The 64,279-nt window shown below is 44.6% G+C and overlaps 1 protein-coding gene across 1 annotated transcript; it reads right to left on the bottom strand.

Annotated features, from left to right (window-relative positions):
* Positions 1-22,435: 22,435 nt before the first annotated feature.
* LOC146350797 (putative lysosomal acid lipase/cholesteryl ester hydrolase) lies at positions 22,436-59,362 on the bottom strand. The gene is made up of 10 exons (XM_084845755.1): positions 58,962-59,362; positions 49,852-49,960; positions 46,141-46,258; positions 43,942-44,140; positions 41,972-42,081; positions 32,667-32,803; positions 31,731-31,877; positions 28,960-29,031; positions 28,201-28,266; positions 22,436-23,942 (listed from the first exon to the last, which is right to left on the bottom strand). Exons 1-10 carry the CDS (start codon positions 59,189-59,191, stop codon positions 23,709-23,711), a joined length of 1,422 nt encoding a protein of 473 aa, XP_084701881.1. The 5' UTR covers positions 59,192-59,362; the 3' UTR covers positions 22,436-23,708.
* Between the last annotated feature and the right edge of the window lie 4,917 nt (positions 59,363-64,279).

Below are 64,279 nucleotides of genomic sequence, written 5' to 3'. Positions count from 1 at the left end.
GATGTAACTCTTACATGGTGTAATCTTAAGGAGCCTGTAACAGAACAGTCTGGTTTCTCTTCTGATACTTGCCTGGGTTTGGCTCTGGCTTTCTCCCCCCACCCCCACTCCCACCCCCACCCCGCACCTGTGTGTGTGTGTGTGTGTGTGTGTGTGTTGGAGAATGTGGAAATTTCATAAGCCACACAGCTTTGCTATGAGAAAGTTATGTTTCCATGTGTACTTGGACAGCCAGTTCTAGAAGATGGTGCTGGAGACTATAGTTTTGCCTTGTGGAGACTCCACCGTGGTATCCTTTGGGGTTCTATTTTGTCCCCCACGCACTTTTTTATTTTTTTTAACATCTATATGAAAATGCTGTGAGAGGTTGTTCAGGGAGATGGAGTGAAATGTCCTCAATACTCAGATAAAACTCCAACAATCAACTCAACTGCTCATTTTCTTCAAATCTAGATGAGGTGGTGACTATCCTAAACTAGGGATGTCAGAGAAATCCACTGCGGATTCAAATGAGGCCAGATTCTTTGGAATCTGGCCTCAGAAATCCACAGTGGATCGGGACCACTTACCTCTGCTCCAGGAGGACTGGAGGCGGAATGGCACTTGGCTGCTTCTTCCAGCCAGAGCTATTCGCCTCCTCCCTGTCCCTGCCGATTGCCTTAAAAAAAAAAGTCTTTAAAAAAAAAAAGTGATCAGGAGGATGTGCCCATAGACTTATATGCAAATAGAGTCATTAATCTTGTGTATAAGCCTATGTGTCCGTAGGCTTATATGCAAGATTCACAGCTCTGTTTTGCATATAAGTCTATGGGTACATGCAATCAGCAGGATGTGCCCATAGACTTATACACAAAATAGAGTGGTGAATCTTGTGTATAAGCCTATGGACACATAGTCTTCTATGCAAGATTCATGATTCTATCTGTGTATGAGTCTATGGGCACATCCTCCCGATTGCCCTTTTTAAAAAATTTTAAAAAAATTATTTCATTTCTATACTGCGCAATAGCCAAAGCTCTCTGGGCAGTTCACAAAAATTAAAACCAACAAGCACACAATAAAACAATTTAAAATATATAGAACATTAAAACCACAATATAACAATACAGCCACAATAAAACCTAGCAGCAGTGCAGGAGTTTAAAATACAGATTTAAAACAGCAAAGTTAAAAGTCTAGAAAACTAAAATGCTAAAATGCCTTGGAAAATAAAAACGTCTTCACCTGGCGCTGAAAGGAATACAATGTAGGTGCCAGGGGAACTTAACTAGGGAGCTCATTCCACAGCTGGGGTGCCACAGCAGAGAAAGCCCTCCTTCTAGGGATGTCAGAGAATTTCTCCATGAACCTTGGGGAGGCCGAATGCCAGCACATTCAGCCCCCTGAAATCAGTGGTGAAACAGTCTGCCCCCCCGCCCCCCCGGGATGGGACTTACCTTTGGCAAATCTCCCTGGCGGTGGCGGCTGCGGCAGCAGTTCGGCAGTGGTTCGGCGGCTGCGGCGGCCGGTCTTCCGACCGGCTGCCGCCACCGCCATTGCCAGTAAAACAAAAACAAAAACAATGTGATAGGCTACGTAAAGATTTGCGTAGCCTATCATGGCTAGATTTTCAAAAAATACCATGATAGGCTATGTAAATGTTTACGTAGCCTATCACGGCTGAGTAAAAAAAACACAAAAACCCGTGCATGCAAATGGCAGTGCCCATGGGCGCTGCCATTTGCGTTCCTTATTTTGGCACGTGTAGTCTATGTAAACATTTACATAGACTACTGCGAAAATAAGGGGAACGCAAATAGCGTAGCATCTATGCCATTTGCGTTCCCCTCATTTTCGCCGTAGCCTACGTAAATGTTTACGTAGACTACACGTGCCAAAATAAGGAACGCAAATGGTGGTGCCCACGGGCGCCGCCATTTGCGTACGCGCGGTTTTTTGTTTTTTGTTTTCACTCAGCCGTGATAGGCTACGTAAACATTTACATAGCCTATCACGGTGTTTTGTGAAAATCTAGCCGTGATAGGCTACATAAATCTTTACGTAGCCTATCAAGTTTTTGGTTTTTTTTACTTGGAAATGGCGGCGGCGGTGGCACCTGGTCGGAAGACCGGCCACCGCTGCCGCTGCACCGCCGCCGGGAGGCACCGCCACCAGGGACATTTGCACAAGGTAAGTCCCATCCCGGGGGGGGCGGGGGGGCAGACCGTTTCTCCACCAATTTCGGGGGGCCGAATGTGTTGGCATTCGGCCTCCCGGAGATTCGTGGAGAAATTCTCTGACATCCCTACCAGTGGCAGCCAGTGCAGCTGGAAAAGTACTGGCGCAATGAGCTCACAGGCCAGTCCCTGCTAACAATCTTCCCGCCCTATTTTGGACCAGCTGAAGTTTCTGGACTGTTTTCAAAGGCAGCCCCACGTATAACTCATTGTAGTAATCCAGACGAGAAGTTATCAGAGCATGGATAACTGTAGCTAGTCTATCTCTGTCCAGATAAGGGTGTAGTTGGTATTAGGGATGGCGGAGAATTTCTCCCCGAAACTTAGGGGGGCCGAGCGCCAACGTGTTTGGCCCCCCGAACAAGTTTCGGGGAGAAATCCTCCGCACCCCCCCCGCACCCCGCACCCCCCCCGGGACGGGACTTACCTTCCCTGAATGTCCCTCCTGGCGGCGGGTCCGGCTGGCGGTTCGTCGGGTGTTCGAGCGGGGCGGGAGCGGCAGCCGGTCTTTCGACCGGCTGCCGCCCCCGCCATTGCAATAAAAGAAAAAAAAAATGTCCCCTGATAGGCTACGTGACGATTCACGTAGCCTGTCACGGCTAGATTTGCAAAGTCAGCCGTGATAGGCTACGTCAATCGTCACGTAGCCTATCACGGGTGACTTAAAAAAAAAAAAGTGTGTATGGATAATGGCGGCCCCCATAGGGAGCCGCCATTCCCGTTCCTTATTTGGTCGCCGTAGTCTAATGCTATTTGCGTTGCCCTTATTTTCGCCGTAGTCTACGTAAACATTTACGTAGACTACAGCAACTAAATAAGGAACGCGAATGGCGGCTCCCTATGGGGGCCGCCATTCGCGTATGCGCTTTTTTTTTTTTTTTTAAGTCACCTGTGATAGGCTACGTGACGATTCACGTAGCCTATCATGGCTGACTTTGCAGATCTAGCCGTGATAGGCTACGTGAATCGTCACGTAGCCTATCACAGGGGCTTTTTTTTTTTTTTTTAACTTTGGAGTTCGCGGCCGGGCGAGGCGAGGCGCCTCCTCCCCGGCCTGAATTTCGGCTGGGGGAGGCAGGAAGCCTCCCCCCCGGCCTGAATTTCGGCCGGGCGAGGCAGGAAGCCTCCCCCCCCGGCCTGAACTTCGCGGGGGGAGCAGCGAAGCGCTCCCCCCCACCGCGAACAAGCTGTGAGAAAAGGTAAGTGACTTTCGTCCACCCCTAGTTGGTATACCAGCCTAAGCTGATAAAAAGTGCTCCATGCCACTGAGTTCACCTGTTCCTCAAGTGACAGTTCTGGTTCCAAGAGCACCACCAAACTATGAACCTGATATTTTAGGGGGAGTGCAACCCCCTCCAGAACAGGTTGAATATCACCTAGCCGGGCAGATGAACCACCCTCTAACAGTACCTCTGTCTTGTCTGGATTGAGTTTCAGTTCATTGGCCCTCATCTAGTCCATTACCATGTCCAGGCCCTGATTCAGAACAGCCACTGCCTCACCTGGGTTTGATGCGAAAGAGTGGTAGAGCTGGGTGATGGCACCTCAGCCCACACCTCCAGATAACCTTCCTCAGTGGTTTCATGTAGATGTTAGACAGTATAGGGGATAAAATTGAGCCCTGTGGAGCCCCATGGCACAATTGCCATGGCACAGAGCAATAATCCCTAGCACCACCTTCTGGAATCAGCCATCCAAGTAGGAGCAGAACCACTGCAGTGCAGTGCCTCCAACTCCCAACCCAGACAACCTACCCAGAAGGATACCATGGTTGATGGTATCGAAAACCACTGAGAGGTCCAGGAGAATCAACAGGGTCGCACTCCCCCTGTCCCTCTCCTGACAAAGGTCATCCCACAGGGTGACCAAGGCAGTTTCCATTACAAAACCAGGCCTGAAGCCCGATTGAAATGGATCTTTTAAAGACATGGCAATCGGCACAGACAGGGAGGAGGCAAATGGCTCTGCCTGGCAGGAGGGAAGGTAAGTGCCCCCAAGCCAGTTCCCCCCCCTCAGAATCCAAGTAGAGCAGAACTGCTCTGGAGGATTCCAGGGGGGAGGAACGGATCGCCTCCTCCCCCCCCGGATTCCCCGCCGGAACAGACGGTGGGGAATCCGTGCACCCCTATCCTGAACTTAGACTTGGTAATAGGCTGGATGAGGGCCCAAAACCAGAAACTCAATCCAACAAAAGTAGGTGGTTTATCTGTCTGTTTAAATGGTGTTTGGTGTGCTCTAAAAGGGGTTGCACTCCCTCAGTAGAAGCAAGTTCATCAACTGGGGGTAGGGATGTACGAAGGTTCCGCCACGGATCTCGGGGACGCTGAATGCCAGCGCATTCGGCCCCCCGAAATCAGTGGCGGAACAGCCCCCCCCACCCCCCTGGGACGAGACTTACCTTGGGCGGATCTTTCTGGTGGCTGCGGCTCCGCCGGCGGCTCCAGCGGCAGTTCGGCGGCGGTTCGGCAGCGGCGACGGCCGGTCTTCTGACCAGCTGCCACTGCTGCCATTTCCAGGTTAAAAAACACAAAAACACAAAAACACACACACACAAAAAAAATGATAGGCTACGTAAACATTTACGTAGCCTATCACGGCTAGATTTTAAAAAAAACACCGTGATAGGCTACGTAAATCTTTACGTAGCCTATCACGGCTGACTTTAAAAAAAAAAAGCACATACGCAAATGGCAGCGGCCATGGCCGTCGCCATTTGCATTCCTTATTTTGGCACGTCTTAGTCTACGTAAACATTTACGTAGACTAAGACGGCGAAAATACGGGGAACGCAAATAGCGTAGACGCTACGTACGCGGGTTTTTGTTTTGTTTTTTAATCAAAATTTGCGTACGCACGTTTTTGTTTTGTTTTTAAATCAGCCGTGATAGGTTACGTAAACATTTACGTAGCCTATCATGGCTGACTGCAGGGACGCAAACGGCGGCGGCTATGGCCGCCGCCATTTGCATCCGTGCTAGCCAGCGGCCGGATGTCCAGCTGCTGGTGGAGCTGGCCGGTGGCTCCGCAGAATCGCTGTGGAGCACAGCCGGCCGGCCAGGATTCCGGAGGGAGGGACAGAACGCCTCCCCCCCACAATCAACATAATCCGCGGAAAGGTAAGTCACTTTCGTACATCCCTGTCTGGGGGTGCTCATAGATCCAGCTCTGTCGCTTGAGCCCAAATGGCTTCAGTGGAATGAAGTACATTCTATCAGCTACCAGTCAAAAAGCCTTCTCTGTAGTGCCTCCCCCTGCCCATCTGTGAAATGACCTTCTCATGGAGATCTGCCTGGTGTTTTTACTGTTTATGTTTAGATGCTGGGTTAGGATCTTTCTCTTTGAGCAGGCGTTTAATTTCTAACCAAGTGCTCAGATTATTAAACTGGGTTTTTATTTATTTTTATGACCGTAAACCACCCCAAGGGCATCTGCCAGTTGGGTGTGTGGGTGTGTGGGTGTGTGTCAGTCTTAATAAAAAGGAAGCTGTGTCATCCTACTTGTGTCTGCTGAGTGCTCACCTGAGAGCAGAACCTATCTGGGCATCTAATTAACTATAACATAAAATGGATGGAGCTAGTCTGAATAAGTCCTTGGAAGCCACAGGCAGAGAGAGATACTATAGGTTCAGTAGCCCACTCAGGATCTGAACTTTTTATTGGTAGTGCTACTACGATTATTACTACAGAGAGGTGTGTGAAACCCCCGGATTTTTTTTCCTTGCTAATATTATTCTTTTTGGCTACTCTTATTATTTAATCTATTATTTTAATTTGGCTTGGTTCAACATTAAGCATAGGCTTAGCAAAGTGTAAATTTACTTAGTTTAAAGTTGATTTGACTCTTGTTTTCCCAGAATGACCTAATCTGACTTTTAATCATCAGTGATTGTTTAATCCCCTGATAGAAACAATCATAGTTCTGTGCAGTGGGTGGCAACTGATTGTTAACCACTTGCTATCACTTGGCCTTCCTGTAAAGGGCTATAACATAAAATGGTTGGAGCTAGCCAAGGATATACTTACAGCTAATTTATAGGGAGGCCAGCTCTTTGAGCATAGGGGAACATCAGAACTCCAGCCATTTGGGGTGGGGGGAATGAAATAAGCCAGGTGACCTGAGCTCCTTTGTGAATTCAACAACAGGAGACCAAGGTAGTAAAGCCACTCCCTGCAGTAATGTCACAAGTCATCTTTTAAATAAAAAATTAGCTGTAAATAAAACTTAGAGACACGCAACTTGTGAAATTAGAAAGCCAGTAGGGATGTGGGAGCTATCTAGTGCACAGTACAAGTAGCCTTTCTTCTAGGTATAGACAAATCTGTCAATTTGTTCCTCTTGGTTTCTCAATTTTCCAGTCTCGAACTTGAAGAATTTATCTAGCTATAAATTCAGTTTAAAGGTTGCATTAAAATTCATAAGCATTTTCATGCACACTTCTCCTTATGCATGCTTTTTAATATGAATATTTGCCTAACAGACATATTTTTTGCAAGCAATTTTCCTAATATAATGCATTTTTAATGTTATTTTTCTAATTTATACATCTTCACATGCATTCTTTTGACTGGAGAACTCCATTGCCAAAATTCAGAGAAGTGTGAATTTTGAAAGGTAAGTGAGTTTTGGTTGCATAATGGTTTGAAAGTACAAAATGAGATAAATCCGCATTAAAATGCAAAGTGATTGCATTTCTCCACCACCTTACTTTCTTATTGTTGGGCGGAAGTTTTGCATGGGTGCACAGTGCAATGAGCTCAAGGAATAAATTTATTTTCTGAGACCAAGGTAGAGCTAAGGAAGCTGAGAAAATCAGAGAGGTATGTAAATGTGGTAAAGACATTCTACCAGGCTGACTGCTTCTTTGCTGTAACATAGAATAAGAATCTCAGGAAAAGAAGGCATCATACCGAGGAAGAGGTGACTTACCTATGCAATGTGAAGATAAGCATGGACAAATATCAGGCTGGGTCACCACAAAAATGAATGGTTCCTTCTGAGTAGCCTCATCTAACATCAAAACTCCTCAAGCACGGTTTTCAACATTCAGTTAGGCCTCTTGAGAGAGACTAATTTCTCCCTGCTGATTTCTGTTATCCTCCTCCCAACCCACCATCTACCTGAGGATGAATTAGGTATTGGAGGCACTGTGTTACAGTGGTTCCAGTCTGACCTATGGGGCTGACTCCAGAAAGTAATATTGGGTGACCATTCCTCAGTCCCTTGGCAAGTGAGCTATGGGGTTCCGCAGGGTACATCTTGTCCCCAATGTTATTTAGCATCTATATGAAGCTGCTGGGAGTGGTCATTAGGGGATTTGGACCCAAGTGCCGTCAGTATGCTGATGGCACACCGCTCTATCTCCCCGTGACATCTGAATCAGGAGAGGCTGTGCAAATCCTGGACCACTGCCTGAACTCAGGAATAGGCTGGATGAGGGCTAATAAACTAAAACTGAATCCTGGAAAGATGGAAGCCCTGTGGGTGAGTGGTTCCCGAGTCCAGGAGACAGGTTGGGGTTGTACTCCCTCTGAAAGACCAGGTTCATAGTTTTGGGGTACTAACAACTGTCCATCACTGTTGCTGGAAGCCCAAGTCTCCATGGCAGCTTGGAGTGCCTTTTACCAGCTTCACCTGGTTCACCAGCTATGGCCTCTCCTGGACAGGGATAGCTTAGCCACAGTGGTACAGGCGCTAGTAACCTCAAGACAGGATTACTACAAAGCACTCTATGTGGGGCTGCCCTTAAGGCTGCCCCAGAAGCTGGAGCTAATGCAGAATGCAGCAGCTTGGCTGTTCTTGGGAGCTGCCCCCTTTCAGCATGTAACTCCTTTGCTGAGGGAACTGCACTGGCTGCTTGTTCACTACCAGGCCAATACTAGTGTACAAATCCCTAAACAACTTGGGACCAGGATACCTGAGAGAATGCCTTCTCCTTTACCAACCTGCCCAGTCACTGAGAGCATTGGAGGGGATGCTCCTGGTGGTTCCACATGAACCTATGGCCCAACTGGCGTCCACCAGGAGAAGAGCCTTCTGTGTGATGGCTCCCTTTCATTGGAACTCGAGTGTGATGGCCCCCTTTTGCTAGAGATCAGGCAGGCACCAACACTGTGTTGTTTCCAGCATCTCCTGAAAACAGCACTGTTCCAGGAGGATTTCCTTAGATGACTAGCCACGGTTTTTATTGGCATTCTGTTTTTTAAAAGCATAATTTTAATACGGTGTTTTAATCTTTTTATTCTTTTACTATTTTATCTTTTATATTCACCACTCCAAAATCTGTTTTAGATATGGAGCAGTATACAAATACTGTAAATAAAAATAAATAAAATAAGCGCAACACATGCAACAGTTTGCCTCTGCACAGGAACACACCGTAAGGTGGAATTCGTGAGCAGTGCACATTCTGGCTGTGTTCACTTCTATGAAGCCCCAACTGCCTCACAGCTGTGGGACAAACAACATATTCTGCTAATCATGCATAGCGTAGCTATGCATAATAGTTTTCTTTACTCTTGTGTAAGCACTCATGGCCGCAATTTAGATCAGGACCATAAACCTCCCCCACCCATCTTTTTCCTGAAATCTCCCCATGGGTGGTTGGGGTGTTAAAAAGAAAGAAAGAAGTCTCAATTGGAGTCAATGGGGATTCTCTCTTGCTTTTTTTACTCCCATCCCCATGAGAAATGGTATTTTGGTCCTGATCTGAATTGGGCCAGATGTGTTTACAAAATAATAAGGAAAGGTATTACGCATGCCTAAACTATGTGTGATCAGCATGTTTACTTTGACCGAAAGACTTCTCCTGTGGCAGCTGCTTCTGAGAACTGAAGAACTGCTTTGGCCACCTCCTTTGCCATGCTAGGAACGCCTATTTTGAAGTTTCACTTTAACATTAAATTAGTAGCTATAAACATCCTTTTGCATACACAAGCAAATGCTGGACAGCATGTCACATAGGAACTGTACACCTCTCTTTACTACAGGTCCTAGAATTAACTGTACAAACACACACTGTCTGTTGTCTAGAAAGGCCTTGGGCCTGCCAGCTATCTGGTTGGGTCCACCGGAAATCTGACACATCTTATTTTGATAGTACATAAATTGACACAAGAACAGTTAAATAAGGTAATAAGGAAGATTAAGGGCCTGTTCAGCCATGAATGGAGGGAGGGTGGTTAGGGTAACTATGGGGGGGGAGTTAGCATAACCACGATGTGCATGCCCCTTCACATGACCAGAGAACATGTGGTGCTGTGTAGTTCCCATAACCACCCCCTCCGTAGTTGCCATAACTGTCAGGATCCCCTTTGCCCCTACTGAGAACTCCAAAAGCCAAACCAAAACACAGACAAGAGGCTTCAATTCCACAGCTTTAATCCACTTACTCCAATGGATTATACAGATGCAAATTACTAGTGCCTCACAGACTACAAAGCAGGGATGGCGGAGAATTTCTCCACAAATCTTCGGGAGGCCGAGTGCCGATGCATTTGGCCCCCCGAAAGAGTTGGGGAAATTCTCCGCCGGCCCCCCACCCCCCCCCGGGATGGGACTTACCTTCGGCGAATGTCCCTCCCGGCGGTGGGTCCCGGCGGCGTTTCGGCGGCGTTTCGGCAAGGGCGGGGGCGGCGGCCGGTCTCCTGACCGGCTGCCGCCGCTGCCATTACAAAATAAAAAAGTACAGTAAAAAACAACAACACACACCCATGATAGGTTACGTGACGATTTACGTAGCCTATCACGGCTAGATTTCCAAAGTCAGCCGTGATAGGCTACGTAAATCGTCATGTAGCCTATCACGGGTGACTTTGGAAAAAAAAAAAAGCCCGTACGCAAATGGCGGCGCCCCAAGGGCACCGCCATTTGCATTCCTTATTTGGACAGGGGTAGTCTACGTAAAGATTTACGTAGACTACGGCGAAAATAAGGGAACGCTATTTGCGTTGCCCTTATTTTCGCCGTAGTCTACGTAAATCTTTACGTAGACTAGACGTGCCAAAATAAGGAACGCAAATGGCGGTGCCCATGGGGTGCCGCCATTTGCGTATGCGCTTTTTTTTTTCCAAAGTCACCTGTGATAGGCTACGTGATGATTTACGTAGCCTATCATGGCTGACGTTGGAAATCTAGCCATGATAGGCTATGCAAATCATTATGTAGCCTATCACGTAGGGATGACGGAGAATTTCTCCCCGAAACTTCGGGGGGCCGAGCGCCAACGTGTTCGGCCCCCCGAACAAGTTTCGGGGAGAAATCCTCCGCCCCCCCGCCCCCGCCCCCCCCCGGGAGGGGACTTACCTTCCCTGAATGTCCCTCCCGGCGGCGGGTCCGGCTGGCGGTTCGTCCTGTGTTCGAGCGGGGCGGGAGCGGCAGCCGGTCTTTCGACCGGCTGCCGCCCCCGCCATTGCAATGAAAGAAAAAAAACAACAACCGTCCCCTGATAGGCTACGTGACGATTCACGTAGCCTGTCACGGCTAGATCTGGAAAGTCAGCCGTGATAGGCTACGTGAATCGTCACGTAGCCTATCATGGGTGACTTTAAAAAAAAAAAAGTGTGTACGGATAATGGCGGCCCCCATAGGGAGCCGCCATTCCCGTTCCTTATTTGGTCGCTGTAGTCTACGTAAATGTTTACGTAGACTACGGCGAAAATAAGGGCAACGCTATTTGCATTGCCCTTATTTTCGCCGTAGTCTACGTAAACATTTACGTAGACTACAGCAACTAAATAAGGAACGCGAATGGCGGCTCCCTATGGGGGCCGCCATTCGCGTACGCGCTTTTTTTTTTTAAAGTCACCCGTGATAGGCTACGTGACGATTCATGTAGCCTATCAGGGCTGACTTTCCAGATCTAGCCGTGATAGGCTACGTGAATCGTCACGTAGCCTATCAGGGGACGTTGTTGTTGTTTTTTTTTACTTTCGTGTTCGCGGCCGGGCGAGGCGGGAAGCCTCCTCCCCGGCCTGAATTTCGGCCGGGCGAGGCGGGAAGCCTCCTCCCCGGCCTGAATTTCGGCCAGGCGAGGCGGGAAGCCTCCCCCCCGCCTGAACTTCGCGGGGGGAGCAGCGAAGCGCTCCCCCCACCGCGAACAAGCTGCGAGAAAAGGTAAGTGACTTTCGTCCACCCCTACTATCACGGGTGTGTGTGTGTGTGTTTTACTTTTTTTTCTGAATTTTGGCCAGGCGAGGCGGGGCACCTCCCCCCCTCGCCTGAACTTCGGGGGGAGAACCGAAGCACCTCCCCCCCACAGCGAAGCAAGCTGCGGGACAAGGTAAGTCCCTTTCGTCCATCCCTACTACAAAGGAAATGCCTTCAAGAAGATCAAAGGGAAACTAAGAAAGTTGGCCACCGTTTGGGAAAAAGTGGCAAACTATCCTAACTTAAGGGGTGGGAAGGGAAAATCTCATTCTCTCCCATGACACCTCTAGACGCAGGTGTTGATGCCAAGCCTATTGGGCAGACCACCTAAGCTTGGCCTCTGCCATCTCCCTCTTATCTCTGTGTCGGCGCCTGGCATCTAAGAGTTCAGGTTGTCCTTCCCCCTCCTTCCCCTGTTCGCTATCTATCACAGGGATGTGTGAAGGGGGGCCCTCTCAGTCCAGCTGTGCCTCTGAAGCCTGGGAAAGTTCCTCCCCCACATTTTGCAGCTCTTCTTCAGAATCTGAACTGCTCTGCTACTCTATATGTTCAGAGGTGACCTGACAATAACCAGCCTCCCGCCACTGCCGGTAATCCCAGCGGCCTTTGTGCTGCGAAAACACACATGCCGGCCACTCTATCTATTGCAAAGCGCCAGCAACTGTAGAGAAAGTCTGCACTGGCTAGAGCATCACCTGAAGTGTGGGACCCTCTAGGTCACCCTCTATATGGTTGCGGCCTGTACACCACCCAGGGCCCGTTTTAACCACTGGGGATCATGTCATACAGAATGGTAAGCCACCCTGGGACCTCTTAACCCTGCTGTGGGGGGGGGGGTAGCTGGGGTGGTTTTGCTAACCATGGTTAGCAGGTTTTTCTCCCTCCGTACAACATGTTAAGCCACCATGGTTTGCACAATTTTCCTAACCATCATGGCTTAGCGTGATGTCTGAACAGGCCCTAAGTAAAATAAATGATCATGTTTTCTGTGATGGTTACTTTTTCCAGATCATATATTTTTCAACTGATTTGATGAAGGGAAGAAATATCTCCCCACCCCTATGCCACAAACACGCAGTCTCTGAGCCAAACTAAACATTCATTTAATCACTCATAACTTAACTATGCATAAGTTTTATTTACCTTTTTGTAAGCACTCATGGCCACAATTTGATTCAGGAGCATCCAAGAGGAAGGGTTTTAACCTTCCTCTTGCAAAATTCCACCTCTGGGGTGGGGGTTAAAAGAAGGGGGAAAGCCTTCTTTGGAGTCAATGGAGGCTTTCCCCTCTTTTGTTAACATACCCTGGGGGTGGAATTTCAGTGAAAAATGGGTGGGGAATGTTTAAAAATGGGTGGGGAGTGCCATGGTCCCAATCTAAACCAGGGCCATGTGCACTTACATAAAGTTAAATAAAACTATCTAGCCAAGAGATACATAAAACACTCTCTCTCTCTCTCTCTCTCTCTCTCTCTCTCTCTCTCTCTCACATACACACACACACACACAGCAGCTACCCATTGCCTCAGCCAAATAAGGGCTCCCTCAGATTTTCTGGGCCTTGGAGAGCCCACTCACTCACCTCTGTGTCTTCAGGTCCTGCCCTGGATTAGGCAAGGTTGCTGCACCGTGTAACCCCTGCTGAAGGCAAAGCCGCCACCATGCACTAATTACACCCACCACCTTCAGAGGCTAGCTGAGCTCTTCAGGGAGAGATATTCTGGAGTGCATAGCAATAACGCCCTCCCCACCTTTCCTTCTTCCAACTGCCAACTCCTCCCCCATCCATTAAGATTTGTGTTCACACCTATTCACTGGAATGAACCCAGTTCTGATCTTCCTGTCTTTCTGTAATTATCTTCCTGTTTGTTTTCCTGGACCAATTTTGGGCATATGGATTAACCCTACATGCATAGCCCTACTTCATTTTACAGTTACATATAGTTCCCACTATACTGTGTTGTAAAGACTATTTGATACAGGTGCCAAATACGTCTTAGGTTGTCCCCTGCCCTTCCTGTTGTCATAGCTGCATTGAAGGAGTTGCAAATGATGCTTGTCCCCCATCACCAAGGCGTCAGCAACAATACTGCAATGTTTGACACAGCAGTTCTTCCTTGTTCATTCAGGGCACTGGGTGTTTAATGGAATTCCTCTTACTCACAAAGTGAGACAATTAAAATTGTTCACAACAAATATCTATTGTATTTGTTCTCTGTGTTCAAATTGCTTTGGTATGACCAATTAACTTTGTCCCACGTGCTCTCTTTGGATGGCTAAGTTTTATTTTTAAAAACTAAGGTTATAAATTACTAGAATGTTAAAGGTAAAAAGTAGGGATGTACGAAAGTCACTTACCTTTTCGCAGCTTGGCTTCGCGGTGGGGGGGAGGCGCTTCGCTTCTCCCCCCGAAGTTCAGGCGAGGGGGGGAGGCATCCCGCCTCGCCCGGCCGAAATTCAGGCCGGGGAGAAGCGCCCCATCTCCCCGGCTGCGAAACAAAAAGTGAAAAAAAACCAAACACCCGTGATAGGCTACGTAACGATTTACGTAGCCTATCATGGTCAGCCATGATAGGCTACGTAAATCGTCACGTAGCCTATCACGGGTGACTTTGGGGGAAAAAAAGCGCATACGCAAATGGCGGCGGCCCATGGGCACCGCCATTTGTGTTCCTTATTTTGGCACGTCTAGTCTACGTAAAGATTTACATAGACTATGCAAATAGTGTTCCCTTGTTTTCACCGTAGTCTACGTAAATATTTACGTAGACTAGACATGCCAAAATAAGGAACGCAAATGGCGGCGCCCATGGGCCGCTGCCATTTGTGTACGCACTTTTTTTCCCCCCAAAGTCACCTGTGATAGGCTACGTGACGATTAACGTAGCCAATCACGGCTGACTTTGGAAATCTAGCCGTGATAGGCTATGTTAATCGTTACGTAGCCTATCACGTTTTTTTTTAACTTTATTTTGTAATGGCGGCGGCGGCAGCTGGTTCCCCCGCCCCCGCCGAACCGCCACCGAACCGCCGCCGGGACCCGCTGCCGAGAGGGACATTTGCAGGAGGTAAGTCCCATCCCGGGGGAGGGCGGGGGGTGGCGGAGAATTTCACCGCCAATTTCAGGGGGCCGAATGCGTTGGCATTTGGCCTCACCGAGATTCGTGGAGAAATTCTCAGAAATTCTCCACCATCCCTAAGGTAAAGGTGTCCCCAACCAGTCGTGTCCGACTCTAGGGTGTGGTGCTCATCTCCATTTCTAAGCTGAAGAGCCAGCGCTGTCCGAAGATGCTTCCGTGGTCATGTGGCGGGCATGACTGAACACCAAGGTGCATGGAACGCTGTTGACTTTCCCGCCAATACCTATTTATCTACTTGCAATTTCTTGCTTTCGAACTGCTATGTTGGCAGGAGCTGGGACTGAAGACGGGAGCTCACTCCGTCATGTGGCACTCGGGTCTCAAACTGCTGTCCTGCCGACCTTCCGGTCTGCAGTTCAGTGTCTTAACCACTTAGCCACCGCAGCCTTAGAACGTTAGGAATGTGTAAACTGAAAGACAATTTCATGTGGGGAGGCAGAATTATCATTTGGGGGAAGCACTGCCTATATTTTCCTTCTCGTTGCTACACCTGTTTCCTTTTGGAAATGTCTTCTCTTTTGTTTTTGTGTTGCATCATATGTCTTCCCTCCCTGTTTCGTGCTCTCACAGCACAGCAGCTCCATGAACAGGACAGTGCTCTATTTGAAAATCTGCCAGAGGACTTTCTTCTTTGAGGCATTGTCTGTTCAAAGGTGTGAGAAGCAGTCAGGGGTCACTGTGCAGACCCCTGGGTTTCTCTGCTTACCCATGACAAGAGCCTATAACAGCTAGGGCTAGCTGAACAGAACAAAAGGGAACTGGGACAAGGGCTCTTTAAATGGCTCAAGGATTCTGAGAGAGGTGGAGGAAGTGGGGCAGAAGCAAAGGATAAAAGCCTGAGTGCTGGAGGCACAAGAGAGGGGTGGGGAAGCCAAAGCAGGAGTAAAGTGGGGTGGCTGAGGGGAGCAACACTAACGGAACAACAACAACAAGGGTATTAAACTTGGAAAGGCACCCACTGGTTCACTAGAAGGACAAAGCACTCCATGCTTCTCCTGCCCTGCTTTGGATAGGCAGTTGCCTCCAAGTTTGGAGGCGGCCACCTATCTAGCTGGATTGCGCCCTAAATGTTGTTTGCATGTTTAATAAAACTGAGGGTTTTTTTCAGTTCAGTTCACACTGTCAACTGTGGTTTTCCAGGTTCTGAGAAATGGAACGATATCCATTAATGGATACACATTTAGATCTTTTATTTCAACAGACTAAAAAAAGAACTAAGCATTTGGTTTCAAGGTAGTGCTTCCTGAGAATACCATGATCCATATGAAGTACTTCCTAAATTTCTTCTCACACTTCTTCCATTTCATTTGCAAATCTCACAGGAGAAACCAAGTGTGTTTCACTCTTGCATAAACAAGTTTATCTCTAATTACAAGAAAGTAAGGGTGGCTACAAAATATTAAACTTGATTAAGAAATGATTGTTTAATTGCATGTTGTTGATGACATCTGCAGTCCAAAGACAGTAATTGATGGATACTGGAATACATGGGTGTACAGTTTCCTCTTGTGGATTGGGCTAGGTTTCACAAACAAGCTTATGAGTTTATTCTTTGAAATATAATATACAGAACCATAAATGTGGGAGGAACATAAGATGACGCTCTGAATCAGTTATCTCTCCTTTGAGATTGATTGGAAACAATGAATACTTTTAGAGAAAGGCTTTGTGATTAGAAAACAAGATATCATGTGATTTTTCTCATACGAGAAGGACATATGAGTTCTTTTCCTAAGTTTTATCTGTGGCATGTGCCCTGATTCAGAGGTTCTCTCAATACGTTACCAGTATGTAGGCAATGCTGGGCTACCTGATTAAACACACATATAGAAAGCCTTCTTAAAACCAGATACTGCCCAAGAACAAGCTTAATACTTCACTCTTGATATGGGTGATGCAAAATTCTATTTCTTAAGAAACACTCTCTCAGACAATATTTGTCCTTTTTTTTACTACAGAAGTAATGGTACTAACATAACAGTACTAAATACAAGAGTTTGTGCATGCATAAATTTGAACACATGGAACAGTCAACATCATTTTAAGCAAGACTTCTAAGTACACTTGCTAGTTCTCAGTTATAATCAATGTCAAGCTTACCCAGTTGATTCTATAGGCAACACGGCTGGGAAGCTGATCCCAGAGGAGAACACCCACTGTTGCGTGTTCTGAGTCGCCTTATATACTTGTTGGATGCTATGAAATATCTTCAAACTATTTTTACTACTATTTGTGTTACTTATCTAAGAATTAGGGATGTCAGAGAATTCCGCCACAGATCTCGGTGAGGCCAAATGCCAGTGCATTTGGGCCTCCCGAAATCTGTGGCGGAACGGCCTGCCACCCCCCTGCCCCCCTGTGGATCCCCCCTGGGACGAGACTTACCTGGGGCGGATCTTTCGAGCAGCGGCGGCTCTGGCGGCGGCAGTGGCTGGTCTTCCGACCAGCTGCCACTGCCGCCATTTGTCTTGTAAAAAACAAACAAACAAACAAAAATGACATGATAGGCTACGTAAAGATTTACGTAGTCTATCATGCCTAGGTTAAAAAAAAACAACAACGACGTGATAGGCTACGTAAAGATTTATGTAGCCTATAATGGCTGGGTTAAAAAAATAAAAACAAAAGATGACATGATAGGCTACGTAAAGATTTACGTAGCCTATTATGGCTGGGTTAAAAAAATAAAAACAAAAGATGACATGATAGGCTACGTAAAGATTTACGTAGCCTATTATGGCTGGGTTAAAAAACAAACCAACCCGCGTACACAAATGGCGGCGGCTCCGGCCGCCACCATTTGCATTCCTTATTTTTTCTGTCTTAACCTACGTAAATATTTACGTAGACTATGATGGCGAAAATCAAGGGGAACGCAAATAGCATAGCGGGCGCTATGCATCCCTTTTTGATTCGCTGTTTTAGCCTATGTAAAGATTTACGTAGGCTAAAATGGTAAATGAAAAAGGGACGCAAATAGCGCCCGCTACACTATTTGCGTTCCCCTTGATTTTCGCTGTCATAGTCTACGTAAATATTTACGTAGATTCAGACGGCCAAAAATAAGGAACACAAATGGCGGCGGCCATAGCCACCGCCATTTGCGTACACGGTTTGTTTTTTTTTAACCCAGCCATGATAGGCTACGTAAATCTTTACATAGCCTATCACGTGGTTTTTTTGTTTTTTCCCCCAGAGCCCTCTGCGGCCGGAAATCTGGCTGCGGACGGCTCTGGGCTGGGCTGGGCCTGGAGCTGCTGCAGAGCACAGCCGGCCATCGAGGATTCCGGGGGGAGGAACGGATTGCCTCCCCCCCCGTTGAGGATTCTGGGGGAGGGACGGAATGCCTCCCCCCCACCATCAACATAATCTGCGAAAGTAAGTCACTTTCGTACATCCCTACTAAGAATTTTTTTAAAAAGGGTTCTACCTTAAATCTTCATATTCTAAATAGGATCATTGAATTATTAAGCTTCCTGTCAAGGTTAATGAGTACAACAACATACTTATACAAACATTTTAGCCTTACATAGGGATGTCAGAGGATTTTGTTTGGGCTGCGTGTTAGAAATCCACTGAGCTTTCCACAGCTTGACTCCCTGGGCTCTGACTTGCCAGCTCGCAGACTTCCTCTGCTGAGGTGCACAGCCCTCCCTCTCTCCCTGCCAGTGTCTACAGGGAGACTGGGAGAGTTGCACACAGTGTTAGGGATGTGAGAACCCATCCCTTGGGTTCTCTGGGTGCCAGCCAAGCTCTCTCCCCGCTCGCTGGCCCTCCGGGCTGCAGTCGAGCCCCTGCTCCGTGCTCGGTAAGCAGCCGGCAACTTACCCGGGCCTGTTTCTCTCTGTTCTGATTGCCATGTTTTTAAAAAACATGGCGATTGGCAGTGCTTGCCCATAGATGTATACACAAAAAGTGCTGTGGATCACCCATATACCCCAGTTTCACAGCACTATTTTGCGAATAAGTCTATGGGCAAGCGCTGCCAATTGCCATGTGTTTTAAAAACATGGCGATTGGGACAGAGACGAACAGGCCCAGGTAAGTTGCGGGCTGCTTCCTGAGTGCAGGGGTGGGGGGCTTGACTGCAGCCCAGAGGGCCAGCGAGTGGGGGAGGGAGCTTGGCGGGCACAACTCAGAGGGTGCGGGCACCAGTGGTCTGACAGATTTGTGAACTGAAACAGGCGCCCACACCATCCCTAACAAACAAGTAAGAAGCAGGAGGAGGCCATGGGTGGGTTAACACATAGGTTTAATTATTTTTGTTTAGCTTTGAACTGCAAGTAGTAAACACGAGTAAGTTGGAAAGAGGAGTCATAACAATGCTAGAAGCTCAAGCCGTTATCTTATTGGCCAAGTTCATAGCACCAGCTTTGGCAATTGCAATTCTTTTGATTTATCTTCTGTTTTTGTTGCATTCTCTTTCCCTGTAATTGGAGAGAGAATTTCTGATGCTCATATAACCACCATGCTATTTCTTTTATTTTGTATTCCCCCTGAATTTTCAGCAATAAAGCCTTAAATAAGGTTTCAAGTTACAATCTTGTCTGTAGTGGTGTTTTGGGTTGTTGTTTACCTGTTGGGATTGCTTGCTTACCCACTAGGGTGCTTCGGACCCATCTGGTGCAGGTTCTGAGGTTAAACAGGACCGAATTTACACCCTCAATAAGTCTACCTTCTCATTGCCATTGTCACCAGCTGCTATTGCACTTCATCCTCTTTCTCATAATTGCTACCACTTGCTAGCTTGTAGGGGTGGACGAAAGTCCCTTACCTGGCGTCGAAGGACGTTCGCGGTGGGGGGGAGGTGCTTTGCTGCTCCCCCCACGAAGTTCAGGCCGGGGGGGGAGGCTTCCCGCCTCACCCCAGCTGAAACTCAGGCCGGGAGGGAGGCTTCCCGCCTCACCCCAGCCGAAATTCAGGCCGGGGAGGAGGCTTCCCGCCTCGCCCGGCCGCGAACGCGGAAGTTTTTTTTTTTTTTTTTTAAACGCCCTTGATAGGCTACGTGACGATTCACGTAGCCTATCACGGCTAGATCTGCAAAGTCAGCCGTGATAGGCTACGTCTAGGGATGGTGGAGAATTTCTCCCCGAAACTTCGGGGGGCCGAGCGCCAACGTGTTCGGCCCCCCGAACAAGTTTCGGGGAGAAATCCTCCACCCCCCCCGCCCCCCACCCCCCCCGGGACGGGACTTACCTTCCCTGAATGTCCCTCCCGGCGGCGGGTCCGGCTGGCGGTTCGTCCGGTGTTCGAGCGGGGCGGGAGCGGCAGCCGGTCTTTCGACCGGCTGCCGCCCCCGCCATTGCAATGAAAGAAAAAAAAAAAACGTCCCCTGATAGGCTACGTGACGATTCACGTAGCCTATCACGGCAAGATTTGCAAAGTCAGCCGTAATAGGCTACGTGAATCGTCACGTAGCCTATCACGGGTGACTTTAAAAAAAAAAAAAAAGCGCGTACGCATATGGCGGCCCCCATAGGGAGCCGCCATTCCCCTTCCTTATTTGGTCGCTGTAGTCTATGTCAATGTTTACGTAGACTACGGCGAAAATAAGGGCAATGCAAATAGTGTTGCCCTTATTTTCGCCGTAGTCTACGTAAACATTTACGTAGACTACAGCGACCAAATAAGGAACGGGAATGGCGGCTCCCTATGGGGGCCGCCATTATCCGTACGCACTTTTTTTTTTTTTTTAAAGTCACCCGTGATAGGCTACGTGACGATTGACGTAGCCTATCACGGCTGACTTTGCAAATCTAGCCGTGATAGGCTACGTGAATCGTCACGTAGCCTATCAGGGGGCATTTTTTTTTTCTTTGATTGCAATGGCGGCTGCCGCTCCCGCCCTGCTCGAACACCCGCCGAACCGCCGGCCGGACCCGCCACCGGGAGGGACATTCGGTGAAGGTAAGTCCCGTCCCGGGGGGGGGGTGCGGGGGGCGGGGGGGTTCGGAGGATTTCTCCCCGAAACTTGTTCGGGGGGCCAAACACGTTGGCGCTCGGCCCCCTGAAGTTTCGGGGAGAAATTCTCCGCCATCCCTACTAGCTTGACAGGCATAGAGCCAGGGAGCAAGCAGGCTGTGGCATCTACTGCTTCTCCTTCTCACCACCACCATTGTCCTGGCCAGAGACAGAAGGAGATTAATAAGCAGGCTGAAAACTCCTTTTTCTGCAAAAACTTTTGTTTTGGGTCAATTGGATGCCACAACATCTTTTTAATAAAAGCTTGTCAAGTTCTGCTAATTGTTGAGGTGTAATGCAGTCCATGCTTCTCTTATTCATATGTTTTGGAAATGCCCAATGGCTGCCTCCTTTTGGGAGAAAGTTATTATATGGATAAATTTTGTATTCGAAAACTCTTTAATATTTACTGATGTAAATGTTCTTTTAAATTACTTACCTGCTTCTTGGAATGTAAGACATAGTTAGCATAAATTGATTTTTTGTGCCCTTTTGGTTGCTAAAAGACTGATATTACAGTAATGGACGGATAAAAGCCCACTGTCTATAACAGACTGAAGACCTAACAACACTAGCAACATTTGAAAGAGTGGTATATAGGCATAACTTGCAGATGGACTTATATATGGATATTTGCTCTGCTTTTACTGAAGTGTATGTGTAACCTATTTTTTCCATTTATTTTTCTTTCTTTCTCCAATATTGTAAAATTTGAAACTGAGGATTTTAGAATATGTGTATTTTCTTTATTTTGTTCCTTTTTTTTTTGGTTTTGTTATGTTTTCAGTTTGTTTTGTTTTGTTAAAACTCACAATAAAAATTTGAACACCCCTCCCCTAAAAAAACACAAGCATGTTGCAATAGTGAAGAGGAGAAGCAACTCCAGGGGGATCTTATCAGTGGGTCCTTTGTCAGTGGGTCCCTGCTGGGGTGTGGGCCCTTGGTAGGTGCCCTACCGTGATTTTTTTAACAATTTTTTTATTGAATTTCAGTAATACTAACAATGCAAAATAAAACAAAACAAAACCGAAATCAAAACTAATATAAAACTAAAATAAAACTAATTCCATCAGGATTACATCTTCTTACCATACACTTATATTTTAATGGGTAAACGAAGGTCACAGGTAATTCTTATTGGTGCTGCTGCATATTTTCCCAAACGGACTCAGGATTATTCTTCATCTATTTTCTTCCTTATAAAAGCCATAAGGTTTTATAGTGCAAGGGAGTCTAATGTTGATATTCTGTTCTATTCGTATATGTGATAAAGTCAAATGATATCGCATAAAATGAATCGTTTTTACTTTGACCCATCCCTCCCGTGATGCCAGCCCTGTGGAGTTCTATCCATCTGTAAAACAGAAGCAAAGGTTTTGCATAAAGTATTTTCACATAATATATTATTACATGTGTTACAACAATTTGTAACACGTACATATTGAAGTATTTTTTTAGATATTGTATTGCACGACAAAATATACTTCCCTGTAATCACGAAGGAGATCAGCTGAAGGAAAGACTTCAGCTTCCTTCCCTGACACTATTTTCCTGTAGAGCGCGGAATCCGCGGATCTTGATTGGATGCTACACAAGGTTAGGACAGAATGAACTGCAAGTGATAAAATGAATTTGGCTGTGCAGTATATAATTATGACTGAGAATGTGAGGTAAATACATTTGGTAAATACAATGCATGATTGAAAGGATAATTAGGGGCAGGGTGATTGAAATCCTTAAACAAGAAGGACACACACACAATTTGTGGGAGGGGCTGGTGACCCATAGGTATAGCTAATCAGTGCAAAGCTTCAATCATTTGAAGTCACATTGTGACTTCAGATGAAATCCAGTTTCATCTTCCTGGCAGCATGTGGTTGTGTTATTGTGATTATTACTATTTTAAAAATCACTGTTTCAACTTGATATTTCATTTCTGGACTCAAATGAAGCCCAAAGATATGCTTTCCATGTAATTCAGAGAATTAGGATTCTGTTTAATATGAGGATTCAGATGCTAGTTTAGCACTGTACAAAAGCATATGGTTACTGTGAGACAGTAAAGAGAGAAAGAGCCATACAAATAAAAAAAATAATATTTCCATTAAATCTGTTGTTAATTTCTTTTGTTGCATTTTAAGGATGTGAAAAACCTGTGACACAGAAAACAGAAGCAAGGATTTTGTATAAAGTATTGTCACATATTATACTGTCACTTACATTGTAACAATTTCTAATGTGCACGTATTGAAGCAGATGTTTCAGATACTGTATTGGATTATTATGTACATCATCATCATTATCATTATATTATACAAGACTCCTGTAATGTTTACTATTCTTTACATGTGTATAATGGCCAGCAGAGTATAGCATCACTTTCTTGCCTTAACTTTTAAAGCTACCTTTGAGCTGGAATCCTTTAGGATTGTGTAGTTGTATTGGGCTTTGGCTTTCTAGTTATTGTTGCTGTTATATTTCTGTACCATCTTTCTGAAACCAACCAAGGTAGTTTATAAAAGTTTCAGACAATAAAAACTTTTCTCTGTGTTAGGGTTTTTGGACAGCTAAAAACAAATGCAAATAATTGCATTGCCATCCCAGCCTTGTAATCAGATTTTTAAAATCTGCTTTCCGGGTGCCCTTTGCCAGTGAATTCAGCTTCTCTGTCTGGATGTAGACCTGTTTTAAAATCAGAACTCTATGTACACTATTTTTTGAAGGGGAACAGTAACATTTCTGAAATGGGCAGCTTGATTTCATCCCTGCCCGGTCTTTGTGGATGTGCCCTCTGCAGGGTTATGCTTTCAAGAGGTACAAGAAAGATGCTTCATATATGCATTTTAAAGTGCCAAAATTGACAGCATAGGATGTGTCACAGGTGTTGCTTAAATAAGAATGCTAATGAAAGAGCCACACTGCCTGCAAATTTCATCCAATTCTTTAAAAAAATGTTCATGTTATAGCCATTTCTTGATTTTCAATGAAAGTTAACTGAGGAACACAAAGCTTTGTCTTTTCAAAACAAAGGTGCCATTTGAACCCAAGGTGAAGCAGTTAACCTCTGCAGCCTCTGAGCTGAACAGGCCTGCATTATAAAGCAGGATCTGAACCAAATGTTGTCTTCGGTGCAGACCCCTAAGGTATACTTTAAGCGCTCCCTCCTACCTGCCAATGAAAAGCACAGCACAGTGTGTGTATTCAAATACACAGCAATATGGTATATATACTCCCCGTATTAAAGACTTTACTTGAACTCATGCATCAGATAAAGCACATCCTTGTATAGGCTCTCTGGAGCATCCCAACCCAAGATATAATCCATATGTTGCCAATCAGGAATATTCTTATAGAAAGCTAAATAAGTGATTCGAGAAAGCAATAGTCGAATATCTTCTTTGGTTTCAACAAAGTCATTCCCACCACTCCACACAGCTGTTGGCACAATCGCGTCTTCTATTTTATAAAACGGAGGTGTGCTCTGTTCAAGAAAAGATATGAAAACAGGTTTCAGTAATAACTTCTAAATAACATATTTAGTGCTGCTGCTAAGTAATTTTAGACCCTGGGCTTAGTGGTCTTATAGAGGCCCCCTTCGATGGCCATGTGTATGAGTTCAGTCGTGAGGCATATAACTGACATTTTTCTTCTCCCCCACCCATCCGCCATGCATCCCACTATTCCATGCTTTACAACTGTTTCTACACTCCTGATACGTTTGAGCAAAACCAAACCAAAAACTGTTTGCCAACCTTGATCAAAAAAAGGAAATACTCTGAGTATGTGCAGTTTCGTATTTAAACATATTTAAATCATAGCACCATCATGACTAAGGAAAATGGAGTTTGCTTCTGCTGCCCTGATGTTAAATCCATTTACTTGGGAATAACCCCCCGCCCCAGTCTTCTTGTAGAAAAGGATAATATATTTAAATAAAAAAATAAAAAAATTAGCATTTGTAAGCATGTATTATTGTATGAAAGATTTAGTCAAAGCACACTGTTCCAAAATCATTACCTTGGATAATTCCAGACCAGCTACCCCCAGCATATTCTCTACAATGTTTCAGATGTTCCATATGAATCAGGGTAGGAGAAGGAGTTGCTGTCCTGGAATAAGCATTTGTCTATGACAGTCCAATAACATTTTAATATAAAGATTTTTGAGATTTTGCTCCTTAGAATTTGAAATTCCAATTTACATATTTTATATGTAACATTTTCTTTGATTTGAGTAATGAATTCTAATACTTTAATAAATTTGTTTAATGGACTCAGTTCCTTGAATGTTGAAAAATGAAACCTATAACACCAGTTTCTCTAAGAGTGCGTCACCTCTGCCACAAAGTGATCCACACAACTATTTTCACATGCAAAAACCAATAGCATCTGTGCTCCACATAGGGGCAGAATAGCACAAATATTTAAGGCATCAAAGGAATAAGAGGATGTTGCAGAAGTGGGAAAATTTCCAAATATAGCCAGCCAGGAGAATGACAATCATGGCAAATTGTGATGAGTCTCCTCAATTTTTTGTCAGTTCCAAGTTCTTTCTTGTCCTTCTTATTCCTTCCCTTGTATAGATATTTATGGTTCTTTTTAATCAAAAAAGAATTTTTGATTCTTTTTAATGTACAGATTTTCATGATTTATTATCTTCGTGGTTCTTTTTTGTCTTCCCTTTCTGACTTTCAGTTTCGCTAATCTTTTTCCTCCTCCTCCTCCTCCTCCTTTTTCTTTTCTCATGCTTGGTGACTTTAATATTCATATTCATTTTACTATTCATATTGACTCAGATTTCAAATTTTGTTCAGCATTTACTCTCCTGTTTATATTCTTTTGCTTTAACCCTCTCATTCCATGCTCCCATTCAGTGCCTACTGGTCACATTTTAGATCTGGTTGTTACTTTGCAATGCTCAGCTTCTAATCTTGAGTCTGCCTGCTTTTTTTATCAGTTTCCTCTTTCAGCCCTGGTTCTTTGGTTTTCAAGTGCTTTGTTCCCTTTGCTTCACTTTTTACATACTTCATCTTGGCAATATGCATTTGTCTTTTGGCTTGCAATATTACTGTCATGCTAATGACATCCATCTCTCTCTTACTGTTCCTTAAATTTATTTATTTGATGTGCACCCCTACTCTCTACCCAAAAGTGGCACTCAAGGTGGCTAATGGCACTCAAGGCGGCTGTCTTCTGTTCTTCCCTGCTGTTCATACTAATATTTTCAATTGACTTAGTTAAAGCTATATCTGCCTGGATGTCAGATCATTATCTCAAACTTAATATGTAGAAGACAGAATGTATTATTTCCCCCTAAACCTTCACTTTTGCTTTCTCTTTCAATTGGCAATCACTCTTCAGTCTTTTCAACAAATTGAATGTTTGGACATTATGTTTAATCCTTCTCTCTCCTTCATGGCCCGCATTTCTACTTCAACTGAAGTCTGTCATTTTTATTTTTATATAGGGATGGTGATAGGGATGTACGAAAGTCACTTACCTGGTCTCGCAGCTTGCTTCGTGGTGGGGGGGAGGCGCTTTGCTTCTCCCCCCAAAGTTCAGGCCGGGGGGGGGAGGCGTCCCGCCTCACCCGGCCAAAATTCAGGCCGGAGGGGAGGCTTCCCGCCTCGCCCGGCCGAAATTCAGGCCGGGGAGAAGCGCCCCGTCTCCCCGGCCGCGAACTTCAAAAAAAAAAAAAAAAGCCCCGTGATAGGCTACGTGACGATTTACGTAGCCTATCATGGCTAGATCTGCAAAGTCAGCCGTGATAGTCTATGTTAATCGTCACGTAGCCTATCACAGGTGTCTTTAAAAAAAAACAACCACGTATGCTAATGGCGGCCCCCATAGGGAGCCGCCATTCGCATTCCTTATTTGGTCCCTGTAGTCTATAGATTTACATAGACTACGGCGAAACTAAGGGCAACGCTATTTGCGTTGCCCTTATTTTCGCCGTAGTCTACGTAAATCTTTACGTAGACTATAGGGACCAAATAAGGAACGCGAATGGTGGCTCCCTATGGGGGCCGCCATTAGCGTACGCGGTTTTTTTTTTTGAAGTCACCCATGATAGGCTACGTGATGATTAACGTAGCCTAACACGGCTGACTTTGCAAATCTAGCCGTGATAGGCTACGTTAATCGTTACGTAGCCTATCACAGGGGTGTGTGTTTCTTTTTACTTTTCTTGTAATGGTGGCGGTGGCAGCCGGTCGAAAGACGAAGACCTGCCAAACCGCTGCCGGGACCCGCCGCCGGGAGCGACATTCATAAAAGGTAAGTCCCATCCCGGGGGGGGTGGGGGGTGGCGGGGGGGTGCCAGAGAATTTCTCCCCGAAAAGTCCCTTACCTGGTCCCACAGCTTGCTTCGTGGTGGGGGGGAGGCGCCCCATCCCTCCCCGCCGAAATTCTGGCCGGGGGGGAGCACCCCGTCTCCCTGGCTGTGAATCCCGTCTCCTGCCGGGACGCAAATGGTGGCGGCCGTAGCCACCACCGTTTGCGTCCCTGCAGTCAGCTGTGATAGGCTACATAAATCCTTTCGTAGCCTATCACGGCTGACTTTGAAAAAAAACAGCGCATACGCTAATGGCGGCGCCCATGGGCGCCGCCATTTGCATTCCTTATTTGGGCACGGGTAGTCTACGTAAACATTTACGTAGACTACGGCGAAAATAAAGGCAATGCTATTTGCGTTTCCCTTATTTTCGCCATAGTCTATGTAAATACTTACGTAGACTACATGTGCCCAAATAAGGAACGCAAATGGCGGCGCCCATGGGCGCCGCCATTTGCATACGCACTTTTTTTTTCTTCAAAGTCAGCCGTGATAGGCTACGTAAACTTTTACGTAGCCTATCACGGTGTTTTTTGAAAATCTAGCTGTAATAGGCTACGTAAATCTTTACGTAGCCTATCATGTTTGTTGGTTTTTTGTTTTTTTTTCACTTGGAAATGGCGGCGGAGGCAGCCGGTCGGAAGACTGGCCGCTGCCGCCGCCGCAACGCTGCCGAACTGCCGCCGGGAGTCGCTGCCGCGAGGGACATTCACCGAAGGTAAGTCCCATCCCAGGGTGGTGGCGGGGTGGTGGCGGACTGTTTCTCCTCCAATTTCGGGGGGCTGAATGCGTTGGCATTGGGCCCCCCCAGATTCGTGGAGAAATTCTCTGACATCCCTACATTAATCTCCTCTTAAATCTCCAGTCCCTTGTGCTATTTCTCATCTCTGTATTTCTCCTCTGGTTTTACTTTCTTCATCTAAATATTCAGCTAACCTTTTCTTCATGTACTAACAACGACAACAACAACAATTTATATCCATCTTTTCTACTAAAAGTACTCAGAGTGGCATGCATCAGAATCTTAAAAACATTATAATATAATAAAAAGTACAACTATAAAATTAATTTAAACATAAATAAATAAAAAGAAACATAATACAACGAACACTTAAAATCCACAACATATTGAAAAGATGTAACATTTTACAAAAATAAAAAGGACAGAATCCAGTGAAGAAAAGCCAGAATACTGAGGGGTATGCATGCATTTTCACAGAAGAATTCATAAATTCAGCAAATTCTATGTCTTTCTTTGGTGTGCTCTCAATCTCTCACAGCTTCCAAAGTCAAAAGAAATCACAGCTGACAACACTGTTTACACTGAATTTTAAAACTGCATCCAAAATAATTCATTGAATATTTTAAAAATTTGACAAAACAGTATCACAACCACATTTCCTTACCATGTTGTATACTGCTTTGTTCTCAGATCCATAGTCAAAATATTTAAATTCGTTTGATTTAGCAACCTAAACGCAGGGAAGAAATGATGCACTGTTTGAAATTCGTTGAATTTTCAAAATAGTCATTTTAAAATATGGATAATCACAAGTAAGTACAAAACTTCAAAATCTACAAATTACCAGAATTTTCTCTCCCCCTCAAAGTTGCAAAAAATCCTGTTAAAACCCAGAGCCTCAAGGATGTAATTTCAAGTTTATTACCATATCTATAAACCTAGTCCATGGGAAAAATTAAAGATGAAATATTGAGCTCCTCTTTTCCTCATCCCTCACTAGCCTTCAGCTGGAAAGTCCACTGAGACATGTCTGGAAATTCTAGTTAATGTGAGAACCACCATTACCCCCCACACATACACCTCATATATATTATTACCCAACAACCTATTCCTTTATAGGTCCCTGTCATGCAGTATATTCAGTCTCTTTGGAAGAGAAGAAGACCGCTTCATAATTGTATACAAAATGATTCACAAGATGAACAATTGTAGTATGAAAATTAAAATTTAGGAATATGGGAAGATCCTGTAAAATTTTTGCTACAGCTCTTCTTGGAATATTCAAGTACTGAGAAAATAATTTAAGAATGATAATTTGAAAACTACTCTTGTCACACACTACTACCAGTAGTACAACACTAATGAGTGTTGAACTTTGACTTCTGAATTTTGAAATGTTTAGAAATTATTTGTTAAACTTTACCTGACCCCAATGTACTACTGTTTTTACAGATGAATAATCTGGATACGTTCCAGTGTACACATCTGCTCGACTCTGGAATAAACAAGAAGAACATAAATTGTTTTTTTAAAATATGCATTTTGATAGTTCTCAGTGTGGATACATTTATTTTATGAGCCAATACATCATGACAATCAAGACAATGTGACATACATATAGGCCCACATCAATTCAGTATGTGAGATCTGCATGGAGAAACAGGCTTCTGATGCAACTGTGTATGTTGTTGTGCATACCCCATGCGTACTGTGGAGCCAACTTAACTGGCTGGTTACATCCTTTTTTGTGACTGGAATCCACATATAGAACCATTAGGTGTTGCATCTAACAAGGTACACAGTACCAGAGCTGGATTGGGGTCACAAACTGTAGTAACAGAACAAAATGATCATAATAAAGATATATGGAGCTGTTTCCAGACTCAGGGCGCAATCCTATGGCCTCTAGACAGCAGCTAGATGGCCATAGGATTGTTCGGTTTCTGAGAACCAACCTCAGAGACTGTGCTCCAAGGTCAGTTCCTGGAAAACTGCCTCCCTGCCCACTCCCCCGCCCCCTTGTAGGTGACACAGATTGTGCCTGGGCTCCGCGCTCAGAAGAGCAGCACAGAGCAGGGCTAAAGGGGGTGTTCCAGGGGCAGGGAGTGTGGAAGTGCTGGTATGATGCTTCCTATGCATCATCCAGCCTCCCCCACCCTGCTCCTAAGTCCCACGGCTAGACAGCTGTAATCGGCTGACTAGCCGCGAATGCAGGGTGGCTGGAGCAAGAAGAAGCTAGGGATGTGCAAACCCATGCCTGTCCAGGTTCTCCAGGTGCCTGCCCAGCTCCTGACCCCACTTGCTGATCCCCAGACTGTGCTTGAGCCCCTCCTGTGCTCAGCATCTTTGCAAGCACCATTTTATTTTTCAAAAAATGGTGATTGCGGAGCTCGACAAGGCTGCCGGGGTGAGTGCGGGCTGCTTGCTGAGCATGGGCAGGGGGCAAGTGGGGGCAGGGGCTCAGCAAGTGGGACTCAGGGGTGCAGGAAGGGGGGCTTCCACCAGATTCCTAGATAGAATCAGGTGCCTGCACCATCCCTAGGAGAAGATCCCCCCCATGCTTCACCTGCCCTTCATTGGATAGGTGTTCGCCTCCAAGTTCGGAGGCAGCTGTCTATCCCCATTAGGGATGTATGAAAGTCACTTACCTTTTGACGAAATTGATTCACGGTGGGGGGGAGGTGCTCTGTCCCTCCCCCTGAAATTCTGGCCGGCAGGGGAGGCACTCTGTCCCTCCCCTCCAAATCCTGGCCGGCCGGGCCCACAAATGGCAGCGGCCAGAGCCGCTGCCGTTTGCGTCCCTGCAGTCAGCTGTGATAGGCTACGTAAATGTTTACGTAGCCTATCACGGCTGAGTAAAAAACAAACAAACGCGCGTACTCAAATGGCGGCACCCATGGGCGCTGCCATTTGCGTTCCTTATTTTGGCATGTCTTAGTCCACGTAAACATTTACATAGACTACGGCGAAAATAAGGGGAACGCAAATAGTGTAGCGTCTAAATGTTTACGTAGACTAAGACATGCCAAAATAAGGAACACAAATGGCAGTGCCCATGGGCGCCCCCATTTGCGTACACGCGTTTTGTTTTGTTTTTTTACTCAGCCGTGATAGGCTACGTAAATCTTTACGTAACCTATCACTTTTTCTTTTTTTTAAAACTTGGAAATGCCGCCGCCGCCAGGAAGATTCACCGACGGTAAGTCCTGTGCCGGGGTGGGGGTGGGGGGGCAGACCATTTCGCCACCGATTTCGGGGGGCCGAATGCGCTGGCATTCAGCTTCCCCGAGATTCGTGGTGAAATTCTCTGACATCCCTAATCCCCATAGGCTTGCACCATCAGTCATACTTAGATTAGACTTGCTGAAATCAAAGTTTTTCGGGAGCAATCCTATGTAGATAAGCGGCCTCCTCTGAACTCAGAGGTGACCGCCTATCCAATGCACAGCAGGAGGAGGGGATCCTCTCCTCTGTGCTCCAGCCACCCTGCATTCGCAGCTAGATGAATGCCAATTTTGGTTCCCTAGCTGTGGGACATCAGAGCAGGGGTGGGGAGGCCAGATGACACATAGGAAGTGTACCATTCTTCCACACTCCCTGCCCTTCCCTGCCCCCAAGAATGCCCCCTTTTGCCCCTCTCCATGCTGCTCTTATGAGTGTGGAGCACAGGGACAATCTGTGCCACCTACGAGGTGGTGGAGGAGGGGGTGGGGAGGCGGTTCTCTGGGAACCAACCTCAGAGTGCGGGCTCTGAGGTTGGTTCCTGGAAACCGACCAATCCTATGGCCATCTAGCCACTTACTAGAGGCCATAGGATTGCACCCTAAATTAGTCATGACTAATTTAAGTCCCACTGATTTTGATTGTCCTATTCTAAGTATGACTACGTCTGTACCATCAACTTCTCTTCCATAAAGCCCCTCCCACCCCCCACCAATTCCGGCTGCAATATATGGATACTGAACTATCTTAGCATATCTTTAAATTACATATACACCAATTATAAGGAACTTAACTTTTGAGGGGAAAAAAGACTGTCCTTCATGACTATTTATTTAAAGCTTCAAGAACTTCATTCTAGGGGAGTCCTGAGGCTTTATGGCAAGTAATGCATTGTTTGCTTGCTTTTCTTTTTTGTGTTGTATACCTGTATGGGGTTTAAAATAAATAAATAAAAATATAGAGTCTGCCTACCGCATTGAGGTTTTTCCCATTAAATCCTCCACCAATCAAAAAGGGTTGGAGACAAAGCCTGTCTATTACTGGATAGCTGCACAACTTGGCAATCATGGCTTTCAGTTTGTTGCTGAATACACAAAATTCTTTATTGCCCCATATAAACTGCAAAACGAAAATGCAGAAATAATTGTGAATCTGTTTAGAACAGGAGTGAAAATCTGCTCAATGTGATCCACATGTTGATCAACACCAACTCCCATCATCCCCGGCTAGAATGGCCAATGCCATCTGAAGGTTAGAAATCAGGTTTTCAATTCCTTCTTTAGAAGCATGGATAAATAAAGTCTCATTCTCTGCAGGAAACAGCAAGTGTCCAGCTAAGAATGTCTCTATCTCCTTTATATTTATATCACACCCTTCAAGAGAACTCAAGATGAATGCAGGGTTTCAGGGAATGCAGGTAACAGAATTCCATCCAGGCACTGAGCAGATGAGACCTGACTAGCTTAGCTTCAGCAAAGATTCTACATCATGTGCCCTCAAGACCATAACCTGAAATCTAGTGCTTGATGGGTGCTAATTAATATTGGTGACTCACAACCCCACAGCATGAATTGGACCCCATCTGCCCTCCATACGCCCAGTAATATGGGTGGAGATATGGGCAGCTCTGCCCCATATCAGGAGGTCTATAAGCTCTTATCTGTGCTCAAGGACAGCATCAAGTGCTTCCAGATCTTAATTAATCTGGAGGAAGGTTTAATTAATTGTTGGATATCCAGCAGCCATCCTCTTAATAAATATTTTTTTTTGTTTATATTAACTACACTGTGTGGCAGGGATAACTGCCCACCTCTACACATATTGAAGAAAAAAATATATTAAAATGACAGATCAGTACACTGATACACACAACAATAATACAATAATAAACACATGAGTAATACCTACTCTTGTGAATGCTTCAGGAAGGCTTAGAATCACTGCAATAGGCCCTTTGGTGCCTACACATGTGTATGCAGGAGCAAAGTACATGAGGAGCTTAATTTTTTGAGCAAGCTCTGGGATGGCTGAAAAGGTAATAAAACCTGCAGAAAAGAAAACAGGTGTAAAAGAAATAAATGTGGGAGTGTGAACTGGGATCAATATCTGTGTTGGTCTTTGGGTCTTTACGACTTTTATCTGTGTTATACTTTGAAGCATCCAATTTTTATTTTATTTTTGGAAATAATAGCCCTGCCTATACTTCTTGCAATATGAGTGTTTAAGGGAATGATCCTATGGCCCTTGGACAGTGTCTGAGTGGCCATAGGATAGTTTGGATTCCCAGATCCATGGTCAGAGACAGCACTCCAACCTCGAAGCTGGGAATTCAAGCTGTGCCCCCTCCACCTCTCAGCCAGCATGGAAAGAACCATGCCGGCTGCCTCTCCAACGTCAGGAACTTGACCTCCTAGAGGGGGAAAATAGGGCATTTCGGTGGGTGGAGAGGGGAGGAGACTGGAGAGGCCAGGATATGAGCTATCCTGAGGTCTTTCCAGCCTCCTTCCCTCCCTCTCCAAGATGCTTTCACTAGATGGACAAAAAAGCCTGTCTAACAAAAATGCAGGTTGGGAAACGAGGGAGGTGCAGATTACTTCTGCTGCTCCTCCTGCCTTGCAATGGATGACCATAAGGCTTACTATCATTGCACCCTAAATCTTCTTTCCAGATGCCTTTCATCCAAAGAATTGCTTACTTGCTTGCTTGCTTGCTTGTTTTTTGTATGTTGGATGTCTACCTGTCTTAAATTAGGACCGATCTCTGCACTAGGGTTGTACAAGAATTTCATTTCCTTACAAAGTGTGTGAACATGCCCTGTTCACAATCCCAAATGTGGGCGTGAGAAGATCATGTTCCCCCCAAACATTTGCAAATTCTCGAATGGGCACTTGTGTAATGCCTGCCCCTAAGGGTCTTGGAATGTTGGTTGTATAAAGTGGGAGAGGCATGGAATGGATGGAGGAGAGAGTAAAAATGCCAGTCTGAAAAGAAGACCTAGTTGGTGCCAGCAAAGAGAAGGAGGCAGCAGGAGCCAGAAGGAGCAAAGCTGAGAAGGAAATGCAGGGAAACCATCAGTGGGATGGAGAAGAGAAAGAAGCAGATAAAGCAGCCTTCACCTAGAAGAGTGAACCTCTACAACAGAAGCTTGCAACAAAAGACTAAAGGAACTGGGACAACAAACGGTTGTTGCTTGTCCCAGTCATACTGCCTTTATATAAATCTATGGTGTGACCACACTTAGAAGTTAGAATACTGTGTACAGTTCTGGTCACCATACCTAAAAAAGATATTGTAGAGCTGGAAAAAGGGCATAAAATGGCACCTAAAATGATCAAGTGGCTAGAACATCTCCCCTATGAAGAAGGTTAAAACAACTGGAATTGTTTAACTTGGAAAGAAGGAGGGTAAGGGGAGACATGACATAGGTGTACAAAATTCTGCATGGTGTGGAGAATGTGGATAGGGAGACATTTTTCTCCCTCTCTCAAAATACTAGAACCTGGGGTCAACCCATGAAGCTGATTGGTGGGGGATTCAGGACAGATTAAAGGAAGGACTTCTTCACACAGTGCATAGTTAAACAATGGAATTTGCTACCTCAAGAGGTAGTGATGGCTACCAATTCGGATGGCTTTAAAAGGGGGTTAGATAAATACCTGGAGAAGAAAGCTATCAGTGATTATTAGTCCTGATGGCTATGTGCTACCTCCAGTATCAGAGGCAGAGAGCCTATGCACACCAGCTGTTGGGGAACATGGGCAGGAGGGTGCTCTTGCACTCGTGTCTTGCTTGTGGGTTCCTGGTCAACAACTGGTTGGCCACTGTGTGAACAGAATACTGGACTAAATGGAACCTTGATCTGATCCAGCAGGGCTCTTCTTATGTCGTTATGGTCTGACAACAGTAACACTGTGCTTTACAGTTAACTGTGGCTTAAAGTTATAGTTATTCATATTTATACTTCAATTGGCCATTTTCTAATATCGTTATTTACCAAAAATTCTAAAGTCAAGTAAATACTGTTAGATATTTACATGACTCTGGAGTGATTGCAATCTGCCCATCCTCATCCTTGTTACAGAAAACTGAAACTTACAAAGTCCTCATTCTCAACACGTTTGCCCCTGCCATTGGCAAACAGCTGAACATCTCTTATTATACTGTTTATATTATAAGAATATTCGCTCCCATTATACTGCTATTGGTCTGCCTTTGGACTGGCTTTAGAGCAGATGATGTGTTGTCCCTTCCAAATCAGTGCCCCTGTGTTTTCTGCCTTTCCACCTGTTTGCTACAGCAACCAGACTAGGAGCATAGTTAAGTGCAGATTGGGTGAACATGTTTTCAGATTCAACTCAAGCCATCTAATCTGCATTAGAGATTGAAACAACAAACAAACAAATCACAAGCTAAGGTAATGACCTTGTTTTCCCTTCCAGCGCAGATAGCTACTGAAAATTTTCTCGGAAGGCACGTTGAAGCTATGGCCAGAGAGGTGAAGGATTTTTTTGTTTTAGTTGTAATCACTGATAGTTGCATGAGAGGCTATTGCAGTCTGCCCATCATGCCATGATCATTGATATGATCCTCCTACTTTGGTTCTCTATTTTGTGCAGGAAGGAGTTTGTACGAAAGTGAGGGCCAATTCACACTTTAGGGGAAGACATTTCCAATGGTGCTGCCTGTAGAAAACACTGGCTGGTTCAATTCACCAGTCTGTGGCTGTGATTCTGTTTGCAGTTTCTTGGAAGTCAGTCCCACTGGACTCACTAGAGCTTACCTCTGAGTAAACATGCATAGGATTACATAATTAATTTATCAGGTTTCCCAGGCAACAGTAAACTCATTGCAGATTTAATCTGAGGGAAAATGTGGCAGTGTTTATAAAAAGGTTATTAGAAAACAATAATCAGTTTATACGTACACGCATTCAACTGCTGGCCTGCTGACAGTCTAACCTCCTTTGTGTTCTACTTCAGTGGTCTCCAAGGTGGGGTCTGTGTGTGCCAAGGGATGCGCAAGACGATCCACCGGGGTGCACGAACCGCCTGATAATTGAGCCGCCTCCTGCTGTCTCAATGGGCTGCCATTGTGTGCGATGATGGTGGCGGCAGAGGCAGCAGGATGGGAGCCGAGAGGGGAGCTCCACGGCATTTCTCTCTCAGCTCCAGTCCTATCCCACCTCTGCCGCGGTCACTGAGAGCAACTGTGCCAGTCTCTGCCAGACACGGCAGAGGAAGGCGCAGTTGAGTGCTCAGCCGTGGCACCAGACCAGCTGCTATCCTGCCGAAGGAGAGCAGTCTGTTCCATCTGCTGACCTTTTCTGTGATGACCAATGGCTGTCAGTAGTATGCTACCTAGTTGATTTTTTTTTTAAATAAACACACTTAATCTGGCCCTTCAAGGAAAAGGTGACAATGAGTGAGACAGTAACTGCATTTCGAAAGAAGCTTGTGCTACGGAGAGGGCATTTTGAAAATGGATGTTTGGAAATGCTTCCGCTGGTATGTGATTTTGTTGCTGAAATTGATGTGTGTCACTTATAAAAACTCTCATATCTGCACACTTAAAACTTGGAAACTGGTTTTTGTAAGCTGTTTAAAATCTTCCAAATAAAGATTTTCAGTGGGTTTTGAGCCCATTTGTTAAAAATATAAAGATACAACACCTTCCAATTAGTTTGCAAGGACAACTGATTGACATCAGGGAAGACTGAAATGTAGAAGATGAATTTCAACAAAAACCTTTGCTTAACTGGTGGATGGGATTGGAAAATGTTATGACTTACTTAGTAAGCGCAGCCAAAGATGCACTTCTTCCATTAGGATCTACCATCTATGTATATTTGCGAGGTGTCTTTTTCAGCTATGGCAGCCGTTAAAACCAAGCATTGAAATAAACTGAACTTAGAACCAGACCTTCCAATTGCTGTATCACAAAGTTTTTGTACTATTAATAAAAATAAGTTATTTTAAAAAATATTGTTTATTTCATCTTTAGCTCATCTTTTTTAATCTCTATTTTTGTCTATGTTTTATTATGCACATAATATATTAGTACAGTAGTACATGTATATCACTTATAAATAAATATACGCATATTGGGGGTGCATGTTCATTTTTTTTTTATGGATAGGGGTGCGCGATCAAAAAGGTTTGGAGACCACTGCTCTGTTTTATAAACCTCTGTCACAGTGATGGAGAAACTATGGTTTATGGGCCAGGAGCATTCACAGGAACTCCCTATCCAGCCCACAGCATCCATTCCTCACCCTTTTACTGTGCAACAATTAGGCTCATTTTTTAAAAAGTTTCCTTTGGACCAACCAAAACTTCTTTAAAAGCCTAATAGCTGAAAAGTGAGGTTTTCAAGGGGAGACTCCACCCCTCCCAACACACACAATTAGCTCTTGCACAGTAGTTAGGCTTGAAAAAAGCCTCCTGGTGGCTCCATTTGGTTTGGAGGCTATTTTCAAGGCTAATTGCCATGCAGTGAAGATTACACAGACACACCCTGCTAATGAGGCCTTTAAGGCCTAGTCAGCACTGTGTGTGTTTGGGAGGAGAGGAGACACTTACTTTGATGTGGTTGAGATAGTTGCATTCACCCAAACACTTTTACAACAATGTTTGTTTTTTTCATTCCATGCTGTCTGAAGTTCCATAGATTTCAGGGATCATTCGCACCAAGGATCAACAGGTTGTGTTGGGAAATAGGAAAGCATCTAGCAGGCCTTTCAAACACAATTGTCCTTTATAACATATCTGGAATAAACTGCCCTTGAGCTGCTGCAGCAAGGTATAGGAACCCCAAACGTCCAAACATACTAACATTAAACCATAGTATCCTTGGCATAAATGACACCACTCCACCCCCTTAACTAATACCTCCCTCACTGACTGAAGGATTGCCTTTTGCAAGACTCATTTTGGGTTTTACTTATAGGCATAGAAATTCCAAGTGACTCCACTTCAGTAATCACTATGGGCAAAGAAGAATTATTGGTTGCTTCACTTACTGGCACGTCCACAGGAGGTGCAACAGGAACATCAACTCCAGATCACTCTAGAGTCCAGTGGGAAGAACACCTTTTGCATTGATCAACAGGTGATGCCCAACTGTCCCGTCTACACTCTGGACCTTGTATGGCAGGGGACCAGTGACTACAATGATAGTGGAAGGTGTGATAAGATGCTGTTACGGTCTTTGTAGGAAGAACAGGAAGAATAGGAAGGGGAGGTGGAGTTTGATAAAGCAGGGCCTATCTCTTGTGAGAAAGGCACTTCAGTTTTAACTTCAACATGGCTGCTGGTCTTTCTTTCATACTCAATACAGAAAGCACCAACCTTGATCCAGATCCATAGTTCCTAGCAAAAACTGCTTCTTGTGGTGAAAATGAACAAAGAAGAGGTGCTTCAGAGCAGCATCCAGAGTACATTCCTATATTTCTGGAAAGCTCTCAGTTAAGTCTGGATGAAGAATATCAAGGCAAATGTTATGTCACCCTACTGTTGAACATGAAGTGACATGTGGAGATGAGGAACCTGGCAAGTCTTGTTGCCCAAATATTTGCCTGTGTTGGCTAGGGGTGTGGGATGTTGTAGACCAAAACATCAGTAGGACCACAAGTTGCCCACCCTTGTTTTTCATTAACTGTTCAGCCTGGCCATTTGCTTAGAGGTGATTAGGTACAATGAGAAAAGTTCAGATAAGGTTTCTGCCAACAAATTCTTTAAACTCAACTAATAGAAATGCAGTCCCATTGTCATAAATGACAATATCTACAAATTCATTTTCCAATTTTGAGTAGGAGTTTAGCACAATCAAGAAGTTCTTCCCTGGAATTATGCTGCAAAATCAATATGGATTCTTGAGCCAGGTTTCTTGGTCACTTCCCATGGAAGAGTGCCTTCAAGTGGGTTCTGTTGCACTCATTTACAGCTTATTCCGGGCCACCAGTTAGAACTTCTACCCAATGCATTCATGTGCATAATTCCTGGATGGGCTGCATACAGTGTGGCCAACATGTTTCTGTGACCTCCTCTGGAAGGACACAACATGGTTGCCTCATAAATGACATCCTATATGGGCAGGAAAGTCCCCCCCCCCCGAGAGAGAGAGAAAGTTTAATTCTGAGAGGTTAATCTTGCAATTTGATCAGCCTGTCTTGGAGGACTTCCAATGTTGAACTTCCATCATGGTTGTGAACTGGCCAGAGAGCTTCAGCTATTGGGTGGTATAGAAATGTAATAAATAAATAATCTTCATCTGGGATCTATAGTGGCAAATGGCTCAAGGCATCAGCATTAAGTATTGTTCTTCCTGGCTTGTAGACAAGTGTATAAACTGAGCAAAAGCACTGACTGTGAGCACTCGCAAGCATTGAGCAAAAGACCTCAGCACTGCATATGTGTTGGTGTAATTAGGAGTACAGCTTATCTTTAGAGAACAGTCCGAAAAGAGGCTTTTGATCAGTACAAATTCCACAGGCCTGGCCATAGAAATAGCTGTGCAACTTCTTGACTCCTGCAGTTACTGCAACATCTTTGTCAATTTGTGCATTGTTCAGCTTAATGGTCTGAGCTTATTATTCAGTTCAGCTGAATAATAAGCAATTGTTGCATCAGTGCAGTGCTATCTGACAATTTGTGCTAAGCACAGCTCCAGTACAAGAACACGAAGTATCACTGGTAGGGAAGAGTGGTTTCGGTTCATCATATTGTACTAGCATAGAATCAGATGTCGATGACTTCTTCATATTCTGGCAAGCATCCTCATGCTGGCAAGTCCAACTGAAAGCAACTCTCATCCTCAGAAGGTGATGAAGTGGCTCAGCAATGTTTATGTTTTGTAGAAAGAAAACAAGGTAGAAATTGAGTAGCCCCGGGAAGGCTTAAAGCTCCTGCTTGGGTTTTTTTGGAATAGGGGCATCATGGATTATATGTATCTTGTCCTCAGTGGAGTGAATACCAAAAGCATAAATACCCAAAGCTAGCCCAAGAAAGTCACACTGGAAGTTCTTATTTTACATTTCTCTCTTTTAAAAAATTCAAATACCTCATTTATTGAAATGATGCAGGACTTCCTGTAGCCTCTCAGTGAGCTCAATCCTCTGATCAAGATGTAATCAATGTGTAGTACAACATCTGGAATTCTAGAAAGTAGGGTTTCCATCAAACATTCGAAAATTCCAGAAGGAACAGACATCTCAGATTGGGGGTACTTAATTTGGAGTGCTCCTTGATGAGTGATGATTGCTCATTTGCAATAGCATTGTTGATGATCAACTGTTAATATGCTTTGGCATGGTCAGCTTTTCCAAAGACCTTTCTCCCATCAAAAACAGGAAGCAGATGATTGACTAGATTGACTAAACACTAGTAGGGATAGGGGAGAATTTAATTTGGTCTGCACTTTTAAGCAAAGCAGCCTATTCCTTCCTTGTCTAATATGTGGATCGAAGCACAATTATTCTTTGGATTGCTCACTCATTTGTAGTTTGCAATGCAGTTCTTGGCTCCAATTTGTTGTTGTTCAGTTGTTCAGTCATGTCCGACTCTTTGTGACCCCATGGACCATAGCACGCCAGGCCTTCCTGTCCTGGGCTCTCTCCCGGAGTGTGCTCAAGTTCATATTCATTGCATCGGTGATGCTATCTAGCCATCTCATCCTCTGCCGTCCCCTTCTCCTTTTGCCTTCAGTCTTTCCCAACATCAGGGTCTTTTCCAGAGAGTTTTCTCTTCGCATTAGGTGGCCAAAATATTGGAGCTTCAGCTTCAGTATCTGCCCTTCCAATGAGCACTCAGGGTTGATTTCCTTTAGGATGGGCTGATTTGACCTCCTTGCAGTCCAGGGGACTTGTAAGAGTCTTCTCCAGCACCACAGTTCGAAAGTATCAATTCTTCGGCGCTCAGCCTTCCTTATAGTCCAGCTCTCACAGCCATACATTACTACTGGGAAAATCATAGCTTTGATTAGACGGACCTTTGTCGGTAAGGTGATGTCTCTGTTTCTTACTATGCTGTCTAGGTTGGCCATAGCTTTCCTCCCAAGGAGCAAGCGTCTTTTAATTTCATAGCTACAGTCACTGTCTGCGGTGATCTTGGAGCCCAAGAAAGTAAAATCTGTCACTACTTCCATTTCTTCCCCTTCTATATGCCAGGAAGTGATGGGGCCAGATGCCATGATCTTAGTTTTTTTAATGGTGAGTTTCAAACCAGCTTTTGCACTCTCCTCTATTACCCTCAACAAGAGGCTCTTGAGATCCTCTTCGCTTTCTGCCATTAGGGTGATATCGTCTGCATATCGGAGGTTGTTGATAATTCTCCCAGCAATCTTAATTCCGACCTCTGATTCATCCAACCCGGCATTTCTCATGATGTACTCTGCATATAAGTTAAATAAGCAGGGTGACAATATGCAGCCTTGTCGTACTCCTTTCCCAATTTTGAACCACTCGGTTGTTCCATGTCTGGTTCTTACTGTTGCTTCTTGACCCTCGTACAGGTTTCTCAGGAGACAGGTAAGGTGGTCTGGTACTCCCATCACTTTAAGAATTTGCCAGAGTTTGTTGTGATCCACACAATCAAAGGCTTTAGCGTAGTCAATGAAGCAGAAATAGACGTTTTTCTGGAATTCTCTTGCTTTCTCCATGATGCAGCGAATGTTGGCGATTTGATCTCTAGTTCTTCTGCCTCTTCGAAACCCAGCTTGTACTTCCGGTAGTTCTCGGTTCGCATACTGCTGAAGCCTAGCTTGTAGGATTTTGAGCATCACCTTGCTGGCATGTGAAATGAGCGCAATGGTGCAGTAGTTTGAACATTCTTTGGCGTTGCCCTTCTTTGGAATTGGAATGTAAACTTGGCTCCAAAGTTGCATATAAAAATGCATATGTAAGAGAAAGTTGCATATAAATTGTGAATATTAGGGGAAGGTGCAAATGAAAATAAATGTGAATTTATCTTATGGAGTTCACTATCACAGTAGCCCAGCTGACTTTATAAAATATTAGTCAAACTTATTGAACAATAAGGTTGCATTCTTATACCCACTGACATCAGCTCTGATGTTTAGGTGTGTTTAAACTTGGGTACAGTAGTCTGGCTGGTCTTCCTTATAGCCCTGAGGCTGGACTACCATGAACTCACAAGTCACTTCCAGACAGCTCAAGAATAGAACATTAAATACATTTCATTCTATTCCTCTTAACTTACCCAGTGAACCACCTTGGGAGTGGCCAATAAAATATAATGATTTTTGCTGAGTCTTCTGCAGGATAAAGTTCATGGTTGCTGGAATATCATAGATCGCCATTTCATGAAAACTGTAACACAAACACACAAAACAGCTGAAAATTTACACATGGATGCAATAGTAGTATATGAAATTGGACATGATCATCCCAGTATTTGAAGGACAAGGCTGCAAGTTTATTGTCCCATAGAAATAGTACCAGAATAAATAATAAATATATGGTTATGTCATTTACTTAAATATTTATATCCCACTTCATCTAGTCTAGTTAGGCTATCGAGTTGGCCCAGATGCTATAACAGCAGTATTTTCACCTCTTCATTATGAAACAGCTTGTTTGCATTAAATTGAAATGACAATTCAAAATGCCCATTCTCTCACTCCTAACAGACACTAAACTTCAAAAACAGTTTGTGAAAAAACACAATCCAGAATTTTATTTTATTTTTATCGAGAGATATCCCAAGAAATAAAAGGCATGTTCTCCAACTACTTTTGAAACAGGAGTATTGTTGAATTATGCACAGAAAGATGACTGTCAAAACACCCTGTGTAAGATGTAATTGTAGCCTGAAATAATAATATTTTTTATTTGATGTATAGGCTTAAGGTCTCTTTCTCCCTTGGATGAACAGACACAATTTAGGAGGGCATCATAAACTTCTCATCTGAAAGCAGATGGTTTCATGGTTGTTACCAGCAGCTCAAGGCTCTATAACTCTGGAAGGATGCAGGGAGAGTAACATTCAGACACAGCAGGTCATGAATTTATAATGTTGCTCACTTTATTAATATTTGTTAGGGTTAAGGGAGGTACTACCCAAACCCTCCTCTTTTGAACTGATAGTCATTTCTCTTCCTTCTCTCCTTTTATTTAGCATTTAATATACACTTCAAACACTCCCACTTCTGTAGATCCCCCCAAACCCATAATTCAGTCTCTTTCCTCATACCTTGGCATATGTTGCCAAGATGATACCTTCACAAGATATACACCTAACAACAGTGTGCTATGCAAACTATATTCTATGACTGTGCTCTTAATCCTAAAGATCTCCAGGTAGAGCTGGGAAAGAATCCAGCCTGAAATACTGGAGAGCCACTTCCAGTTAGTGCTGACAATACTGGACTAGATGCATCAATGGACTGACTCGGTACAAGGCTGCTTCCTATGTTACAGATGTTTTGAACTTCAGCTCCCATCAATCCTAGCCAGCATGGCTAATGGTCAAGAATTCTGGGAGTTGTAGTCCAAAACATCTGGAGGGTACCAGGTTGGGGAAGGCTGAACAACAAATGGTTTCCCCAAAGATTGCTGAACAACAAATGGTTTCCCCAAAGATTGCTGAACAAACAGAGATCAGCCCATAATCCTTAACCCCAGCAAGGGTTATGAAAAGAAAACAGACAATAACTGTCAAATTACTAGAGGTTGCCTGTTCAAATTTAAATTCCTATAAATAAGCAATGTCTTACCCTTTCTACCTTCAAGCTGGCGTGCGTGTTCCATCCTCAAACTGACACCTCTTATACTGCCAAGTTTCAGATCTCTCAACTGAGTTGCTTTCAGAGTATAAGCCATAGAACCAACTGCCTCCCTAATTTCTGGTTATAATGGTGGGATGTGATTTGTGGCCATATAATTAGGTTTTTTTCTTGCACAGGTACCTTTTTCATATTAGTCAATAAATATAAAATAGGGTCGAGATCATTCTTGTTAACATCATTATTATTATTATTATTATTATTATTATTATTATTGGAAAGAACAAGTGCATTAAACAAATATAGTCACAATATACCTAACCCCATCTTTCAAAAGAAGCCTTCTGCTACAAGGCAGGACAAAATGAAATGGTTACAGCACTCAATGACAGACTGATGACAAGCTTCCCATCCATCAAAGCTATACATTGTCCCATGAACTGACCTGAAATTCCAGAATTCCTCTTGGTCAACTGACAGGTACTGGTGTTTTCTAGACCAAGTGGTCCCTCTGTTATTTATTATCCAGACATCATAGCCGGCATCTGCTAGAGCAAATCCCAGGCTATTTTTTGGAAGATTTAAAAGCCATCCCCGAGCTTCAATCACCAAACCAGGTACCAGTAACACAGCTGGCCTAGGCTCTGTAAAACAAAGGGAACATTAATCAGAGGGTAAGTGCATGGATTATGGAGTTTAAAATACTCAAATGGAGCATCAAAATTTTCCACTGTGACTCCCTGTGGCTTACCCTGTTTTGACACAAACAGATCTCCACCTTTATAGAAAGAGTACAATTTGGTAAGTCCGAAACTGAAGCTGCCAAAACTTGAAATTAGTTGATTAGTAAGATGAATCTGGCATGTTCATAATTCTTAAATGTATAACAAGCCTTGACCTAGCGCCAATGAATTTTAACGTATTTTGCAGTTCAAATTGAACTCACTTATATTTTTTGTGTTGCCTTCACGGTTTGGGGGTGCGGTCTTAGTAAACATGTAGTAATATGAGGTGGTCTGTGGGATTTTTAAACACTATCTTCTTTATTCTTTAATTTTCTATTTAAAAATAAAAAGCCAATCTGGGAGGCTACAGCTCACATCTCCTGCCATGTGCTTTCAAAATAGGGTCAGAATTGGCTGTAGAAATGGTGCTAGATGATCATGTAACTTTGTTTCTAGGGTGAATGAATGGAAAGAAAAAAAAGATGGCTGCCTCATAGGAGCAGCCATCTTTTTAATGTACAGCTTCTGGAAACAACATAACATGACCACATAGAACCATTTTCCACTGTAATTCTGCCCCCACTTTGAAAGTGTGTGGTAGGAGACATGCTCCCTAGCTGCTCCAAAAGGCTCTTACCTTAAAGGAAGTTTAAAAAAAAGAAGAAGAAATCATTTAAAAACCCTTGGATTACTGCAAGTTTAAATTCATGATTACCTCAAAATCGCATAACAACAGAGAACTTTTGTTTAAACTTAAAATGCTGGATTTGTAACTTGGTTAGCAAACTATGAATTAAGGAAGAGTTTTTCATCCATCACTATTTATTTGCTAGTTTTCAGGGCTCTGGCCTAACTCACCTCTTTGTACTACTTGATAATTAAAATACACTGAATGTTACTTCAAATTTATGCACAGTTCAGATTAAACTCAGAAAGGGCAGCTTTCTTGTGGGCAAACCTTGACTGTTTTTCAAGAAAGCCAGACAGCCTTTGCCTGTGCAAAGTTCTTCAGCTTTATTTACACATAATACTAGCAGCATAGGAGCATTTCCATACTAATGTGAGGCCAGCCTCACACCTGATCATCACCTGTGCAGGAGAGAGGCTTACAAATGGGTGGGGAAAGACGTATGAGATTGGCTGTACCCACACACACTCTGCATTAGGGATGTCTGTTTCCAGGAAATCTGATCCTTTTTGCGCTCGATGGAGTTCCGTGGTATGCCTGACTTGGCTTGCATTTGCGAGATGAGCCATGGGTTTTCCCCAAACTCCAGGGACTTTTTGTTTATTTTTGTGTCAACCCCTAGTTTGCACAAATAGAGATTTGCACAAATTGCAGGTGTGAACATAATTGTGTGAAATTCAGCCATAATTTAAGCAAATTTAAAAACACAGAAAATCTGCTAACTGGCCTGACTTACTGCAGACTGAGTCAGGCCACACAGCAGAATATGGCCCGAAGTCTGGGGGACCAAACCAATGGAAGCTTGTCAAGCTCCACCCCCCAAACGGATTCCTTGAGCATCCCTACTATGCACTGGTGTAGGGTCTTCCCTAGGGAAGGAGCTTCCAGGTCAGAAGAGGTAAATGTGAATGAGTCTCACCTGCTCCTCTCAACAGAATTACAGGAGGAAAGGGAGGAGAAAATAGGGAATAGTTGTAAAGAAGAGTATACTGTTTTCTGACAATTGCCTCACCTTTGTACAAAGCAATTTCTAACAGTCCTCTCTCTCTCTCTCTCTCTCTCTCTGACTCTCACTTTCATACACAAACATACATTTTACACATTGCATACTGGAATAAGAACTGAATCCAGAACATGCTCTCTCCTTTTGGTAAGAAATATGGGGAGAGGAATTCTAGTATAAATAACACATTCAATCACCCAAAACCACAAAGTTGCATTCCAAAAATACCCATTGTCTCAGGGCTCTGTATTCCATAAGGAATTCTGTTTGTTTTCAGGTAATAACCATCATCTGTCACGATTTCATACTCTTCACTGGGGTACCCCCAATACTGGATGACTTGACTCTGGAAGAAAAAAGAAATCCTTGACAAAAAAAATGATATTGACAGCATCAGTTTAGAGGGAAGAGATTTACAGAGCACTTGCCAGAGAAAGCAAAACATTTGAGCTGCAATCCTATACTCTTAGTTGGGAGTAAGTCCCATTGAATTATTTGGGGCTTACTTCTGAGTAGGCATAAACAGGATTGCACTGTTAAATCCACCATCTCTGCAGTCCTATACAAACTTTTCCTGAGAGTGACCACTGAATTCAATAGGACTTACTTCTAAATGGGCATGCATAAGCATGCACTGTAGTTCTTTACAACACTATCTAGTTTGATCCATCTTCAAAAGTTTGATTTCTGAGATTTAGCATGGGGAGAATATTCAGAAGCAATTTCTACAGTTACAAGATTTCCAGGGCAATTTTCAAAATAGTATGAAGGAAAGTACAAGATTATTGATGAGTAACTTTACTACTCCTAAACCCTCATATTTTTTAAAATTAAATGAATGTGCACATAAATGTGTACTTACTCACAGTGGTCCAATCTGACTCATCTTTCAAAAACTCCATGTCAATTACAGTTTTTTATGCAATAGGTCTCAGAGGAAGGATGTTTTCAGAACATTGGAAAGAACTGAAACTTTTTTTTTAAAGCAAGATTCCCTTAAAATTCCCTTAAGTTCAAACTACGTTGTTCTGAACAAATGACAGAATGCTTGGTCAACAAAATAACATCTTTACTGAAAGCCTTCTGACAAACTGGAATATAAATTCAGCAACATTTCAGCAACAAAATTATGCATGATGTGGAGAATGTGGATAGGGAGACATTTTTTTCCCTCTCAAAATACTAGAACCCGGGGTCATCTTATGAAGCTGATTGGTGGGAGATTCAGGACAGATAAAAGGAAGTAGTTCTTCACACAGTGTGCAGTTAAGCTATGGAATTCACTACCACACGATGTAGTGATGGCCACCAATTTGGATGGCTTCACAAGGGAATTGGGCAAATTCCTGGAGGAAAAGGCTATCCATGGCTGTTAGTCTTGATGGCTATGTGCTACCTCCATTACCAGAGGCAGTGAGCCTATGTACACCAGTTGCTGGGGAACATGGGTGAGAGGGTGCTGTTGTGCTCAAGTCCTGCTTTTGGGTTCCCGGTCAACAGCTGGTCGGCCACTGTGTGAACAGAATGCTGGACTAGATGGACCCTTGGTCTGATCCAGCATGGTTCTTCTTATGTTCTGATGTTCTTAATTCTAGAAATACCTCTGTGTAGACAAGGAATACTTCTGGGGACAGATAAGGGTGAAAAGATGAGTTGTAGAGAGCCAGGAGGGAACTTCGTTCCAGTTCACATTTCAGTCTGAGCTGGAGAAGCATTTAGAAGCTTTAAAAGCTCTCCCCTTCTTTGAAGTGGACTTTCGAACCCCTCAAGTTCAATGTATGGTATGGCTTAGGCAAAATTTGCCATCATCCCTGATGTCCATAAATTAAGATGCACTAGATGGAGCTGTCATGGGTCATGGATATTACGATGCGTTATATGTTACTTAATGTGCTCCAAGTATTGGTATTCTGTTTTTCCTCATTAAATTTTATTTTATTCGAAATAAGGTTAACAAAATAAAGACAACAAAAAGAAAAAGAAGAACATACAGAATAATAAACCAAAATAATTAAAGAAACAAAGGAATTAACTAATTATAAATCTTAGCCTATAACAGATATGCTTATGGAACATCTACAATAAAACAACCTAAGCAGGAGCTCAATATCTAATGAAAGTCAAAACAGAAGTTGTACAACATATAAGAGTGTATGTCACTTTATATGTTTGTATGTATTAATCAGAAGAAATACAGGCAACTGTACTTTGTTGGAACTTTATCAAAAGTTTAAAGTGCCTCAGCATAGGAAATGAATGGAAACTATGGTGCCATAGTATCATCCTTTGTGTTAGGATTCCTTGCTCTGTGTTGGTGTATGTGTTGCTATTCTGTAGTTTTCAAGAAATTACCCCAAGAAGACATCAAGAATTTAGTCAATACTTTTAGAGCTGTGTGCAAATGGCCTCTCGAAATTTTTCATCCTATTATGGCAGAGAAAGTGAGGTGGACCATTGCACTGAATTGCAGAGGTGAGGAGGTAAGGAGAAATTCTCCAACAGTTTTTTTTTGGGGGGGGGGTGAAGCTCACCATTAGCAGTGGGAGTAGCACAGGTTATTTCTTTTTTTATTAAGACTTTTTAAATTTATTTTTTGTGTTTCTGAAAGTGGAAGAAGCAGAAACAGTGTTGACAGCCTGGCTACCATTTTGCATCTTCCACAATACCCTGGAGTTAGTGTCATTCGGGACCATTGTATGTGTGGGATGGGGGTGGGGTGGCCACCACAAAATTATGGTGGAAATATTCAGAGAACATTCTGCAAAGTGGCCTTGTTTTTCAAGTGGGGTGAGGAAAAAAAAAACATTCAGAAGTGTTCTTAGAGAAATATCTTCTAAGAATCTTCAGCTTAGCTCTAGTATTATTAGCAGCAAGAATATTATTGAACTGTGCCATTAAAATTACAGGAACCTTGCCAGAGAGAACATTCACATGGATCTTTCCTGCAAAATCCATATGCACTTTCAGCACTATGTTTCCTGTGGGGGAATGAATTCCAAAATGTCTCCAGCACTTGCCAGAAGAAGAAAAAGCTATATCGGAATATGGTCAGCAAACTCAGTACAGCTTCTTGATGTAAGAATTGAGCTGGTACGGAAGTTCATAACTAGGCCCCACCTCATGGGTCTTAAGACCTGGATAACTGGAATGGGCAGGAACTGGGTGAAGACAAAAGCCAGGTGAAAGCCCAGCTTACACATTACAGATGCAAGATTAAGGCTGCTTTCAATAGCTCCACAAGGCAGTAATCACCATCTGGGTGATATTTGTGTGTAATGCTTCGAATACTGATCTGCTGTGGTTTTCTACATGCCACAACAAAATCCAAATAAAAGAACATCCAAGGTGGTGTGATGCAAAATATCTAATCTGTGTAGTTAGCCTATTGCATAAGATGGAACATCCCGTCATGAGAAACAAATGTTTCTGCCAAGCCTAATGCTTGAGGGGTGGGGGCAGTCTCATGCAATAAAGGCTCAGCTGATGTAACCTCAGTTAACATAAAAAAATGCATTCAGTTGTGCCCTCTGGGCATGTGTTAAAGTTACTTCAGTGTTCTAAGTCAACCACATGGGAGAGTATTCAATGGGGTGCAATCACTAGTGTAAATTATGTTGTGCTAGCATAAACTACTTTAGCGCAACACCAGTAGCATTCGCTGGTACTCCGATGTCCCAGAAATCTCTAGAGTAATTTGTGTTAGTGCAACTTAATTTGTGTTAGCAGTTGTACCCCATTGGTTACTGCCCCTAGTCAAGAAGGAGAACTGGGTCAAACTTTTAGCTTAATTTGTAGTTTGGGACAGACCAGGAAGGCATGGAGCTTCTGCTGGGGAAAGCACTTGCTCTTGAAAACTGTCCAGAAGTCAAATTTATAAGAACTATTATATCATAACAGTACAATTCATTGTATCCAAATGCATCTAAACAAGCCACTTACGACAGTCATAAATTCTTGAGGGTTCAAATGTCTTCCGCTTATGAATTCTTTTGACTCTGTAGCCTGTTGGGTTAAGCATGCCACTGCCAAAAACAGCCACATTTTGGACCTGTGTTGAACAAAATAAAACCATGTCAGTAGTTTCAAAAGAAATAATACACCATGTCTGAAAACATCCATATTTAAGATAGAGGATTTTGATAAAACACTGAAGACACAGAGAAAAATCTTGAGGAGACATGACAGGTGTTGAAGGGCATTATAAAAGTATTGACTATTGCTGTGGAGTTTAGGACACCCGGTCCTCTTCAAACTTACTTGACAATCCTATTTATTGCAGTGGGACATATTTTCATGGAAATGAGTTATTATGGCTGGGCTCCGTGGACTCACCTGGTAATTGGTTTGGCATTCTGACCTTTCTCAGAGTATTGTCAGGAAAGACACAGGGGACTTCCCAAGCTTTTTCTAAGAAAGCTCAGAAGGACCAAGCCCCAGCTGTCTTCCCCAAAATGTACACTGAAAAGATGGGCTAGCAACAGGGAGGGCTTGTGTGGAGGACCTGCGGTCTTATCCAGGCCTCTTGTTTAAGGGCTAGACACTACTTGTTTCTTCTGAACATGCTCATATTCCTACCAGTTTTGCAGTCTGAAATGGATCCAAAATGGCAACCCCCAGCCAACCCAACATTTTAAAAAGGCTTGCTACATCAGTCATACACCAATTCCTGCCTTCATCTTTCACCTGTTTCTCATGGCGCCACCTGCTTCTCATGGTGCACTGCAGGGCTGATCCCATAAGATGCCTAGAAACAGTGGAAGCTTGTGGCCAGTTTGATTGGTGGGGCAGAAGGCAGGTCAACAGAGATGGAGCCAAGGGGGTCACAAGAGGCAGAGCAGTCTTTTAATCCCCAACAGCCAGCAACCCATAAGACATAAAGGGAAAACTGAGGAACATGAACATGCAAAGGAGGGAGTGGGAAAATCACATGCCAGAGGTTGCTTACAGCCACACAAAAGCACCCATTGGACCCACATTCTCCCATTCCAGCAGCAACTCCCATTCTGCAGAGATTCAAGTGACTTTAAGATCATAAGTGCTCACTGGGGGGGCGGGGGGGGAGAAGTCACCCCCCCACACACAATCATGATGCTGCCACCGCTAATGATGATGTCCTATGATAATATCCTCAGAGCCATGCAGCCAGGGCCAAATCAAGGCCATGATGGGTGCCAGGGCTAGCCATCTGTAGAGACCCCCGACTCTGTCCCTGCTGTGGAATTCACACATGACTTTTGTGCATCCACAGTCTACTTCACAGGATTATTGTGAGGGTAAACATTGGGGGATCGTTAGTTCTTAGAGAAAAAGCAAAACACAAATATAATAAATAAAGTAAATAATTCTATATTTACAATATGTTCATAATAAACCTCCCCAGCATGTAAAATGATCATATGTGCATTGCACATTTCTTTATGCACTCATTTAGATGCATGTGCAGTAGAGACAGGACACATCAAATATCTCACTTGGAAACTTGTGTTAGGGATAGGGATGTTAGAGAAATCAGCTGTGGATTCAAATGAGGCCAGATTCTTTGTAATCTGGCCTCTGGAATCTGCGGCTGATCGGCATGATTTACCTCCGCTCCAGGAGGATTGGATGCGGAATGGCACTCGGCTGCTTCTTCCACTGGAGCTGTTTGCCCCGTCCATGGCAATCGCCATTTCTTTTCTTTTTTTTAAATGGCGATCGGCAGGATGTGCCCATAGACTTATACGCAAAATAGAGCTGTGAATCTTGCGTATAAGTCTACGTGTCCATAGGCTTATACGCAAGATTCACAGCTCTATTTTGCATATAAGTCTATGGGCACATCCTGCCGATTGCCTTTTTTAAAAAAGAAATTGCGATCAGCATGGAGGAGGAGAATGGCTCTGGCCGGCAAAGTAAGTGGCCCTATAGGCAGTGCGGCTCTGCGGAATCCTCGCACAGCGGAGCCGTTCTAGAGGATTCCTGGGGGGGGGAGGAACAGATTGCCTCCCCCACCCATGGATTCCCCACCGGAAAGGATGGTGGGGAATCCGAACACCCCTAGTTATGGAGAACTGGGGGGGGGAACCTGAAGACTGACACCAACTCTTGTATAATTCATATCAAACATTCAAACTTTGAAAAAAACATCCTCTTGCTTCTCATATGTCCCACCATGTGCCTCCACTTTCTGCCTGAAAATCAACTCAAAGAAACTTTATTAACAGCAAAAACAAGAAAAAGTCTTGCAGCAACCTTAAAGACTAACACACTTATTCTGGCATAACCTTTTCATGGACTATAGCCCACTTAATCAGATACATGGAATATTATGGGAATTCTCAGGTTTATATAGAGTACCTGTAGTTGTGGAGGTGGGGGGATTGTAAACCCCAAGGTCAGAAAGTAATTAAATGCAGAAAGTATTTAATGAAGGAACATAACCTTCTTTTCATTAAATTCCGCACAGTCAACTTGTTGTTGTTGTTGTTGTTCAGTCGTTCAGTCGTGTCCGACTCTTCGTGACCCCATGGAACATAGCACGCCAGGCCTTCCTGTCCTGCGCTCTCTCCCAGAGCGTGCTCAAGTTCATATTCATTGCATCCGTGATGCTATCTAGCCATCTCATCCTCTGCCGTCCCCTTCTCCTTTTGCCTTCAGTCTTTCCCAGCATCAGGGTCTTTTCCAGAGAGTTTTCTCTTCGCATTAGGTGGCCAAAATATTGGAGCTTCAGCTTCATTATCTGTCCTTCCAATGAGCAGTCAGGGTTGATTTCCTTTAGGATGGACTGATTTGACCTCCTTGCAGTCCAGGGGACTCGTAAGAGTCTTCTCCAGCACCACAGTTCGAAAGCATCAATTCTTCGGCGCTCAGCCTTCCTTATAGTCCAGCTCTCACAGCCATACATTACTACTGGGAAAACCATAGCTTTGATTAGACGGACCTTTGTCGGCAAGGTGATGTCTCTGCTTCTTACTATGCTGTCTAGGTTGGCCATAGCTTTCCTCCCCAGGAGCAAGCGTCTTTTAATTTCATGGCTACAGTCACCGTCTGCGGTGATCTTGGAGCCCAAGAAAGTAAAATCTGTCACTGCTTCCATTTCTTCCCCTTCTATATGCCAGGAAGTGATGGGGCCAGATGCCATGATCTTAGTTTTTTTAATGTTGAGTTTCAAACCAGCTTTTGCACTCTCCTCTTTCACCCTCAACAAGAGGCTCTTGAGATCCTCTTCGCTTTCTGCCATTAGGGTGGTATCGTCTGCATATCGGAGGTTGTTGATAATTCTCCCGGCAATCTTAATTCCGACCTCTGATTCATCCAACCCGGCATTTCTCATGATGTACTCTGCATATAAGTTAAATAAGCAGGGTGACAATATGCAGCCTTGTCGTACTCCTTTCCCAATTTTGAACCACTCGGTTGTTCCATGTGTGGTTCTTACTGTTGCTTCTTGACCCTCGTACAGGTTTCTCAGGAGACAGGTAAGGTGGTCTGGTACTCCCATCACTTTAAGAATTTGCCAGAGTTTGTTGTGATCCACACAATCAAAGGCTTTAGCGTAGTCAATGAAGCAGAAATAGACGTTTTTCTGGAATTCTCTTGCTTTCTCCATGATGCAGCGAATGTTGGCGATTTGATCTCTAGTTCCTCTGCCTCTTCGAAACCCAGCTTGTACTTCCGGTAGTTCTCGGTTCGCATACTGCTGAAGCCTAGCTTGTAGGATTTTGAGCATCACCTTGCTGGCATGTGAAATGAGCGCAATTGTGCGGTAGTTTGAACACTCTTTGGCGTTGCCCTTCTTTGGAATTGGAATGTAAACTGACCTTTTCCAGTCTTGTGGCCACTGTTGAGTGTTCCAGATTTGTTGGCATATTGAATGCAGCACTTTAACAGCATCATCTTTTAGGATTTGAAATAGCTCGGCTGGAATACTGTCATCTCCGCTAGCTTTGTTGTTACTAATGCTTCCTAAGGCCCACTTGACTTCACTCTCTAGGATGTCCGGCTCAAGTTCAGTGACCGCACTATCTTGGCTATCAGGGACATTCAGATCTTTCCTGTATAGTTCTTCTGTGTATTCTTGCCACCTCTTCTTAATCTCATCTGCTTCTGTTAGGTCCCTGCCTTCTTTGTCCTTTATCATGCCCGTCTTTGCACAAAACGTTCCCTTGAGATCTCCAATTTTCTTGAAGAGATCTCTACTCTTTCCCATTCTATTGTTTTCCTCGATTTCTTTGCATTGTTCATTGAAGAAGGCCTTCTTGTCTCTCCTTGCTATTCTCTGGAACTCTGCATTCAGTTGGGTATATCTTCCCCTTTCTCCCTTGCTTTTCGCTTCCCTTCTTTCCTCAGCTACTTGTAAAGCCTCATCAGACAGCCACTTGGCTTTCTTGCATTTCTTTTTCTTTGGGACGGATTTCGTTGCTGCCTCCTGAACAATGTTACGGACCTCCGTCCATAGTTCCTCAGGCACTCTGTCTATCAGGTCTAATCCCTGAAATCTATTCCTCACCTCCACTGTAGATTCATCAGGGATATGATTTAGGTCATACCTGAACGGTTTAGTGGTTTTCCCGACGTTCTTCAATTTAAGCCGAAATTTTGCAAGAAGCAGCTCATGATCTGAGCCACAGTCAGCTCCAGGTCTTGTTTTTACTGACTGTATGGAGCTTCTCCATCTTTGGCTGCAAAGGACATAATCAATCTGATTTCGATATTGACCATCTGGTGACGTCCATGTGTAGAGTCGCCTCTTGTGCTGTTGGAAAAGAGTGTTTGCTATGATCAGCATGTTCTCTTGGCAAAACTCTATTAGCTTTTGTCCTGCTTCATTTTGTACACCAAGGCCATGCCTGCCTGTTATCCCGGTGATTTCTTGACTTCCTACTTTAGCATTCCAATCCCCTATGATGAAGAGGACATCTTTTTTTGGTGTTAGTTCTAGAAGGTGTTGTAGGTCTTCATAGAACTGATCAACCTCAGCTTCTTCGGCCTCAGTGGTTGGGGCATAGACTTGAATTACTATGATGTTGAATGGTTTGCCTTGGATTCGTACTGAGATCATTCTATCATTTTTAAGATTGTACCCCAGGACTGCTTTTCCCACCCTTTTGTTGACTATGAGTGCTACTCCATTTCTTCTAAGGGATTCTTGCCCACAATAGTAGATACGATGGTCACCTGAATTAAATTCGCCCATGCCTGTCCATTTTAGTTCGCTGATTCCCAAGATGTCGATGTTCAATCTTGCCATCTCATGTTTGACCACCTCCAGCTTACCTTGATTCATTGATCTGACATTCCAGGTTCCTAAACAATATTGTTCTTTACAGCATCGGATTTTCTTTTCACCGCCAGACACATCCACAGCTGAGTGTCCTTTCGGGTTTGGCCCAGCCGCTTCACTCTTTCTGGCGCTACTTGGAAATACCCTCTGCTCTTCCCCAGTAGCATATTGGACACCTTCCGACCTGAGGGGCTCATCTTCCGGCGTCATATCTTTTAGCCTTGTGATACATTCCATGGGGTTTTCTTGGCAAGAATACTGGAGTGGGTTGCCATTTCCTTCTCCAGTGGACCACATTTTGTCAGAACTCTCTGCCATGACCTGTCCGTCTTGGGTGGCCCTGCACGGCATAGCTTATGGCTTCACTGAGTTACGCAAGCCCCTTCGCCACAACAAGGCAGTGATCCATGAAGGGGGCACAGTCAACTACAGTTCCCTAAACAGACTAGCTCAAAACTCTGGTCTACACTGTAGTGATGTCATCCATTATTCTTCTTCCCAACAAATATAGGTATAACAGTGCTGGCAGGTTCATTGGAAGAGACACATCAAATCCGTTGTTCCATTGCTTCTAGATCACGTGACCACAGACTCTTGCTGAAAGGTAAATTTATTACTCAAACGGTGTCAAGTTACATCACCGGCAGCCCATGTAAAACAATGTATAAACTCCCAAGCCAGGGAACCACAACAGCGAAATTCCTCCCAGCAAAGTCTCTCTAAAGTTGTGTGTTTGGGCTTGTAGGCAGATAAGATCCTCTGTTCTCATCATCTTCCAAGTTTGTTGGGGAAATTAGCTCTGAAGACAGGAGTTCTTTTGCCTTGCCTTCCCCCTGGAGTTGTTCCTCGAGACGGGATTTTCTAACCACACTCTCACACTTCCACTACGGACCCAGATAAACAGGTTCCCCAGGATAAGGGCAAAGGATGCCTATGCCTTCCAACCAATAGTTTACCCAATCTGGAGCTGAGCCAGCTCTTCTGCTAAGTCTCTCGCTAGGGATGGCAGAGAATTTCTCCCCAAAACTTCGGGGGGCCAAGAGCCAACGTGTTCGGCCCCCCGAAGTAGTTTCGGGGAGAAATTCTCTGCACCCCCCCGCCCCCCGCACCCCCCCCCCAGGACGGGACTTACCTTTCCCGAATGTCCCTCCTGGCGGCGGGTCCCGGCGGTGGTTTGGCAGGTCTTCGTCAGGGGCGGGGGCGGCAGCCGATCTTTCGACCGGCTGCCACCGCCGCCATTCCAATAAAAGTAAAAAACAACAACAACGCCCCCGTGATAGGCTACGTGACGATTAACGTAGCCTATCATGGCTAGATCTGCAAAGTCAGCCGTGATAGGCTACGTAAATAGTCACGTAGCCTATCACGGGTGACTTAAAAAAAAAAAAGTGCGTACGGCTAATGGCGGCCCCCATAGGGAGCCGCCATTCACGTTCCTTATTTGGTCGCTGTAGTCTACATAAAGATTACGTAGACTACGGCGAAAATAAGGGCAACGCAAATAGCGTTGCCCTTATTTTCGCCATAGTCTACGTAAAGATTTACGTAGACTACAGCGACCAAATAAGAAACGCGAATGGCGGCTCCCTATGGGGGCCGCCATTTGCGTACGCGCTTTTTTTTTTTAAGTCACCCGTGATAGGCTACGTGACTATTTACGTAGCCTATCACGGCTGACTTTGCAGATCTAGCCGTGATAGGCTACGTTAATCATCACGTAGCCTATCACGGGGGTGTGTTTTTTTTTTAAAAAAAACAACTTTTGAGTTCTCGGCCGGGCGAGGCAAGGCGCCTCCTCCCCGGCCTGAATTTCGGCCGGGCGAGGTGGGAAGCCTCCCCCCCCGGCCTGAACTTCGGGGGGAGAGCAGCGAAGCGCCTCCCCCCCACCGCGAACAAGCTGCGAGACCAGGTAAGTGGCTTTCGTGCACTCCTAGTCGTCACCTGCAACCGTGGGCTGTTTCTTCCTGCCAGGTCAGAGCAAAGGGATCTCCTAGGGCAGAGCATGCCTTGGCGATCCCTGATAAGTCATCGCAAACAGCCGTGGACTACTTTGCGGTGCTGATGTAACCGTAGCCAGATACAACAGCAAGTTTCCAGAACAACCCAAACCTATCCTTTTGCATGCTGTAACAACAACTATAGTAAAAATAATCCACACAAAGGCACTCTTTTAGAACCACTTTTTTGGTTGTTCTAGCAACAACCCACGTTGCACAGAGAAGGAAACTGAATGAAATGTCTTTGAAATCATGAGGGCCAAGTGTGTGGGGAGTGGGGGAAGGGGAGAATCACACAACACAGCCCACACAAAAGCACCTTAGACCCACCTTCTCCTGCTCCAGCCGCAACTCCCATTGCACAGATAATCAACTGACTTTAAGAACATGAGCGGGAGGGCAGAATCCACACAGCCACACCTCATCATGAATAGTAATAATTATTAAGCTGGGCACTGCTTCAGCATGAAGCCCGAACTCTGAGCCAAAGCAGGGTGCTTTTGGCTGCTTCTGAGGTGAGATGGAGGGGGCACGAAGCAGGGCAGGTTGCTCCGAAGTGCTTCAGCATGCTTTGGAATGATCTGGAAGCCTAGCCACGTCACCATCTCTGCCTAGCCCCTAGCTCCTTACCTGGGCCCTCAGGATGCACACCAGCAGCCGTTTTCTTGTTCCAGAGAGTTGCCATTTTAAAAAATGGCTACTCCCTGGAACAAGAAGATGGCTGCTGGTGCATAGCCTGAGCGCACATGTAAGGCGATGGGGGCTCATGTGGCACAGTGGGGATGTCGGGTGTGTGTGTGTGTGTGTGTGTGTGAAGTGAAATTTGGCCATCTCAATTCCTCTTTGGTTCCAGGGGCCCGAAGTGGGATCAGGCCTCTGACAATATCAGAGTCACAGAGAAAGCAGCCCTTGGACCATAGCAACAAGTTCTTAGAGCATCCAAAAATCTACTGCTTGGTATATCCACCACAAAGCATCCCCCAAACCTCCGTGCCTACTCAGAAGTAACAGTGGTGAGAAGCAGCACAATACAACAATCCAGTTTATGCATATATGGGTGCAATCCAATGCATGTTTAGCTGGAAAAACGACCTACATTTCCCAACATGGCTACCCAACACACTTAGTCACATACAAATGCTTTTTTAAAAGATGTGCACACATTCAAATGCTTTTTTAAAAAAGAAAAATGAATTAATGTGGCCACTGTGATTTTAAAAAACCTTAAATAAAATTATTTGGCCACAAATAGATCTTTTAAAAAATGAATATGACACTATGCAACCAAGGAACAAAACCAATCTTTCCCACACACACTCACAAATCCATTTTAATACACCAAAACTTTCCCCCACATACTGAAGTCACAAATCAATTTTAAAACCACTAAATTAAAAAAAAAAAAACCACTCACAAATTATCCGTACACTGTGCAACCAAGAAATACATAGGTAATGATTTTGGAGAAGCCAGTGGGGAATGATTTTAGAAGCAAACAAGCAGCACACCCATTTCTTTTCTGCCAGGAGGAAAACACACCATGCCGGCGGGACATGTTGAATTCGGAAGAAAGCAGTGCGTGCATGTAATTTTTCCCACACCTGAGAAAAATGATTTATTTTAATGTGGTCACTTGTGGGAGACGTACGTTTTGGGTTTCTTTGAGTTTTTTGAAAATCAATTATTTTGGCTAGAGCCCATTCCTTAGAAAAGAAAAAAAAAAAAGAAGAAGAGAATTTGGCAAGCCACAGAAAAACAGAGTTAGAAACAGTTACCCCACAAGTTCACACCTGGATTGTTGTGCTGCTTGCTGCTGCTGCTGCTGCTGTGTAAGGATCGGACCCAACGTCTCTGCAGAGGCACTCAAAGGAAGCATAGGAAGAGTTAGATGAGGAAGAGGGCGATGGAGTGGTGGAGCTACCAATGCTGCAGGAAATAAGGCAGAGTAACAGTGGCAGAGAATAGTCTTTCTAGATGCCAGCTGATCGGTTGGGTCAAAGCTAGCCAGACACCTCTCCATCCATGGGCGTGCAAGATCTTACAGTGGGGGAGGAGCCAGGAGTGATGGACCAGAGAATCAGGCACCAGGTGAGGAGGGAGGAATAACTCCAGGATGTGAGCTGTTCTAAAAGAGTGGCTGCTCAAAGGAGGGCCCTAGGAGAAGATACTGGGACTACTCCAGTTTTGTACTGTTAGCTGTCCCCAATTTTGTTGCAAATTCCTATCGGAGTGTATTTAGCAAAGGGAGCTCCTATTTATCAAGAGAGTAAAAGCTTTTTATTAAGAGATTGTTTCCACTGTGTGACTACAAAATCTTGGCACTTCACATGCTGCTGCTGCTTCTCTCTCTCTCTCTCTCTCTCTCAATCTCCTCCTCAATCTCCTCTCTGTCAGGAATGAATCTGAGCATGTGAGATAGCTAGCAGCTCAGATTCATATGGGAACAGCCAGAACCGGGGGAGGCTCCCTCCCTAGTGAGCTCAGATATGGCAAGGCCTTCTTCCCAAGACCTTGGCACACAGCTGGCTCAGCCTGAAGGGCCCCCCTTTCTTCCTGCATGAGAACCCAGGTCTTGGGGGAGGAGGAGAGTGTGGGGCGTGACTTGAGGGATGCTAGGGTCCGTCGCAGAACGAAGCGGGAAAAGTTAGAGGCGGAGCTCAGACGCTCCTCCATGTTGGCTATGCGTGATAGCCTACATAGGGGGTAGCAACTGTAAGTGAAGGGTGTCCCCCCTAAGCTAGTCTGGCTGGGAAGTTCTTGTTCAAACTGCCAGCAACTTCTCTAACTTCCACTTCAGCTCCTCTATTGGTATTCGTAACTGTGTGGAGTAGCTGTTTCCTTTGTAGCCTAACAGTTTCCTAGAATTTGCATCTGTAAAGAACCTGGTCATTAACTAATAAAGTAGTGAGCCTGACGCCTGCTATTTTGGAGGCCGTTGATTGCAAACAAGTAGGATGAAGCAATGTGACTCTCCCTTAAGGCCAAACTAAAATTTTACTTCAGTGTCAGTGTACACAGCCCAATTTGGATCGGGATTGTGGCATGGCAGGAGGGAGGATTTAACCCCCCCATCCCCCCAGTTTTGTGCCAAAATCCCATTCCCTCCCCCCATGGGGGGAATTTAAAAAAGAAAAGAACCTTTATTTTCCAATGAAGGCTTTGAAGGCTTTTTTTTTTTTTAAAGCATTGGGTAGGGATGGAATTTCAGCATGAAAGTGTGTGTGCGGGGAGGTTTAACTCCCTCCCACTGGGAGCGCCATGGCCCTGATCTGGAGCCATGCATGTCTACACTGAAGTAAATAGGTTTGGCCCTTACTTACTCCTTTGTAAGTGTGTGTAGCTGCAACTCAGATGGGGACCATGGCGAAATGGTAGGGGGATTGTACCTTCGGTTCCCACCCTCCTGTTTTCATTCCAAAATCTGCCCCCCCTCCATGGGTGGATTTTTTTTTGAACCCTCAATTGAAACCTTTTCTTCTTTCTTTAATCCCCTAAAGAGGGCGGCGGGGGGGGATGTCTTGATGAAAACTTGGGGGAGATGGTATAAGCCCCACCTCCCAGATCACCATGGTCCCACTCAGGATATGCATGAATCAGGATGTACATATTGACACAAATGCAAGTAAAATGAATCCCCTGCCTTTCCCACCTGAACTTCTGGTTCTCTTATTCCCAGCCTGCAATAAACTGTGGCTGTTGCTGTTCCCTCTGTCACATGCTGATGCTGCTGTTTTATAAGAATATTGTAATAAATTGATTGGCCTGCCGCCCTGCCTGTTTATTCCCTTGCTCTTAGGGATGTCCATCACTGTGGAATGCGGCCCTTTTTGGCTCGACGGACTCCCAAAAAGCACAGCTTTTCCCCAAAACCAGGAAATCTTCCTTTAATTTTTTTTTTTTAACATAACATTGTGCAAAATTTCAGGGCACATTTTGCATAAATTACATATATTTCAGCCACAGTTTGCCTAATTTGTGCAAACTGAAGCTGCAGTTTTCACAAATTACACAAATTATGCCCCAAATGTGTGTAAATTATGGAAATTGCACCTGCAATTGCTGCACATTTCTGTTTATGTAAATAATTTCAAAAAAAACCCTGGGAAAATCTGCAAGCTGGCCTGACTCAATGCAGATCGAGTCAGGCCAGCTCACGGGGAAACGAGCCAAAGTCTGGAGGGACAAGCTGATGAAAACTCAGTCAGCTCCAATTCCTCTGACATTCCTACTTGCTGTGCAGTAAGGGAGCTCCCAGGAGCAATTCTGGCTTTCAGAGGAGCGATCAGCAGGTCGCCCCTGGCTGAAAGCTGTTTCCCCCCCATCTGTGTGTGCATGCTTGCTATTAAAAACAACAACAACAACATGGTATCTGCTGGGGGAATGCTCTGAGCATGTGCAGATGTCGCACATGCTCAAAACATTTCTCCTAGTTGGCAACAGGGTCTCAGTGAAAAAGAAAGAGGACGTCAGCATGCTGTCCTGCTGTGACATGTTGTAAAGGTCTGTTGCTGGTTCTGGAGTGACTGGTGGAGATGGAGGAAGGAGGTGGGAAACAGTAGGCAGTTCAAGGCCCCCACCCCCACCCCAGCTGCCACTATTGCCTGGAAATAGAGTGCTTAATGTTTCCCAGCTTAATGGATCCTTAAGCCTCTCACATTGGTTGATCAGCACCTGCCAGTCTGATGGTGTTCACTCCAAACTCCCCACCCAACCGAGAAGTACGTTCCTGTGAAGCAACTTAGTTAGAATGGTTCGGTGCACCCATTCCTGGAGCCCTGCATGGACTAGGGATGGCGGAGAATTTCTCCCTGAAACTTCGGGGGGCCGAGCGCCAATGTGTTCGGCCCCCCAAACAAGTTTTGGGGAGAAATTCTCCGCACCCCCCGCACCCCGCTCCCCCCCCGGGACGGGACTTACCTTTGGCGAATGTCCCTCCCGGTGGCGGGTCCGGCCGGCGGTTTGGCGGGTGTTCGTGCGGGGCGGGAGCGGCAGCCGGTCTTTTGACTGGCTGCCGCCGCCGCCATTCCAATCAAAGAAAAAAAAATGCCCCCCGTCATAGGCTACGTGACGATTAACGTAGCCTATCACGGCTAGATTTGCAAAGTCAGCCATGATAAGCTACGTAAATCGTCACGTAGCCTATCACGGGTGACTTAAAAAAAAAAAAAAAGCACGTACGGATAATGGCGACCCCCATAGGGAGCCGCCATTCCTGTTCCTTATTTGGTCGCTGTAGTCTACGTAAAGATTTACGTAGACTACAGCGACCAAATAAGGAACGCGAATGGCGGCTCCCTATGGGGGCCGCCATTTGCGTACGTGCTTTTTTTGTTGTTTGTTTAAAGTCACCCGTGATAGGCTACGTGATGATTAACGTAGCCTATCACGGCTGACTTTGCAGATCTAGCCGTGATAGGCTACGTTAATCGTCACGTAGCCTATCACGGGGGCGTTTTTTTTTTAAAAAAAAATCTTTGAGTTTGCGGCCGGGTGAGGCGAGGCGCCTCCTCCCCAGCCTGAATTTCGCGGGGGGAGCAACGAAGCGCCTCCCCCCCACCGCGAAAAGCTTCGAGGACAGGTAAGTGACTTTCGTCCACCCCTAGCATGGACCAAAGCCAATTCCCTGAAAAATCCGGTAATCCTCCATTCGCTTCTCTTCCCCATTGTGACGGAGACCCCCACCTCCCAGCTGGTGCCAGGGTCTCCTGAGGGGCCAACTGGCTCTGAGAATTCCGGCTCCCCCTCTGAAGATGGCTCCGGTGGCGGCATGGCACCTGGGACCATGACACAGTGGGAGCAGGGCAGGAATTACATTACTGTTAGTTTGTCATAGGATCAGGAACCTAAGCCTAACATTCCCAGGCCAGATCTACACCTCATGTCATATCATTACAATCCCATCAGAGTGACGCTATATCCCTCTTGTGCATTTATACCTCTTAGGACACACAATGACATTTGTTGCAACATCTTGGATAATGTAGAATAAAAAGCAGGAACACTATATAACACTACAAAAGCAGTATATTAAATGTGTAATATGCCCCAACAGTTATCAGTGCACTTCAGTACTGTTATAAAGCAATAGTGTAGATCTAGCCCCAGGTGGGCTGCTGGGAGGCACTTTGAACACCACCTCAGTCCCACAGCTTGGAAAATCTGAAATGAAGAGCGGCAGTAAACAGAGAACTGGGATCTTGTAGAATTTGTTAATGGTTTCTTAGCAAGGGCTGCCTTTATGCTGTATGCTATTTTCATAATAATTACCCACAAAGACATAAGGGGATAAGTGCATCCTTATTATTTTTCTGGAAACACCAAACTGTAAACTCTGCTCTGGCACAAAGTTTCCCAGTCTTATTTATCTAAGAACATAACAAAAGCCATGCTCTTTATCAAGAACATAAGACGACCAAGAGTAGAATCTAACTAAAGTCCTACTTAGAGTAGACCCATTGAACTGAATGGAACTGAAGTTTGTCTAAGTCTCATTCAATTCAATGGGTCTACTCTAAGTAGGTCTTTAGCCGCATTCTTCCCTATGGATCCATCTAGTCCAGCATCCTGTTCACACAGTGGCCAACCAGCTGCTTACTGGAAACCCACAAGCAGGACATGAGTGCAACAGGGGCAGGAGTGAAACTTGACAAGCATTATCCCCTCTGAAGGGGCCATACCTGCCATGTTGCCCCCTTCAAAGGGGCATATTTGTTCTATGATTGTTTTTATTATGCATTCATTTTAAACGTTGTCTTTTATTGTTGTGAGCTAACTTGAGTGCCATTCCCTGGTAGAAAGGCGGGGTATAACATAAATACAATAAATAAGCCTCTTGGGAGACAGATGGGCATGTCCCTAGCTGCTGGGATCCTGTGACAGGTGGATATTTGAAACCAGAAATGCATGGCAAGACCCAGAGACTGAGAGAAGGCATAACAATTGAGTTGGAACAGTCGTGCTAGGAAAGGGCATTCATGCTGCCCATCTTATGTGGCCAGAAGGCCAAGGGCAGCCTTTGCAGTCCGAAAATCAGTATCGGGCTGGGCTAGGGAAGTTAGAGAATTCTGCCACGGATTTCAGTGAGGCTGAATGCACTGGAATTCAGCCC

Source organism: Heloderma suspectum, chromosome 3, assembly GCF_057233095.1.
Source record: "Heloderma suspectum isolate Gila_16-S chromosome 3, 16-S_ref, whole genome shotgun sequence".
Lineage (NCBI taxonomy): Eukaryota > Metazoa > Chordata > Lepidosauria > Squamata > Helodermatidae > Heloderma > Heloderma suspectum.
The sequence above is the reverse complement of the archived record's forward strand: the minus strand, read 5'-3'. Positions and strand labels throughout refer to the sequence as shown.

What these genes read in the sequence shown, in the direction of transcription:
- LOC146350797 (XM_084845755.1), bottom strand. Translation starts at nt 59,191, where the DNA reads ATGGAGAGGTGTCTGGCTAGCTTTGACCCAACCGATCAGCTGGCATCT. An exon ending in CAAGCAGCACAACAATCCAG is followed by an intron (nt 49,961 to 58,961) that starts GTGTGAACTTGT and finishes TGTTCAACACAG; the next exon opens with GTCCAAAATGTGGCTGTTTT. An exon ending in CTCAAGAATTTATGACTGTC is followed by an intron (nt 46,259 to 49,851) that starts GTAAGTGGCTTG and finishes TTTTTCTTCCAG; the next exon opens with AGTCAAGTCATCCAGTATTG.